Source organism: Clinocottus analis, unplaced genomic scaffold, assembly GCF_023055335.1.
Source record: "Clinocottus analis isolate CAN_PGR_092001 unplaced genomic scaffold, fCliAna1.0.p SCAF_15, whole genome shotgun sequence".
In the NCBI taxonomy this organism is placed as follows: Eukaryota; Metazoa; Chordata; class Actinopteri; order Perciformes; family Cottidae; genus Clinocottus; species Clinocottus analis.
This window is the reverse complement of record NW_027175876.1, coordinates 5,383,499-5,454,851: the sequence shown is the minus strand read 5'-3', so window position 1 is coordinate 5,454,851 and position 71,353 is coordinate 5,383,499. Positions and strand designations below refer to the sequence as shown.

The 71,353-nt window shown below is 42.0% G+C and overlaps 4 protein-coding genes across 5 annotated transcripts; 1 reads left to right on the top strand and 3 right to left on the bottom strand.

Annotated features, from left to right (window-relative positions):
• Positions 1-11,562: 11,562 nt before the first annotated feature.
• On the bottom strand, positions 11,563-34,024 carry rps6kc1 (ribosomal protein S6 kinase polypeptide 1). The gene is made up of 16 exons (XM_068577124.1): positions 33,858-34,024; positions 32,718-32,753; positions 31,406-31,526; positions 30,960-31,075; positions 30,777-30,870; positions 30,596-30,649; positions 30,050-30,472; positions 28,920-29,038; positions 28,464-28,562; positions 26,455-26,502; positions 25,750-25,882; positions 22,862-24,517; positions 21,940-22,029; positions 16,472-16,554; positions 13,854-13,949; positions 11,563-13,434 (listed from the first exon to the last, which is right to left on the bottom strand). The coding sequence occupies exons 1-16, from the start codon at positions 33,957-33,959 to the stop codon at positions 13,333-13,335; spliced, it is 3,372 nt and encodes a 1,123-aa protein (XP_068433225.1). The 5' UTR covers positions 33,960-34,024; the 3' UTR covers positions 11,563-13,332.
• A 372-nt stretch (positions 34,025-34,396) lies between these two features.
• Positions 34,397-39,411, bottom strand: moxd1l (monooxygenase, DBH-like 1, like). The gene is made up of 13 exons (XM_068577471.1): positions 39,139-39,411; positions 38,828-38,974; positions 37,812-37,964; positions 37,473-37,559; positions 37,002-37,157; positions 36,775-36,877; positions 36,091-36,263; positions 35,901-35,989; positions 35,540-35,636; positions 35,322-35,381; positions 34,915-35,009; positions 34,692-34,791; positions 34,397-34,555 (listed from the first exon to the last, which is right to left on the bottom strand). The coding sequence occupies exons 1-13, from the start codon at positions 39,409-39,411 to the stop codon at positions 34,397-34,399; spliced, it is 1,692 nt and encodes a 563-aa protein (XP_068433572.1).
• Positions 39,412-43,126: 3,715 nt separating this feature from the next.
• Positions 43,127-55,905, top strand: snx9b (sorting nexin 9b). 2 transcript variants are annotated; one of them, XM_068577274.1, is made up of 18 exons: positions 43,127-43,466; positions 45,163-45,249; positions 46,409-46,483; positions 47,462-47,590; positions 49,361-49,520; positions 51,538-51,676; positions 51,905-51,992; positions 52,081-52,206; positions 52,330-52,447; positions 52,534-52,664; positions 52,763-52,866; positions 52,978-53,081; positions 53,265-53,342; positions 53,485-53,561; positions 54,937-55,026; positions 55,359-55,473; positions 55,583-55,674; positions 55,793-55,905. In XM_068577274.1, the coding sequence occupies exons 1-18, from the start codon at positions 43,455-43,457 to the stop codon at positions 55,838-55,840; spliced, it is 1,773 nt and encodes a 590-aa protein (XP_068433375.1). In that variant the 5' UTR covers positions 43,127-43,454; the 3' UTR covers positions 55,841-55,905. The 2 variants fall into 2 exon arrangements, with proteins under 2 accessions (XP_068433375.1, XP_068433376.1); XM_068577275.1 differs by having other exon boundaries at positions 43,128-43,466; positions 51,908-51,992.
• Positions 55,906-57,969: 2,064 nt separating this feature from the next.
• si:ch211-203k16.3 (fibrinogen-like protein 1) lies at positions 57,970-62,681 on the bottom strand. Its single transcript, XM_068577341.1, has 8 exons — positions 62,529-62,681; positions 61,184-61,399; positions 60,118-60,237; positions 59,905-60,019; positions 59,646-59,777; positions 59,278-59,494; positions 58,963-59,158; positions 57,970-58,885 (listed from the first exon to the last, which is right to left on the bottom strand). Exons 1-8 carry the CDS (start codon positions 62,679-62,681, stop codon positions 58,739-58,741), a joined length of 1,296 nt encoding a protein of 431 aa, XP_068433442.1. The 3' UTR covers positions 57,970-58,738.
• Between the last annotated feature and the right edge of the window lie 8,672 nt (positions 62,682-71,353).

Sequence of the window (71,353 nt, the reverse complement as noted above, 5' to 3'; positions counted from 1 at the left end):
TTAAACCAACCTCATGACAGGAACATTCATTACTAAAAAACAAAAGTCTGGAAACAAGATCTTTGCAAAGAGGTGCTTTTGAGATGGTGTTTGTTGCAAGACGTGTGAGGTAATCATCTGTTATATGCATGGCACCCAGCATGCCTTTCTGCAATCCGACTACATTGTTTCGGGCAGGCAAGCTCTTCCTCTGCCCCGTTTGTTGGACTGGAACACGGTCCAGTTAAAGAAAGATTCAGAATTGGTTGCGACTGGTGCTGGCTCACTGCACACAGCTAACATCTAATGGCTGCAAGCTAGCAATGTCCACCAAGGATGCCCTCCAAGAGAGAGGGAGTCCAACATTCCACCCGGAAATCAGCCGTCTTGTTTGGCTGATTGTGCATTATGTGACCATCTGCAAAAAAAAAAAAGAAGTGAGCGTGTGCTTGTGTGTGTGTGTGTGTGTGTTGCTGGGCATGGTCAGGGGGTTGTGTTGGAGAAGCCGAGGGATGTGAGGGGAATTAGACAGTCTTTAATAACACATTTTGGGGATAAATGCATTACTGAAATACTCACAGATTGCTCCATTTATAGATGCTGAGAAGTAGAAACAGAGAGAAAAAAGAGGAGCGGAGGGAGAGGGGAACAGATATAGTAAATCTCCAGATTAGAGATTAGCCATAGTAACAGATTTAAAGGGGTGTCTGGTCCTCGGCCAGCCTGCTCAGGCATCTATCTGGCTTCTGCTGGCCAGGCCTGCCATGGCCCTTCTAAGTAGATCACTCAACCCTTACTGGGAATGCCACCGCTATCTCATATGGTTTTTTTTTCTTTCCGATCTCTCGCTGTTGTCGCTCAGCTCTCAGAACAGGAGACAAAAGGTTGTGCTTAATGTGTTTAATGCAGAGGATGAGGATGGATGGAAAGCGTTTTGTCCACCCTTCCTGGCTTGAACTCCAGGCTTTTTTTGGGCCCTTTCACATGATTTTCTCCCTCAAAATAAAACTCCAAAGCCTCTTCGCTAATGTCCAGATCAGAGGAGCGGTTAAGCATCATCGTCGACAGCTCAGTTTGCTAGTTTCGGGAGGGGTAGAGGGGATGGAGAAAGGCGGTAGAGGGGTATTTACTCCTTTTTAACATGTAATGGTGAGAGTGGGTGTTTGCGTGATGCAATGACTGATGTTCCCCTTGGCCTAATGATTATCTTTGCCGTTTTTAGGCCCTGTAAGCAGTTCTTATTGGGAACTAAGTCCTGTTTTTACATGGGTGTAAGTAATCTGCTGTAATCGGCACATTCACCCAAACACACTCACATATGTATGCACAGAAAGGCAGGGGGTCAAATAACTATTACACACTCGTGGTGTAAATCCCATTGAGGCTAAGCTTTAGGGGTTGGTCGCAGGGGGTGGCTCCAAAGGTAAAAGGTTAAATATGATCTATGGGAACTTTTACCGCCTCAGTCATTTAACCCTTTTATATCTTTTTAATCGGTTTTAGAATATGTTTAAACAGACATTTTGTGCATCTGTTTACTCGTCAAATCTCTTGAGCATACGAGCTCATTGTCAACAGCTGGACACAACTGCAAGTGCACTGATCCAGAGACTTCATTTAAATAACAACCCTATACTTTAGAATTATCTGCTTCGCATCATTTTCCAAAAAAAATAATAAAAATGTGTTGAATGTTAGACGTGGCTGCAAATGCAGACGATTCAAAAAATAACTTGCGGGTGACACATCAGGAAGAATTATTTTCTTTAAATATTCAAATAAAATTCCTTGCTTCACACTTTTGACAGAGCCTGAAACAAAGACTGAGCGACTGTATCTTGCCCTGCATTATTCTTCTCTAAGCTGCTTGCAACCCAGTTGTGGTCTGATACAGAGATGAAATCTTGGAGGCGTGTTTCTGGACCCAGGAAGCGGTGGCCACTGATTGAAGAATAGAGCTCTTGGATGGAGGATGTGCTCTGGGGGTATCGCGCACACCCCAAAAGACGGCAGGACACAATGAGAAATCACAGCTCTTTCACTTTCCGTCCATCTGCCCGCCATGGAGCGTGCTCACTGTGTGCCACTTGGCTTAATTCTGTCCCATCAGCCACCACAAAAGCCCCCCGATCCAATCGCAGGGATCAGACCTGGGCCAAGACCATGAGACGGGGAGCCAAGGAACAGACCAGAATCAACAGCCCATTCTCCCAAGATCTCTCTCTCTCACACACACACACACACACACACACACACACACACACACACACACACACACACACACACACACACACACACACACACACACACACACACACACACACACACAGTAAAGGAACGAGAAACAAAAAATAATATGGTGGAGAGGTTGGCATGAAAAGTATGGACAGACAAGTGAGGAATATTTTCACCTTTAATTCTAAAGTTCAGCTGGCTCCAACTCTGCCTCCAGGAGAGGATGAAGAGATGACAAAAGTCAAACAAAGCGAGAGAGAAAAAGTTAACATATGTTACAGCTGGTATGCCATTAAAAAAAGGGCACGAGATCAGGGTGGAAAGATGAGGACAGAAAAATGCTTTTCTCAAATACCACACATTCTCTCTCTCTCTCTCTCTCTCTCTCTCTCTCTCTCTCTCTCTCTCTCTCTCTCTCTCTCTCTCTCTCAAACTCTCTCTCTCTCTCGCTCTCATTCCCTGACTGTTAATTGTGTGAGAGCAGGTCATCAGCAGCAGTGCATTAGAATAATGGAAATAGATGGTAGAGACCTACGGATGGCAACACAAGCCATCTTCCCTATTTGCATGGCTGTGTGCTCCGGGACAATTATGTCATTATCACAGACCTGTGTGTGCGTGTGTGTGTGTGTGTGTGTGTGTGTGTGTGTGTGTGTGTGTGTGTGTGTGTGTGTGACAGGTGGGCAAACAAAGCTACTTAAGTGACAAGAGAATCTGAACCCTCACTCTGTTGATTTGTTTTAAAATCACTTCAAGTAACTTTTTTTTTTTAACTGTACAGTTTTGATTAAAAAAAAAAAAAAAATCTCTGTTGTAGTTTCTTGCTTTCTCTCCAAAATGTGGGATCTCTGCACCACTCTCGGTACCACTCTCGGGCCTCTTCGTTAAATGGGAATCTGGAGCCAGCACACAAAAGCAAAAAGACACAGGAATACAGCTATCTCACAATCTCAGTGAAACCACACGTTATCGTTTTACAAAAACAGATTCAATTTGTTAATTAGTTAGTTTTAGAGATGCTGGGAGGGGATTTATTCTATCTTTGCACAAAGACAGGCTGTTTCCAGTCTTCATGCTAACCTAAGCTAACCAGCTACTGGTTGGATCCTAATATTCAACAGGGAGTGGTGATGATCTGAATGATTGATTTAACACCATAAAAACCTTTTATCAACCCTTAAAATCAACAGATTTCACAACGCACCCTGAACTGAACTTAAACGCCGGGGGATTCCTCTTAGCCTGAAGTCTCTTCCACCCATCACCTTGTGACCCTGCCAGTGCTATATCGAGATCCAGACGTGGCCTTCCTCCGTTTCCGGGATGTCGGTGAAAAAGCCCCGAAAAGGAAAAAGAAAATAGTAAAAACTCATCAATGGCAGCATTTTAACCTCCTTCCTCCCGTCCCTCCTCCACCCCTGAAATAAGCGAGGCCCTACAAAAGTGGCGAGACCTCATCAGGGACCCCAGACTTAAGAAAACATTGCAAAGAGAAGAGAGGGATGACCTTTGACTCAAACAAGTGTCCTCTGCCTCCGCTGTACACGGCGGACACTTCCTGTACTCATCAAGACGGGGAAGAGAAGGCCACCTGCTAACCATGCACTGTCACCTCTCCCGCGGCGGATGCGCCGAGTGTTTGTGTCTGTCTCTGCTCCGCTCCTACTTAGATTTGATCCCACTAAAATAGGTAATAACCTATATTGAAATTACCACCAGCCGAGCGCTTTTCAATCTACTTTCAAAACAGCGGGAAACATACAAAGTACATGTTTTGATGGTGGCAGACGGATCACAGCGCCGCCTGAATTAAATAAAAAATAGTATTGACGTGACCAATCTGAGCAGTTATGAACATTGACAACAAGAGGCCATTAAATCCATCAGCAGAGTCTTCAGGCTGTTTCGGTAGTGTCAGAGATGTTGGACAACATGCATTTATCTCACTAGCAGCAGGCATTGTGGAGAAAAGGTGCGAGGTCTTTTTTTTTCTGTGAAACCTCTTAGCGTCCCATAATCAGGAGTGATAATGCGTCTCATTCTATGCTAATGTGTGTGTTTTACAGCAATCAGGCGACAGGTGATGATAGCACATGCTGAGAGATGTTCTGCTGTGTGCATGTTGCGGCGGGTGTGTGTGCGAGCGCGCAAGTGTGGACGCAAGGCACCATTAGTGACTTCCCAGGTCCTCTTCAGGAATACAATGGGCGGCGAAATTGCTTTAATGGAAAAAGGCTAATGTGAGATGCGCACACACACACACACACACACACACACACACACACACACACAGATGAACACACCGCCTTAGCAAATCACTCAAGCCGGTGAGAGGTAGAAAAAGGGAGGATATTATCACTTACACTTGAAAAAATAGAGATGGAGGAGAGAGAATAGACAGCGAGGAGAGAGTTGGTGCTGCTCTTCTTCCACTTGGACATGCTTCCACCCACTACAGTCAGTATTTTTCCAAAACAGAGGCATACATTCTCAAGTTAAGATATAGAGGGTTTTTTTTTCTAACTGGTCTCTGTCCTTAAACATGCAGGTGTGATTTGTGCAGAGAGAGACGGGACTGGAAAGAGACGAATGTCTGGATAGATTTAATGAAACCGATCCTCTGACATTGCATTATTACATTTTTATGTCACACATGAATTATACACACATTATACATGAAAATATTGTTCCCCCATTAAACTAAAATGTATACTTAATAGAGACAGATACAAATGGACAGCTACCATCAACACAATGCCAGTGAAACAATGAACAATCAGGTCGGTCACGTCGGTCTTTTGTTCCTCAGACTTGACAAATCTAGTGAAAAATGAATAACATTGAGCTGTAAAACCTCCCGCAATAGAAGATGAGTAACATGAACGAAGGTCTACGAACCCAAACGTACGCCAGCTTTAACACAATAGACTCAGTCCATGCCTTCAACTGACGACAACGGAAGACAACTGATGTGCTTTTGCAGAGCTTCAAAAAAAAAACCACTCACGCTCTCTCTGTTCTTTGAAAGACATGTCCCCCCCCCCCCCCCCTACACACACACACACACACTCCCTCGCACACACACACGCTCCTGCGCCGCTCGGTAAGACAAGGCACGTCCCTCCTTTGCTTCTGAATGGTCTCATCTGTGCCCTGCTCAAGGCTGGCAAGGCCTGCAGCATCTGTTTGACTGCAGGCCATGCCATAAGGTGCCAGGACTCCAAGGATCCTCCACACTCCCTCAAGAACACTGCGCTGCGCCCCGCTAACCCCACCCTTTCACCCCTCTCTCAGCCGCTGCACGCCTCACCCTCAGACGTTGCCCTCTCCCCAACTACCTCAGACGCCATGATGTCATGCGATCCATTTTGCATCGTTTTAAATCTCCCCTACGCGACTTTCTCTCTCCCATCACTTTAAAGTTGAAGTTGCGCTTCCACCTGGTTCATCCTTTGCCTCATCTCGTCTGACTCCACCCTCCTCTTCTTCACCTCTCTGACACCCCGCCGTCCTCCCTTCGTTTCCGTCTAATGCCCCGCTGTCAGGATGTGTGAGATGTCATCTCGCTCCCTAATCTGCTGCCACCACCACCCCCCCTCTCCCTCTCCCTCTGAACCTCTTCCTTTGCTCTCTCCCCCGAGGGTGAGCGAGATGTCGTCTGGCTGGGACTGCAACTGTAAAGACTGTGTGTGTGTGTGTGTGTGTGTGTGTATATGTGGAGTAACGGAGTGTGTCTCATCGCCAGGAAGACTTGCGCCTCGGAGGAACAGACAGATTAGCGGGTAGATTCTCGCTCCCAGCATGGCGCTCACGCTGCATTCCCAGGAACAGCCCTTAACAAGCATCACATTCCCCTCCAGGTCACCCGCGGCTCCCCGACAGCCCCAGACACAAGGAGAGGAGAAAGTAATCTGATGGCACGCTCCCTGTTATTTTATTCCTTATCTCCCTTTTTCTTAGCCGGGCAGTCAAACGCCTTTGCCCCTGAGCTGTAACCGTGCGATGTCTCTGCATGTGTGCGCTTGTGTGTGTGGCACCAACTGGAGCCCTTTGCCGAGGCCTCTTCAAGCCTCAAGAGAGCGGATGCAGTTAGTGAGAGGGGAGAAAAAGAGGGAGGGAAGGATAAAGGCCTTGAACGAGACACGGTCAGGGGGGAGAGGGGAGGGGAGGGGAGAATGGTCTTTTGACAGAGGGGGGTCTGCGGGTAACAAGCGGTGTGGAGCCACAGAAGGTGTGTGTAGCCGAGCGTGAGGAAACAGTTGAGACAGCGCAGGCCCACTGAGATGACCGGGGAGCTAATGCTATGTTAGTGAGCTGCTAACGGCATGCCTGGGCCCTGGCGCACCGCCCTTCCACACAGATCACAGAGGCCCACAGCACAACGAAAGGAGACACCTCAAGTCTGCGGGGGAGGTATTACTCGTGACACGTCTTTTGGGCACCAATTGGGACTCCTTTACCATCTGAGCCTCCCGTAGCATGACTCACGCGCGGCCATGTGGGTTATTTAAAGAGACCCCTAAATCCAATGTGGCGGGGAAGGTGAGGTAGAACAACGCTCAGAGCGGGGAAAATAACCGGCACTTCAGATCGAGGTATACGAAGGACGAGTTATACAGCAAGGCACCTTCGGTAATTTGACTTTAAGGGGGTTGAGACATCTCTCAGGGTTAGCAGGCATTTTAGCTTCTCTCTCTCTCTCTCTCTCTCTCTCTCTCTCTCTCTCTCTCTCTCTCTCTCTCTCTCTCTCTCTCTCTGTCTTAAACACATTTAAGCAATCATCATTCAATACAACCGCGCAATGAAACATGTTGTGTTAGTCAAGCAAAAAGAGAGCTGCTTCTACATTTCTCTCCTTGAAACCACGATTAGGACTAATACAGAATATGCTATTGTATCACATGAAAGCAGATTATGGGCCTTTTCTATTCCTTGTTTTGAACAGGTGTGAGGGATGAACAGTGGAGATCGAGCAACACAAATACTTGCAATGGTTTCATGACAACTAAATCATTTGTGTTCAGTTTTTTATGGGAAAACATGGAAATTACAGAACTACCATCTTAATCAACAGAGAAAGTAATAGATAACAATACAAACTAGGTCAGTTCAAATATAGGTAAACGTTATTGCATTGCATTAAAGAGGAGTGGGGGGGGGGGGGGGGACTGTCGCTAATGATGATGATGTTATATGATAGAGCTAAATGAAGAACGTAATGGGCAACACAATACACCTAATGAATACCTCGCGGTATCACAGAGCTATGTACATGACAGACCAGTGCTATATTCCTTTTAGACTGAACATACAACTGCTCAAATGTGCAAATTAAACGACAAAATGTGAACACCTCGTATTACAGCAGCATAATTAAACAACACGGACATGTGTATACAATAATAATAATTAAAAAACAACTCCACAGTGGCAGCAGCCATGGAAAGTAAAACTATTTTGCGCATTAATTAAGCAACACCACCATTTGGACGTTGATGAGAACCAATGAAATGAGGCTGCTGTACTCACCTGTGATGAAGGCATCTTGGGGCTCTTGTGGGCACCGTGAAGTCCTCCTCAGTCCAGCTCCAGGTTCCACTTCTCTGCTACTCCATTAAAAAATATATATACAACCAGTCCATTCAGCCGTCCCAGTATAACCAGTCCACTCAGTAATAAGACCAGTCCTGGTCCCACTCAAAGAATTTGAAAGGTTTAAAGTTCTTAGTGAAGCTCAGATGGAGGGTCCACCAGTACCATGTTAGCCGGTTAGCTCGACGCAGAATGCAGGTCTGTTGATCAGCGGTGTGTTTGATTCGGGTCACATCGCGTGCTATTTGTGTATTATTCACTAATGATCTATTCATTTTTGCTTTTACTCTGTACTTGAGGTTAACAATACCAAGTGGCTCAGCAGGTTTGTCAGTCACTTAAATTAAATAATCATTAACGATAAAGACATGAAGTGCTTTGGGAGAAACAAACGCAAGATACAAAAACGTTCTGTATATAATAGATTTTCATGCATTTTTGCGAAGTAATGGACAGGGCGATACTCATAGACAGGGGTCAAGGGTCATTTATGGTAAGCACAACATTTTTAGGGTGGCTTCACATGACCTCACAGGCTCATGTTTCCATTAACCTCTCAGTGACCCCATTGTATTGTCTTGAGGCGGGAAAGCAGAGCATCACAGTATGAAGTCACGAGGCTAATGAAGGTCCTCTGCAAATGGATCCTGGCCCAGCAGCACAGTGCGGGTCAATGACTTGTTTGTAAGATCCCTCAACCCTAAAGGCCAATTTGTGGTTAATTTTGGGGTTGTATTTACAGACGCTGATATTTACTGAGTCTGATTCTGTGGCTGCACATGAGATGTCTTTCACAGTTACCTCATCACTACTGCAGAGGAGCTGAGGTCAGAGGCAGAGCTGCTTTGTACTATCTGATCAGATTAAGGCGTGAGACAGCCCAAGGCACGAGGTCAGCGACAAGTAGTATTACAGCAGTTAATTAAAGGCAGGAGGCGATTTAATTTGAGCTGTATTTCATCTGGAGCAGACAACTTTTGAGAAGATTTGCTGTTTATTCCTTTTTTCTTTTTACTCTTTTGTGTAATCTGTAATGACACTGAGTTAATACAGGTACAAATAAAGGATCTATTCATCTATTTTTGCATGATCGGATAGATCAGCCTTTTTCACACAGAGAAGAATGTATGATATATTTATGCTGTGGGTGTTGGCTGGATTTTGTTTAAAGTTTTGCTCTGCTGTTCCCTTCCCTTAGGAAGACACTGGACACTGGCTGCTGAAAGACATTTGCCCCTATATAATGTAGACGCAATGGGCAGAGCGTAGACAAAATGTGTGTTTAGAATTTGTTATCAAAGCGTAAGGAAAGTGCAATTATGCGAGTGTTTTACTGTCCCGAAGATTTTGAGCCAAACCATCTTATATTATGCAGTAGGTAACTTGAGAAATAAAATAAAATGAAGCTGTACATCAATCATCATTCACTTTTACCAGTTTGACAGTGCTGTTCACCTGTACCTTCTCACATGCCGCTCCTAACAATGTTGTCCATGTAACTTGTGTGTATGTAGTGTGTGTGTGTGTGTGTGTGTGTGTGTGTGTGTGTGTGTGTGTGTGTGTGTGTGTGTGTGTGTGTGTGTGTGTGTGTACGGTGGATAATGAAGAGGCATTGTGTCTCCTTATAATGACATCATGGCTCTGACAGAAGCTGGAGAAGATGCCCCGGGTCTCAGAGCGGAACTCTTCAGCTTGGCGCAAGTGTGTATGTGTGAGTGTGTGTCCGTCCCGGGGCTACAGGAGTCCTCCTGGGCTTTGTGAACGAAAGTCAAACCGTCAAAGACAAAAAACAAAACCTGACCAACAGCAATATGAAGCAGAGGGCAGGCCATTTGGCTGCTGCCCGCTCGCTGGTGCCTCAGTGTGAAAGCGATGGGCTGAGGGGAGGCGCATTTGAAGAGAGGGAGAGAGGTGGGAAAAGACTACAGAGAAAGAGAGAGGGAGGTCCAGGAAGTTGTAGAAAGGGTTCAGGGGGTCAATTCCGCCTGCAGGCCTGGGTGACGCGTTCAGGGTTCTGGCCTGTATTGCATCATGGGAGTCCTTGGCGTGTCCTCTTTATCTTGCCTCTGACCAGACAGATCCTTCCCGGTGGCTTTGTGCACACACAAAGACAGACAAAGACACGCACACACGCACACACACACACACAGACACACACACACACACACACACACACACACACACACACACACACAAACACACACACACACATATATATATAAATAAAACATGCACCTTTATTCTTTGTGTTTGAAGCTAAATAGCTCGTGGTGGAAAAAGTTCTCAGATACTTTTCTGAAGTAAAAGCACAACCATGTAAAAAAACAAAAAACTCCATTACAAGTCTTCATTTAAAATAAAGCAAAAAGTATGAAAATAAAAAGTAGGTACTGCATATCTAGGCAATTGACATATTAAATGACTAGACCATTAATACTGATGCCTCAAGTGGCATGCTACTGTCCTTACTGGTCAAGGTGACGATACTTTTAAAGAAAAAGTTTGACTTTTTGGGACCTATGCTTGTGACATGATATACTTGTAGAAAATGGAAATACCCAAGTAAAGCAAAAGTATTACAGAATTGTACTTAATTACAGTACTTCAAAAAGTGTACTCAGTTACTACTACAGCTAATCAGTCGGCTTAGAGAAATGAAAATGGCCAGCCATCATGTTGTGCTAAACCACATTCTACCATAATGTACATTTTAGGCTAAGTACTTCAACGGCAGTGTAAAGAGAGGGATTCTGAGTCTATTGTGAACACATTGAAGGCTCATCTCACATCTACTCTGAGTAAGATTGACAGGTTTCTTCTCTGAGCTGAAGTGAACCTCTCGCCCTGAGTGTGTGTGTAATGAGAGACAGGTCTTGTGACAAGCACTAATCAGCCCAGACTCTTGACCCTACGGCAGTGAGGCTGACACAAGGGGATACACTGCGACACTGCTAACAACTCCCGCGACCCGCGTGTGTGTGTGTGTGTGTGTGTGTGTGTGTGTGTGTGTGTGTGTGTGTAGACGAGCATGTGCCATAGCAGGTAATAGAGAAATGAGCTCATGTTCAGTTTATTTGAGCCAAGATTGGAATTTTCAAAATGTGAAAATATTCTGACATGAAAAGTTTACTAAATCAGTTTTTTAGCCCAGAAAATATGTATAGACACCACTTCATCATTTTTACATTTTCGGGGGTTATGTGTCGTTATGTCAGCCAAGAAACAGACAAACTGTCATCTTTGTATTTATATTTTATATGGTTTAAATAAAAAAAATACACTTGTTCAGTTAGCTCACATACATATTGGTATAGATCTTATCTAACTCTTCACTAAATGGCCCAGTTATCACAAAGATGAAATATTTTGGGAGTCAACTGTTTTCACAATTGAAGTTTCATCATGAAAACATATCATGTACCCTTATGGAAAATTAAATCTTTAAGACATTTTCCAGGCTTAAGAACTGGTACTACCATAACTGCAACCGAAAAGGTCCCATGTGTATCAATGGGAGCTTGGGATGTGCGGGTGTACGGATGTCTGTGTGTGTGCGTGTGTTTGTACGCGTGCCTTTGTGCTGGCTCATATTACCGTCACAGTGACACTCAGCAGGAGTGACAGCGGCTTTCTAGGAGTATCATCGGTCCTGCTGATAAGAGGGGCTGTAGCCTCAGAACAAACACAACACACTCCCAGCTCTCTACACTTAATCGCTCAATCAATAAAGGAAGCATCACTAGATGTTGTCATCCAGGTATGTTTATTGTTATCAAGAGTGCACCGACAGACCAGCACCGACATACAGCACAGATGGAGAAAAAAAAGATTTGAAGTGTGATGAAAGGGTTACCACGTGGAATATGGCCTTGGTAATTTACATTATGCAGTGCAGGCTCTACAGTGGAGTGATTAACTGTGTATATTTAGAGAAATATATCATGAGCATTTGATATATGCGCCAATAAATCTCAAACATCTCCGATTATACAGGAAGAGATATATTGCATGTAATTGTAACCATGGCAATGTTTACCTTATTATAAAGCAGTTGTTGTAGATATTACAAAATCAGCATTAAGATCTGTGTTGCAAGTTAGCAAATGTGTGTTGCTCAAAAGCAAAATGCACAATCAAATAAAAAGGACTTGACTGATGAGGCAGTAAGTGATTGACACGTTGGACACGATCAAGGCTTTGAGATCTGGGTGGATCTTTCACTCAGCACAACATCCTTTAAAAAGGTGTATTTACAAGACACACATAATTTATTGTTTGATAGAATTTTCATACCATTACATATATTACATCAATCATATTCTTTCATGCAGAAAATGTAGTGAACAGATTCATAAAAACAACAACAATCTGTAAAAGGGCTGGTTTGACATGTGTGGTTCGAGCCTCATCCTTCATTTTTTTTCTCTGTCTGCTAAACAAACACTTTTTCCAGCTATAATCTACTGAATAAGTAAATCTTATTTTACCTAAATACTTCACTAAACAACAAAACCATCTCCTACCTAGAAAATATTTTGTTCATTGATCTTGTCGTGTCCATTTCGTTGGTGCAGCCTGTACATCAGTTCCTAGATCAGAGGAACACAACCTAACCATCAAATGAGCTCAACTAATCTCAATGGGCTCGGCGAGGAATAATAAATATGTTCAAGGCGGCAAAAAGTATTGCACTTGTGTTTCAGGAAAGTTGACTTAAAGGTACAATAAACAAAATTGGGAGCATTTCCTATTGCCTCTTGACGGCTCTCAACAAGGCGGCGGTCGAGCCGGCTAGCGGCTAGAAGCTAAAAGCGCTAACAACGCCAAAGGTGCTGACAAAGCCGACAGTGTTTACCTGAGGGAGGAACCGAGAGGGTGGGTGCACGCTCACGTGCGCTAACATGCACGTGCAGCCGGCCCGACTGTGTCAACTGATGAAAACACACCGAGAGAGAACGACGCCATTCTCTGCTCAGGCAGACATTACTCCACTATATCTTTACGTCGATAATAATAATTTGTCGCTCTATAAATGCTCTGAATGACAAATTTAGCAGTTTCAAATCTGCCTCAATTTGTAATGGGTAACCTACACAAACTAATAAATGCAGTGTAAACACAAAAATGTCACCTTTCACTCATGTCTATTTGGCTTACCGCTCCCGTCTGAGTGTAAAAGTAACAATGTTGTAGTGGATCATCACTCTGTACCAGCACTTATTGTAAGAATTACTGCACCACACATGTTAAGTGTTCCCCGCACCAAAAAGGTTACACAGTAAACTCTCTATGAGATAAAGAAAATAGCAATTTACGAGGAAAGTAATTCTGCTTCTTGGCAAATTCCGTATAAAACGAAAACATATGTGGGGACTGAATGGCCATAGATAAAATGGGAGATGCGTGCAGAAATGCATGATCTGTATTTACTGTCTATTTGTGTTTTCAATTTGAAAGGAATTCATTCAGGACAGCCGGTCTCCCAGCATGCAGCTCTGGTTTCCGCAGTCCCACAATGCACAGCGTCTATTTGGGCCAGTCCACTCTGGCAAAGAACGGGTGGGATTTGATATCATCCACGCCTCCCACACCGGCCCCCAGTCTCTCCACTGGGTTGTACTGGAGCAACTGCAGACAGAACGGAGACAATAAGAAGCATTTATAATTCAGTACAAGTCATATAAGTGATGCCATAGTTTCTGCATTTAAAGAAAACCAGTGTTGATGATTTGCAATTAGCTTAAAGATATAAAATATATTCTTCTACTGTAGTTATTTCTAACAAAACACTATTGCTGCTACAGGTCATCATCTGCCAAACAACTGACATGTATGTTTTTCTATATCTATGTTTAAATTTCAATGTGTTTTTCATTCAGAAAAAGCTGCAAATTCTTTGGCATTAGTTATGGATATGATAAATACTGAATCTTCAAACTTCTTTACAGCTGGGGAAAATGTATTTGAGTGGGCCACTCAGTTAAATACTGTACATGCCGTTATGGTAACCTACAGAGGAGGTTACCAGGAGCACACCAGATTCTCACCTTCTCCAGGAGAGATCTGGCCTCCTCTGAGACGGACTCGGGGATGTTGAGAGCGGTGTGGCGACCGATTCCTGCTGGATGGCACCGCAGCAAGGACTGTGCGGTGGGAAGGAGGGATGGAAAGAATAGATAATGATCAGTCAAAACAAAGAAAACCTGACCGACTGAGAGCAAAAGGGACAGATACACCGACACCCGCGGAGCCTCGGTCAATGCGAGAGCCCCGGTGCTGGACAAATAGGAGGAGACCAAAGAGCCAGAGCAACTGAAACAACACTGATCACAGCAACTACAACAAGGCAGTGATTGAACTACTGTTGCTCTTTCTTAGAACTGATGCGTGTCAGAGTGTCACAGAAAGAATGACATGGAAAGAAAATACCTGTTTTAGGTTGGTTTGTTCTTCAGTTACACGGAGCTATTTTACTGGAGGAGTCCACAGTTAAGCAGGCAGCATTAAATATAAAGCATTTTTATTTGATTTTAGAGTAAAATATGACCAGGTCAAACCGTCAATTACAAGGAATTGATGCACTTTGAAAAGAAAAAAAAGAAGAAATAATCTCAGTCGAGACAGGAAGAGAGCACAAGACCTGCAAATGCTTTTTCAACCATAGAATGTAGCCGCATTGTTAAAATAATTGACAATAATGACCATAATCGCTGTATGTTGCAGAATGACATCTTTCAGCGTTTCTCCACCTCCAAATTCACAGTTCGACGTTAATGTTTTTTTTTTTTCTCCACTTGCCTGACCGGGCAAGTGGATCGTAAATCTACTCGCCTACAGTCAATTCTTACTTGCCTTAGTTATCCGATGACAACAAAGACTCAAGTTTATAGTCTTGTTCCATCTGCTTTGCTCTCAAACTTGGGGAAAACTGTCAGGGCCATAAGTATTTTGGACTGTTACACAATCATTTTAATTTTGCCCTTTTTTTTTTTAGAAGTAATTGGACAAACTAACAAAATACTGAATATATTGTTAACAATTATTACTTGATAGGAAAATCCTTAGCGGTCAATGATTGCATGAAATCTTCCAAAATGGCTGTAATTCCTAAACGGTTAATGCAATAGTGTTATATACTTTCAATGAAAGGTGAAAGTCTACACTTCAACCGCATATTGACAGCGTCATTTCAAATCCATGGAAAGTTGTGTAAAGAGACAAATAAGAAAAATTGTGTCACAGTCCAAATACTTACACTGACTGTAGTTGGGAGATTTGCACACATCTTTCACGCCACCCAACTTAACGCCTGCTTCCAGGTTAATTTAAATGCTCGCTAGCGCTTCAGATCAAAAACTCTGTCTTTACTCACTGCCACGAGTGCCCGATCTGTGCAACTTTCAACAGAGATGAAAAGGAAACGAGATGGATCACTCCTTAGCTACTTCCATCATGTGGGGAAAAAAAACAAACTACGTGTTTATCTATTTCTTACCACTAACCCGATCGATCAAGTGTGCTGCTAGATTTACTCGCCCCAGACTTGGCATTTTACTTGCTGCAGGCAAGCAGGCAGTCCTTATTGTTGAGCCTTGAAATTGAAAAACGCTAGAACAGAACGTGTGCGGCAAGAGGGAGCCCATGAACTGTTTGTGTTGGGGGCACCCCGTGTGTTCTTTCCATCAGTTAGGTCGGTTGCCTCGCTCTCTCCTGGTACGTACTGCGGGAGTTCTGGCTGGGTTCCTAGGCACAGTCAAGACTGCTCCAGGCAAGATCTTATCCTGCAAGGATCAAGAGACACTATGTGTGCCTCTGTGTGTGTATCCTTGCCAGGGCTGTACCCAGACATAATCATCAAAGGAGACATCTGTGTGACGGAGTTGTTTTTTTTTTTCCCAGGTAAGTGGGTGTGTATTGTTCAACAGAGAAACACTAACCAAACTAACACCCCGATGGTTTGGGCCATTGATGGAAACCACTGATAGCCGATATGAAAATATGCCCAGTGGGAATCAGTTAGACTTTATTCAAATTTAATAGACAATACAAAATTGAAGGGAGGCTCTGCACCTGCACATGGCGTCTGTGCGTGCAACTGTATGTGCATTTGCCCTTCAGGAGAGCAGCAAGGTATAATTAGCTTGTAAATAATTGTGCTTGTGAATATGTATAATTTGTCTTCCAAACAAAAAACGGCTCAGAGATGCTTCCCTTCCTCCCAACCCTTTAAAGATTGTCCCTCGGACAGCCCCGATCCTGGACCGGCCGAGTAGCAGCACCTTGAGAGCTGCCCCGGTCTTCACCTTCCACACCGACCTCGGATCGGCGCGCTCCAAGCCCAGCACTGCTCCAGGAGCCAGCCACGAGGCCCGGCGAGAGCTGACCCCCCCTGACCCAGCAGATGGAGCTCAGGCTGGGGGAGAAAGTCACACCGACACCCCTGGCACTCCCCGAGAACCAGAGTAAGAGACGGCAGCCAAGACGCACCTAACACACACACGCACGCACAACAAACTACACCTCCAAACATACAGACACGCGCGCAGAATCATACACAACTTGGCACAACCATAAAGAGTGGAAGGGAGTTGAAAGCCGAGGCACCTACAGACGTCCCACAACACCACAGCAACAAAGATAACACCGCTCACACTTTTTGACTCACCATGCCTGTCAGCAACTCGTACAGGACGGCGCCCAAACTCCACCAATCGCATGCTGCAGTCTCCTCGCTGATTCCTCCCACCTCTGAAACAAGAGGTAAAAGGAGGGAAAATGCTGAATTAATCAATAAATCAACAAGCAGAGAAATAACTTATATAACTGGTAATATATATAAAACTAACAAATACCACAATATTTATAATTAACATTTTTACTCATCTTAAGCTTAGCTAAGTGCAAAATAGACCCCTTTAGTCATTACATCAAAAAACCCTCAACATCGACTGACATCTTGGATTACTTAATATTTCATTGAATTGATACAATCAATTAAAAATGAGCACAAAAACATGAACACAGTCTCTCGCACGAGCACGCGCACGCACACACAAACAAGTGTGTGTCTCATAAAAGGGTGATTTGCATAATAAAAAAGCAGTTAAATTGAGGAAACCGTCTGCTGCAACTTCACACCATCTGCATGACCTGACCTCAAACACAAACACACACTCATACAGCACACACACACACATTCACACACAGACACACACACACACACCAAGAAATGTAAAGCAGGAACTACTGAGAAGTCGTATAACATTATTGTTTAATTTTCTTTACTCACGCACCATTTTCAGCTCGTGAAAATAACATTTTCATTTGGTAGTTGTTGTTTTTTAAATGTCAAGAAAAAGTGGCAAATGTCTTGTCTGTTTAACAGTCAAGTGTGAGAAATAACTTTAATTATTAATCCATTATCCAAATTTCAGCCTTTTCCACAGATCCCGATGACAGCCCGCCATTAAGTTTTTGTCTCGACAACAACAACTGATTAAAGGCTTTCAATAATCAAAGACATAATTTACCATCTTTACACAGTTAGAGACTACAAAACCCTCTCAAGATGAACATTTCATGGGACATCTGTCCACCGTCTTGCTCATGGACACGTTTGATGAGATTCTGATCCACAGTCACAGTCAGGCTACCAGTTATAAGGAAGGCTGTTGGGACTCTACAGTCTGTGTTTAAGTAAGACGCAGAAACCAAGAGTGATGCACGTTTGCTCACGTCAAAAGTGTATGTGTGAGAGAGAGAGAGACAGAGAGCAAGAGAGGGCGAGAGGGCGTCTGTGTGCGCGCTAGCTCCACTGGGTACCAGATGGCCTCTTGTGCCGCTCAGCTTCCCCCTGCTCCGCTCTCTCCAGAGGGCTGGGACCCAGGGTCACGGCTGCGTGTGCCCAGAGACCAGGCTCCTCAGCTGGGGGAGCAGAGGAGACAAAGACCCCTCATGTCCCGGACGCTGCCAGGAACTCCAGGGGCCTGCGCAGCTCTCTTGCAGTAAAGGTTAGAGAGGGCTATGATACGACTTGCACGTTTTGTCTACACACATACATATACACTCAAACAAACACAGACACACAGACACAGACACACACACACAGCCAACTGAGCAACCAGTCTTCAGGGCTCCCCAGGACTACTGTTTTGACAGCCAAGGAGAGAAGATCGTCATTGAACGGACTAGTGATACCTGCGTAGTTATGAGCTCGGGGGGAGATAGTGGACACACACACACACACGTCTCAGAGCAAGGTCGATGTCATCACAATGGATTAATGTCTAAGGAGCTGCAGGGAGAGTACAGTGGAGCTGGCTACACTTACCGCTCTGTCAGAGCGAGGCAGGGAGAAAGGGAGATCGAGAGAAAGAGGATGGGAGGGGAGAATTAACTGCATCCACGGGCCATGGGTCATTCAAACCCCACTGTTACACTGCGCTGTGTGATGCGTACATTTGACCATACCTCCACAAAGCTTTCTTAAACAGCACATGGAAAATAAAAAAAAAAGAATACAAAGGAGTTCAGATACAAACAATAGGGAGTTACCCTTGTGGCCTCTTCTTCTTCCCTTTCCCCGTAACAATGCAGTTCCTCCTTTGAATCTTAATCAATAGGGGGGCATAAGGAACTGTCTCTCTTCTCCTCTTAGTCTGACTTCCCGAAAAACTTTACAGGTAGTCATTGTTGAGAGGGGAAGTAAAGTGTTTGCAGTTAGGAAGTAAGGAGGCATCTGTGTATGATGTTCCAAGACTGAGCCCGTCTCGTATGAGCCGTGGAGGCAATGTTAAAATGGTGCCAATTGTTGCTAAATCCAAATAAGTTATATCTTCAAACAAACCTAAATCAATCCTATGACTCATCTTTACTGTGAGGACAGAATATCTGATAATATTCAAATAATAAAGTCGAAGTACGTTCAGGGTACAATTTCTTACTTGAAAAGGTTTGTGAAACAAAGAGATAAAAGGGGAACTGAACATTATCTTCCAGTCGATCACACAGTGGCTGAGCAGGTAAAAGAAAAAAACAAACAGTGAAAACACGCATCTAGCATGACGATGGACTCATTAACTACCTCAGAGAGGAAGAATATTTAATTTCCCTTTTCTTAGACATTGAAGAGAATTGGTTTTGGCCTTGCTTCCCTCTCTGCAGAACAATACACGATTCATATCTCTGCTCAAATCAGGTTTGTGTGTCTCACTGTCGCTCACTGGCTTCTTTTTTCTTATTAGAGAACAAAGCATTAGCCATCTAATGTTTATCAATAATTATGAATTGCTGAGAAAATAAATAAGCAGAAGTGCAGAATAAATACATTCACAGATGTCACTGTATTTTCCGAGTCCACTCCCGTGTTTTTTGGGCGTGAATGTGTGCGTTTTCAAAACATGTTTCCCCCCCGTCTTACACACACACACACACACACACACACACACACACACAAACACACACACACACACACACACACACACACACACAGCAGGCCCCCTGCTAGCTTTCTGGCAAACAGTCATAAATCTGTCATCAGGAATGAAGCCATCGTCAGAGCTGACCCTGTCTGGATAAACAGCAATACATAACAAGGGCAGGGGAGACACACACTCACTAACCTCTGCGTTTAGCTGTGTGTGTGTGTGTGTGTGTGTGTGTGTGTGTGTGTGTGTGTGTGTGTGTTAACAAGCACATACATCAACAGACACGTGCATGTATCAATCGTAGGAGGTTTGCAGGAAAGAAAAAATATATATATATATATATATATATATATATGATAGCTATTACTCAGTAATATTTAATATACTTATTAAAATGTTATACTGAAATTGATAATACAAAAAAGGTGAATTCAGACAAGAAAGAGAAAAAAGTTGCCAGTGTTTCCATAGATTCAATGTATGTTGAAGCGATAATATCGCTCATCAGCAGCAGCTTAACACGCCCCCTGTTGGCTGCTAACACATATTACATCCATCGATCCACGTGGGATCAACAGTCGTTCAACAACTAACATCTTTCACACCTGGGTTGAAGTCGCTACAATTCCAGTTCATTTCCCTTTGGCGTTGGCAATATATAATATTTTTTGTATTCATATTTGTGAGACATCCAAATGTGACACCACACTGACGCCTTTTTTTTTTAGCTCTTTTTGTCCAACTTTGGTTATACTTGTATTTGTCCATGTCTAAATTCGACAATGCTGAAAAGTCTAGATGATTAACTTATTGACGTATTAAAGTCAATTAATTGGATTGTCAAGAAAATAAAACCTTAAATTGCCTCCAGCCTCTCAAGTCTGACATTTCTTTTATTGTTCCTTTTTTTGTCGCTGTGTAATTTCCAGTTTGTCTGCTGGTCATAGAAAATATTTGAGAATAACACTTTTAAAAAATAAACAAAGTATTTAATGCTGATGATGGTTGCAGCTCTAAACCTTTGCTTGATGTCTTATCAGCACTGTTAGAAATGATCTGTGAATCATGTGTATATTCTTGTCAAAATCTACCTTTTACATTTTCTAAATTTAATATATATATATATATATATATATATATATATATATATATATATATATATATATATATATATATATATATATATATTTAGAGTGTTTAGCCCTACCTTTCACTCTCTTAGACAAGTATAAAGAGCTGTCACTGCTCATATTAACTAGAAAATGACTTCATCAATTAGACAATGACTTTAGAGTCAAATATGTCTCGAATTGGCAGTTAGGTTTTCAGCTACATTATGCATAAAGCTCCTTGTGCTAAGCTTTACTCCTGCGTGTCTTTAGGTCATCTACGGCTGGCCACTGAACATATGCCTCTCGGTGTTTCTATTTCCATTAGTGCGCTTTTAAACAGGCCGTTTTCGAAGGGAACATAAATGCACACTTTGAATATTAGATAAAGCATTTGTTGCTTTCAGATTTATTACAACAGTGGCATACTGAATGTTCTAGCCACAAGGAGGATTTAAATCTGAAGTGACCTTCCTGGCTTGAGAGAGAGCGAGAGGATGAATATGAGAGAATAGCTTAATATAAGTGCGTGGGTAAGTGAATGGCTGCGAGGGTCATTGTGTATGTCTCTGCATGCATCCAGAGTTTTTCAGCCAACAGTTATCCATCCTGCATATTTAAGAAAGATGCAATCAAACACAGACGACATAATTTGTCCAGCATCCCAAGTGTGAAGCCTGGTGCTTGAAACAGTAACAAATTGGAAAAAGTATCCGCCCATAGATGTCAAACGGATGTGCACTCATGCACTCTTACACACACAAACAACCCCCCCAAACACACACACACACACACACACACACACACACACACACAACACACACACACACACACACACAGAAGTGCTAAGTAGGGACATGGTGCTGTAGTCTAGCAGCGGTTTGTTTTAGGCAGCTTGTAAACAGCATGCCAGAGCTGCCACAAGCCTGCTGAGGGCAACACATGGAGTCACCTCACTGCCGGCTCATTGTTGCACAACAACACACTCTACAGGACAGTGAGAGAACTGCAACAAGAGCCAGCTTCTCCAAACTGTGAGTACATACAAACTCATGTTTCAAATGTATTGTATACAAACTAATATATGTTGAATAAAATGTAAAATAATACTGCACATTATGATCATGTATCTTTAAGATGAGGTTTTTTTTATTTTATTTTATTTTTTAATGGTAAACAAGGCAAATGCACAGAATGGAAAGAGCACCTTTGCCTCTGGATGTCTGTCTATTTAAAAGTGGAGAACAATCAGCAATCATCTGCTTCTACTGTCAAAAGTGGTGTGTGTGTGTGTGTGTGTGTGTGTGTGTGTGTGTGTGTGTGTGTGTGTGTGTGTGTGTGTGTGTGTGAGTGTGTGTGTGTGTGTGTGTGTGTGTGTTTATTCATGTCTGGCTATGAATGAGGGTTTTGTGACCATGAGAAAGTGGCCTACTTATGGCACTGCATGCCTGCATAGAATTAACCCCACATAAAGCTCATGCAAACAGACACATACAAACACACAAAATAAGGCGGCTCCCAATTAAAACGTTTAGAACGGGTACTAAAGAGAAAAGAGGAGAAGTCAGAGAGATAAAGTGAATATGTATATGTCTCACCTGGTGCACAGTACATATTGGCAATGGCCTCTTTGTCGCAGGACTCCTCCACATCATTCCAGCTACAAAAGTAGGTGAGCTGAACATGACCTAAGACGACAGGAAGGGAGGGAAATCGTTCAGCTCAAAGCCTCAACCCGACACAGTGTCACTCAGACTCAATACTTTTCGAACTGTTTACTCCACCTTCAGAGCAGTTCCTTCCACCGTTCCTTTCTGCCTCTCTACATCCCTCAGCGAGCTTTTCAAGCACACAGCCCCAGCGATTACTCCTGTTTAGCGGCTACCCGTTAACGCTATCATTAGAACTAATGGTGTCATTAGGTAGCCGTGGCCATTAGCCTGGGCTAGCCAGACTGATGCACCACACTACGCCGGTGATGGGCCCTTTAGAACAATAATTACCACCAGGGAGACGAAAACAGCCACTCAGCTAATTAGACGCTTGTTGATAACGAGGTGGAGAGAGATGATTGTAGGACGACAAAAGAAGAAGTTGAGGGGGAATCTGTGACCTCCTGGTAAAAAAAACACTTTTGCTTCTGGAAAAGCCTTGGTTTTTAGTCAATACATTACATCATGGTTGACTGATGGAGTAAAGCAGCTTCAGACAGATGTGGTTTATTGCTCGCTGTAAAAGAAACATCAGCAGCTGTCACTAAGATGTCTAAAATCCTCATAAGGTCTTTATGGAACTATCTATGTTTGAATTGAAACTATAAATAGGCCACCTATAGTAGAAAGTATTGCTTCCACTGCAGGCTCTGTTCAATGCATATATTCACTTTATTTCCTGTTTATGGAAGTTAATTAATATTCACAAGCCAACCAAAATGTTTTGCTTGAAAAGTTATCTAGGACTCCCCTGGATCTTCCTGAAAGACTTCATAATAAGCTGCAGCAGTAACAACGGATGTCTAACCTTGGTGGTCGAGCAGGATGTTGTTGGGGTTCAGGTCTCGACAGAAGATGCCCTCTTGGTGCAGAGAGTCCAGGGCTCTCACCATCTCTACGGCCCAGCAGCGTATAAACTCCTCCGGGATATGAACCTGGGACGCAGCCAACGACAGCTCGTCCAGCTTTGCAAACAGTCGCGATACTTCTTTATCAAATTCGCAGCCCCCTGTATTACTAATAACTCTTGATGATTCACCATCAAGACCGAATAAACTCTCAACCACTGTGCATACCTCAGTCCCGTTTGTGGCTGGAATGTAGTCTGTGCTTTTGCCACTGCGGTCAGAAACCAAGTCTGTATTTACTCTTGTACCGGACTCTAGTTTCCCATTTAGCAAGTCAGTAACTGAAAGGTCAAGGTGATTATTTTGGCATGTAGGGTAAACAACCATTTTGTCAGAGGCCTCAGGCCCAAACGCCAAGCTGCAGTCATCCCACAGTGAGTTAAAGGGAGAGGAAGATGCAGCACTAGTGTCACAAGTTGCTGAGCCTGTACTTAGAGATGAAAGCTCCTGCTTCAGTGGCTGCTCCTCTCCTTCCTCAGGCTGGCTGTGAAGCTGTAAAACATCAGGCTGGATGAACTTCTTAGGAGAGGCTGTGGCCTCGAGGCCGAGGTACACGCCCGAGGTGTCGAGTTCCTCCTTTAAACAGTCTACAGTACCACCCATTACAGGCAGGTTGACCAAAAGGTCTGGCGGATGACCCTCATCCTCCACGACTGCCTCTTTAAATGAGATGACTGGCACCGACTCATTGGAGTCTTTATCGCTGCAGTCCAACCCCCAGAGCTCCAAGCTGTGGCCCTTGACCTCCTGAGCCAGCTCTGGAAGATCCTCAGCGACATCTGAGCTCAGGTCAGATGCAGAAAAGAGGGAGACCGGCTGAAGAGAAGGGCGCTGCTCTCCTGAGTCAAGACATGTCACCTCGCTTGCGCTGTCTTTGCTGTCAATACGGAAAAACTCCATTGGCGTGTGCTTGGACTGATCCAAAGACAGAGGCCCAGCAGGGGACAGCAAAGGACTGAACACGTCACTGTGGTCCTGTCCCGCACCACGATATTGCTCATTGTCAAGGGTGTGGCTGCTTTTGTCGGACAACTCTGTGAAAAAGCCAAGTTCCTGAGAGCTGATAGGCGAAGAGAGGCTGTCGTTGCTCAGCAGCGACCGGCTACGCGAGGACGTGGTGGTCGTCGCGACCGGCACTTCCAGTGACAGCATTTCCTGTTCGCTCTTTTCTTCCGCCTCTTCTTCTAGTGCATCTGGTTCGACTTTGTCTTGTTCATACTCATTGCAAAGTGTCAAGTAACTGTTGGTGCACTCTTCCTCAGATGCGGCTCCAGAGTCTGACTGGGCATCAATTCGTTCGATAAACCTGGGAGGGAGAACACTTCTCCTCGGAGACGCGATGAACTTCTCCACTTTGTTCTGGAGCTCTGATACAGAGGCAGAACAAGAAACCGTCCCGGAACCAGAACTGGCTGAATCTACATCGAGCTGAGGGACGGCATGTTGTGGAGAGTGTACAGCCGCTGTGTGGCTCTTCTGGATGAAAGGAATGTCGAAGCTGTCATCTGGGCTGGAATTACGCAGGTACTTTCCAATGTGAGACCACAGCTTCCCCCCTAAGGATGAAGGAAACAAGGCATTAAAGACAAAGACAAAAAGAAGTGTGTGTCTAATACAGAGCAGTCGAGGTATTAAGAGAATAAATAAGGAGAAAGAGAGCTGGACAAATGCAGGAATTGTTTGCCACCTGTGTTCCAATAGGAGGAACATTGGTCCTCACTTAGTTCCCAGGCTGAAACAGGGATTTTTTTCTACACATAACAGTGCATCTCAACATACTTTACCTAAAATTCAGAGTTAATCAAATGCTGTGGATACGCAAAAAGTAATGTGCAAAAAAGAAGTTCCTAACTGGCCTCTGGGAGTCCTTTACTACTAGGAAAACTTTGTAAGAAGGCTCATCCATTTAGGAATGAGTAACCAAGGTAAACAAGAATAGTGATTGATTGATAATTGAACCCAATTTACCTAAATGAGGTTGGTTGGTTGGTGTGTGTGTGTGTTTTAGGTTCCCAGTGTTGTGTTAGTATTTTGACTTCTCTCTGTCTTACACACACATGCAGACATACAGATACACACACACAGCTGTAGTGTGAGCAATTGGAAGCCAGCATCTGTTGTGTGTGATGAGAATGGATAGGGAGTTCACAGTGATGATAATGATAGTAGGGCAACTCGATGGCTTAGAAAGTAAAACCATCCACATGTTGTTTTGTCCAATGTCACTCAGGTCACCGCCTTCCTCCGTCTGCCTGTCTATCGTCATTTAACCTATCAGCTTCTAACAGCATATAAAGCATAAGAAGCAATCCAGGGTTTTGTTAATCGCAGCGCTGAACTGCAACTGTGGTGAAACAATGCTTTTCTGGCATTTGATTGGCTTTATTAGATTATGTTCATATGATATTAAATACTGTCCACTGATATTAGCGCAGGGTGGTTATAGAGTGCACCAGATTGAATAGGTTACGGAGCATTAAAAAAATATGGCTGCATTTCATAGTACGCCCTCACCCACACACACACAAGCTACACACACGGATTGTAGAGCGAGTGGGTTGTAAGGAGGCCCAGGTGTTGGCATAGCTAATGAAGCATGGCGCCACCTGGTATTCAGAATAATGACCTGTGACACACACCCATCTCTATCAAACATCTGTCTGGAACAAGGGCAGAGAGAGGGGTGGGAGAAGAGAGGGGGAGGGATCAGGTGAAGGAGGGGAAAAAGACAAAAAAAAAAAGGCAAGGATGAAGTTGGTGAGCATTAGATGACACACACACGTTTTACCTTCAGCATACTGCAGCAAAAGGAAAACTGTGTCTTCAGAGACGACGAACTTCTTTAGCTGCACCATGTGGGGTACAGAATGAGGCATGATTGTCCGCTTGGTCGGCCCACAGTCACTGCTCTTTCTCAGACCCTGCAATCACAATTGAGAGAAAAATTAAGTGAGGACTGTAATGAAAAAAAAGAGAGAAAGAAATCTGCATTAAAGGACACAAGGAGAAAAGTAACATTAACTCAATATGGAGGGCATGAGTGGGAGGAGGTAAAGGAAGGTGAGAGTTTTAGCTTGTGTACAGACTAAGGTGGAAAAAAAAGAGGAACGGAGTGTGGCAAAGGAGAAACCTCCTATTAACAAGGTTCCAGCTTTGCCCCACGGCAACCCAAAGTCACTGGATTCATCAAGCCACATACAGCCCGTGACTTTAAAAGAGCCACACAAATCTATCAGCACTACATGTAAAGTTCACATTGGCACTGTGTGTGTGTGTGTGTGTGTGTGTGTGTGTGTGTGTATTCATCTGTGCCCGCACTGTGCGTTGGCATCTGGCACACGTCTCACACCTGAGAGCGGAGGAGCTGACAGGGACAGGCCCATTAGAATCAATTACACCGGTCACACACAGGGGCTTCTGGCACACTTCACACGTACAGTCAGTACGACAAGGATGCGGGGTGCGCACACACACACACACACACACAACTTACTTTCAGGATGAATGTCTCTTGTGTTCTCTTGTCCATGACCAAAAGAACCTGTGATGGAAGAGTGCCATTAATTGCCAGATATGAACAGACATACACAGACTAAGATGATGTGGTGGTTGTGTCCTCCAGAGCTTTTCAACGACAGGGTCAGGGCACACATGAGGGTCACTGCAAGACAAATGAAGGTCCTTAAAAAATACTACAAAAGGTTGGCGTTAACGTGTCAGATCCTGCTGCGTCGACCAAACCAAGTCCCAGTTACGTGACAAGGACTAAAAAGAATTCATAAAAGTCGGTAGTATAATAGTATAAGAAAAAAGGAAACCAAATGCAATATTAGCTGCATAAACCACCAGTATTTTCCAACACCTGTTAGTTAGTTAGAAAAAATGAATCGATTGGTTGACCAACAGAAAAGTAAAGGAAAACAACTTAACAATATTGAGTACCGGTATAATATCAGTCTCTATTCACAGGCTCCATCATCTTTAATAGAGTTTTAATCCTTCTTTCCTTTTAGATAAAGACAAATCATTGTATATTTAGTATTTATTTTTATTTTGGACCGCTGGTTGAACGAAACAAACTTTTCTTTTCACTATTTTAGGTAATTTCATAGATAGAAATAGAAAAAATAACTGAAAGAAAAAGATACTCATAAAAATACTCATTAGCTGCAGCTTCAAATACGCAAAAACCTATGAGCAACCTACAAAATGGCTCATGATATTTTAGGTTAATACATCAAATGCACAAATTTCTCTCCTTTTTCCTTATTTTTGAAATATATGTAACTACAGATATTCATGGCAGACTCAGTAACTGCTAACAGAGCCATCTCTGAATCTCTACCTCCTTCCGTCTGTCTCTTCCAAACCCTTATTTCCTCCCCCCTCCTTCTCCCTGACATCTTCATTGCTCTTCCGCCGCCTCGGCATCTCAGGGGAGCGCTAAAGCATATGTGTGTGACCCGGTGTGTGTTTGTACACAGTGCAGTGCGCGCGTATGTTTTGTGGGTGCGCTCTCTTCTTGTGACCCTGGCTGGGACCAAACAGGTGCAGGCTAAATGGATATGAATGGAGCTGTGAGTAAACAGAGTGGCAGTGCTAGCCAGGGCACTAATATAATTAAGACACAAACATCAGGGAAGGGGGGAGGTGGAGAGGAGGGGCAGTAGGGTGAGGAGCTCTCTCCATCTGTCCCCTCTGTCCCCATTAAAAGTGAAAGGAGGAAGGAGGAGGAGGAGGGAAAAGAGGAGAGGAAAGCTGGGTCATTTCTGCATAGCGCAGTTTCCACTTATGGCGTTTTTTGTGTGTGTGTTTTTTTGCTTTGTGCTGATTTGTTTCTGACACACTGTGGATTGTGCATGCACCTCCATGGAGTAACACATGTTAGTATTGTATCAACATTTTCCTTGGGGTTTTGTGTGTGCGGAGGACGAGCATCATTGATTCAATGTAGTGTGCAGCTCTCTGAGCTGCTTGCCAAGTCATTTCATGGCTGAGTGGTGAAGTTGCTTCGCCGGCAGCTGGTTGAGAGGACCAGCAACCTAAACTGACCTTGTGGTAGTCATAACTGACGCTGAACATACACACACTCAGCCCTTACCATAGCATTCAGTAAATCCATTACGCTTTATTGCTTCAAATAAAAAAAGATGTTCAAAAAAGGAAAGGACACAAGGAGGAGACATTTGACACATCTACATTTATCTGGGCAGGTTCATTAAAAAGTGAACTGGATCGAAGTATTTTTTTTTAGGACCTTCATTATTGTTGTCAAGGAAAAAATGTTCCTCTTTCATCCGTACTATTATATTCAAGGAGAAAGGTCTGATATAAAATTAAACAACACAAAGTGTCTATTTTTTTTTATTACTAATCAATCAAGTGTGTTTCTGTCTTCTACAAAAAAAAGTAAAATTGTTGCTTGTGATTATAAATGAAACCACTTTTAAGTAAACTCGCAAAATGGCTGCAAGTTACAGGACTTGTCAAAAGTAAACTCACCTTATCTATGACTCCCAACACCCTGTATCCTCTCAGCTCCTCAGATGGATTCGGCTGGCCTCCTCTGCTGGTGGAAGGGCAACAATGTGCCCCCAAAGCCTTGGACAAAGAAAAAATACATAAATTCAGAGTGCATTAACGGTGTGCAATATCATCATTAAAACATAGCAATTCACATTCATTAGGTATTACGACTTCTTGTGTGGAATACCAAAAAACTGTCTGTGTCTGATCATCAGATAGTTTGTAATTGAAAATGATTATTTATCATCATGAATTCTCACCGTCTCTGTGCAGTGTGAAGATTGGTTTAAAACAAACTGTACAGCCGGCTTTATAACAGATTATATACGGCCTCGAGTGGTTTAAGGACCCTGGTGTATGCACGCATTTAAGGCACATTTACATAATCTAACATTGACAGCATACAGGCCAGTGCCATTTCCTCCCACTCACCACTGTCTGTGTCGACCCTTGACCCATGTTGCTTCTCAGACTGGATATCTGCTCTGCACGCATCAGATACTCTGCAGTCTTCTTCTTCACTGCCTCTCGCCGCGTGGGACTGGGCTCACCTGAAAAGGGTCAAGCATTTTTATTTACGAAGCACTTTTTAAATCGTGCAGCGGGGTTAAAAGTTCCTGTACAAGCTTTTTATTTACTGACAAAAGAGCACATTATTACTTTGACAAGGTAATCCACCACAAAGTAAAAGTGATGTAGTTTTTTGGCATCGTCAGGGTCAACTAAAGAGCAGCAACCCTGCTGCTGGAATCTCCGCTATCATAAACCCAAGGACACCCATTCAAGCAGACAGACGTCCATGATTACCACTTGTATGAAGTAATGAGCTTTGATAGCTACATCAACATGATATTCTAATGCAAACCAGACCACAAGCCCATACCAGTTCGCACATTGTGTCTGACAAGAACCGATCATCCATCCAATCGCTCACTCCACGCCCGCTGCCACCTGTCTGCTAGCGTGAGCAACTATGACTACAAGACAACTGTGACTACAACTATGACTACTACGTTAGCTTGCTGGTCTCCATATCCAAGGCGAGAACCCTGGTTTTGTTTTAAAAATTAAGATCATGACGTACAGTATCAGTGGGCCACGCAAGGTTTCTAATGGGTTCACTAGTCATCAAATTCAAAACTACTTGTTTGTGAAAAAGTTGTATAATGTCCTATGTGACCTTAGAGAGAGCTTTATCACGTGTGAATCTGGATTTGGGCTTGGAGACGGACGTTTTCTTTTAATACAGAAAGCCAGACAGGGAGGATTAAAATGTAAAGATGCTACTGTGTAAAATGATGGGGCACGTAAACTATTTTATTCGTCAAAATGTCTCCGTTTCATCAATTTGAACCATTCTCTTTAAATCAGTCCCCCAACTCTATGGAATACAACTCTAAAGTTAAGTTGTCTTAATGAAATAGTTTTGGAAGTGTAATTGTTTGCTGCAACAAACCCTGCTGCCCACAAATTGAGTTGCTGATGAAAAAAAAAATCTTCTTTGTCCCATTATACAGAAGGTGTGTCACTGCTGTAGTTATCCGGCGCTCGCCAAAACTAACCTTGCACTCCCTGCAGCAGCAGGTCCACTCCGTTGCGATAGCAGGAGAAAGCTGCCTGAAAGTCCAGCTCTTTTTCCTTCTGTACAGCCAAACAGATGAGCTCACTGGCTCTGTCTAGGTAGTCGGACTTCGCGTCCTTTGGGTTGCCACTGGCTTTCTTCAGAATACCAGAGAAGAGCGGCGTTCGGCCTGACCAGCTGACCTCTGGGTTCGGGGCTGAGGAAGCAGGGACTGGGGCGGGAGATGGGGTGCGGCGATCGTGCAGGGAGGGCAAGCGAGGGCTGCTGCTGCTGCTGCTAATGTTGGTGGCTCCCCCCTGTGGCTGGTTTGGGGAGGTGCGGCCTGAGGCCATGCCATAATCTAACTCAGCTAAAGAGTCTCTATCCACAGCCAGGGAGGTCAGGTCGCTGTCACTAGGCGGGCCTGGGGAAGAAAGCAATGTTCGGGTCAAAACAGACACACATACATAAACATTCCTTAATTTGTCTATTTATGAGCCACAATGTATGTGTGTATTATTTTGATACATAAACAAACAAACTTTACCTCCATACTCTGACGTGATAGTCAAATCATCTGCACCACTGATGTCTCTTTGAACTGGATTTAAAAAAAAATAAAAACATGTCCACACATCTATGAGCAAGTGTGACTTGATTCTACAATGAAGTCATTGTAAATTATGAGGAGCATTGATTTGAAGAAGGGCTATTGTGTTTAATATTACCGTCAGAGCTGCAGTCTGATAAACTGTCTGCCAAGAAGTCTGAAAAGGGCTCAGCTGGTCCGATGAGCTCGGAGCCGTCGTGGACCTCACCTCCCTGGAAAAGAATTAAAAACATTGCAGTTCAAAGTAGACTGGGAATATGGTTGTGTTTCCGTACGAGTGTGTTTGTGCGTGTTTTGGTACCTTGAAGAAATCTTGGATGTGCTGACTGCTATAGAGAGCAGGGATATTAGCAGAGAACTGCAGCAGATCCTCAGAGCACTGTCTTCTTTCTTCAACTACTGAGTCATCAAACCGGCCTGGATAAAAAGATACACACGCACACATTAGAGGGATACTCCCTTCAAGCATGATTAAGTCAAGTAAGAGTAATGCTTAATGATGGAGTAATAACTTTGAACTGCCTCAAGGGGGCAGAGTCCTCACTACTCCTTCAGCGATCCAAAGAGCCAGGATTTGTTCTCTCTTACTACAGCAGTCTGCCACTAACGCAAACAACCACAATATCAAAAAGGTTGCCGAGAACCAAAAACAGGAGACGAAAACTCGACAAAGACAAGCATTTGGTCTCTTTGCGTTTATCTGGACAAATGTGTGACACAGGCGAATCAAGGGCAATAGTTTCTTACCGAAGACTTTGGCCTTGGCAAACGGAGGAAACAGCTCCGACTGGCTACACACATCCTTATGCAACTGCCAGAGGTTCTGATGAAGCTTCCTGAAATCACTGTATCTCTTCCATACCGTTATCTACGGAAGGAACAAGAGGAGAGATGGATGCAGATAGGCAGGAGAAGGAGTTGAGAAATCAATCATTCTCTGTTTAATAATATGTGAAGCTTCACCAAACAAATTAAATCAATTGTGATGCTTGAACAAGAAATCAGATTTTATAATTGTCTGTAAAAGTAATCTTATTAGCACTGTTTTTAAAATATAATCGGACTTAATATATTCATTGTCAACAGCGGAAAAATGAAAACATTTTTTTTTTTAAACCCAGCTATTGTTCCTCTGCTAAATTCAGTAAAATTGCTCTTCCGATAGCCATCTTATGCAATAAAACGTCCAACACAAGTGACAACATTCACATACAAAAATGGATAAAGTAGTTTCTTACTCTGCGGCGGTAAAGCAAATCATAATAGTCTAATGTTGAGCTGCGACTCCGGTTTGCTAAAATCCTGTCCAGCCAGCTGGAAGACAACCCGGCTGAGCAGAGCACCACCCCAAGCAGGAGTACTGCCCAATAATGGCGGTATGTGTTCCCAAGCCCAACTCTTTCACTCCGTCTCTCAGACACACATGCAGTAATTGACATCATGCCTGCTGCATTAACACTGGTTCCAGGCTAGACTGCATTCCTCAGTGTGTGACAAACACAAGAGAGCATCGCATGTGAGTTTTTACTTTGTCGATACATTTTGAGAAAGGGAAACAGTTGAATGTTCTGTAAAAGCTTTTAAAAGACAGAACAGCTATCTTGGGCAAAGACAAAAACCCTTAAAATGGTCATACTGATGATTTGACTGTCTATATTGTAATAATAATAAACAAACTGTGGACAATAAAAGTCTGAGTGTCAGTTTTTGACAATTATCCAGATGTTGACCTTATACTTTGCTTTTTTTGTATGACTTATTTTGACAGCTAATATTTCGGGGCAGAAAAATAAAGCTTTTCTTTACAATATCTGTGTGGATGAGGAACATAAAACCATACTCAACTCACACTTGGTCTTTGAAGGTCTCAACCAGCTTATTTTGAGATAACAGATAGCTCACACTACACAGAAGCCGCACTTATCCTCCAATCCTGCACAGGAAATTCCCTCTGAAATATTCCATTAAACCTGTCCTGTCTTTCAAGAAAGTCAACTCTCTACCAATGCTATGCAGACTCACCAAGTTACAATATACTAATAATGACTGCATGTCTTACCTCTTGGACATCCTCTGGGTTCTTCCTGGAGATGATCTATGTGGAGAATGGGGGAAGAGAACTTAAGGCTTTAGAACCTGAGCAATTCCTATATCTACAAGTATAAGATGCCAGCGCTGGTTCAAGACTTCATTGTGAGGCTGGCACAAGTTTGAGCAGGGACACAGCTCTGAGTGTGACAATGAGTGCTTTATATACCGAATGAGTGTGGGAACGCGACATCACCAACAACCATAGCAAGCATGATGGCATGCAGGCAGAGACAACGAAGCTCAGCCTGTCCTTATGCTGAGTTATTGACCTGGGAGTGTGACCATGCTGGATGACGCATAAGACTGCACAAACTGGTGACTTCAGGTTTGGCATAAGTGTGGCTGAATAATAGGATAAGTCACATTACTTACTATAACAGTACTTGATCTGTGAGTTTCTGTAAATCATCAATGGGGACACATTGCCTACAACTGAAAGTATGATTGTCCAAAATATAAAGTAGATTGAAAACTGAGAGCATTTTAAAAAAAAAAAAAGTATCCAGATTTTATCCTAGCTTGAAATAACTTCATAGTGGAACAACACTTTTCTCTGGGAGATAAATATAGGGAGTTTCATGGTAAGCTATGAACACGAAGGTTATGAAGTGAACCGAGGCTTTGACATTTCTCTATCTAGGTCTGGCTTGATCGTCAGGATCCCCCACAACGTTAATGACTTTATTCAAGGCATTTATCTGGGACACTTGCCTCGAGATATAATGTCAACATGAACCTGCTAGTTATTATTTGAGTCTGCTTAAAGATGCTTAACATTATCTCCTTAATGTCCGTCTGTCGGAGGACTAAGTAAGCCAGCTATTTAAAACTAGGTCAACGTTTAGGTTTAGGTTCAATCAGTCTTGCTCATATAAATTAGCTGCTAGATAATCCACTGGGGGGGATGACAGACACATTTTAAAAACATAAACAAGCCTGAATGTTTCCTGTAAGCTTACGGTTATACGTTAACAACAGCGGTAACAATTTCCAACTGACCGTAAGATGTTAAAGTAACATTACTGGCTTTTGCATCGTATTAGCTTGGTTAGCACAGCTAGCCTGATCGCTAGCCCTGGAGAGCTCATCCTCCTTTACTTTCACTTACCCTCGCGGTGACTTTGTACACGGTGTAGCCTTTCAGGTGCTTTTTGGGATCTGTGACAGTATAAAACCGAGCCAGTTCTCCTCTGTCCCGCTGCGATATCATTCTGATAATGACAACATTGCCAAAGCTACCACTCGGCTAGCCTTACACATTCATTCCTTGACAGCACAGAGCCAGGCAGGCAAACACCTCAGAGCGCCTCCCGGTGGAGCGTCAGTGTAACTGCATGCCTTAAAGTCACGTGCTTGTCAAAACACCACTTTCATGTATTATGTGTGGTGTATATATTTTATTAAAGGAGAACGTTTCAAAAGATTGGCTCTTTATATAATTGCATACATATATGTCATCATTTAGGCTCAATAATCAATACCAAAGAGAAAAAGATATGCAATGAATGGAGAAAAAAAACCCATAGAAAATTGTATACACCGTCTCGTTAAGTTGAACAAACCAAGTTGTCTACAATAAAATTTGTATTAATGTGCCATCCTTTATCAAGATTGGAATGGCTTGGATCTGTTGCTCATATATCCATGTTACATGATTGCAATCCAGAGAAGGAGAACTATGATTTTTGCAAAATTCATAATCCAGGAAGTGCAGAGTCTGCTTGCCGCACTGGTTTCGCGACACGTGAGCTTCGGTGTCTCCATCATCTCCCTGACCGTGCCTTTTCGGATATATGCGAAGTTGTACTGTGAAAGAGAAAATATGACAAATAACCTCTTTTTATAATAGTTGACAGATGCGGACAGAGGACTCCACAGGCTTTTACAAACAAACATTTCTCAACAAAATGTTTTCATCACACCATTCAGGCTATTTACTTACATTGTCATCAGAGACATACTGAAGTTGTGGAAGGGTCTTTAGGAAAGTCTCCTGCGCAGCAATTTTATCCGGGTCTGAAGTTGTGACGTCCTCAGACATGCTGTCACAAGTTAGTATAAGAGCATATCAAGACACAGCTGCTTGAGATACATATGTGCGTAACGTATATATGTTTGTAACGTGTACACTGATTATAAACCTGATTGTGTTTGTTGATAGATACCTTGTATTCGGGTGGCTAACACATGTGGCGATATTGATTGCAGGGTAGTAGAATAGGAAGGCCAGGCACATCTCATCAGTGGTTGATAACCCCATCTTAAGAGGAAAATGTTATACACGGCAGGCAATAAAGACATCCAATCCTCTTTATACATACTCTTATGAGTTGTAGTTTATATTGACATGTCCACCTTTAAAATGTTAATTTTCTGTCCTTGTTAAGGTGCACCTTTATGTGGGTGATAGTGATAATTCTACACTGTTTGAGAAACACTTATTTCATCAATCTTTCTGACACACAAACAATACAACTGCACATTTGTTTAATCAATAGTTTTCATATTACTTTGTGTTTCTTTTTGTATTTCTTGGACTACACTGATTTAATTTGAGGGTAACAGCACCCACCCTGGTGACATTGGTGCGATCGATAGTATTGTAGGTGCACTCCACTGCGATCTCATCACCCTAAAATTGGAGACAATAAATGTGGCATGATACGTGACATAGCACTGTTAAAATGATATTGTTTTAGCAGCACAAACAAATAATAACTTACAAAAAAAAAAAAAACGCCCTGTGAAATATGGCCATAATATTTGGGCACAGAGGCAACGGAAACTTACCGGCTTGATGTTCTTGATGCTTCCCAAACTAGCGAACTGCTGTATCTCAAAGTTGTATTGTTCATTCAAGGCCAAGAAGTCTATTTGCTGTCCATTTCTACAGAGACCAAGACATATGAAATGCCAGTTTACAAGACAACAATGCTGCAACACATATAACAACAACAAAAAAACGAATAAAACCTGATGAAAACGTCCACTCCTTTAACAGTGATGGCTTTGATTTCATGGTTACCGACAATTTGCTGCTGTGTTTTTACAAAGCCAGTCAAAATGTTATTTTTTATTTAATTTAATAATTTTTTTCATTCTTAAACAACATTGACTGACACAAATCAAATACCTTTTCTCTTTTTCTTACCTGTAATGACCCACTCTGATTTTTCTCCCCGCCAAGTGAGTGTGTAGCAGCACAGCAAACACTTGCAGTTCAGGCACAGGATCTAAAAGCTATGGATGGAAAGCAAACACTATCATGAACACACACATTACCAAAGAAAATGACATTTGAACTTATATCGGTTTGAAATGCACACTGAAACACTACAGACCTGAGAAAGGAGCGATGTATTACACACGCCGTAGGTGTGGAATTGATTGGCTTTTGGAGGAATGTTGTAGTTCAGCATACCATGTGGTAGTATTCCTGTGGTCAGGATGCCCACCTCATCCCTGGGTTGGGCTGTATTATAGTAAAGCCTCAGTCCTGAGCTGTCTGTCATACCTAAACAGGAAAGAGACAGGAGTTTAAAGATGCTGCATGTGAAAGAAAACAGTAATACCTAGAGTAAAATGTTTTACTGTGTTACACCGTGTATTGTTGTTCAGACAGCTGGAAGATGTTTTTAATGTTGTATTGAAATGCACTGGTGTTATTTTGAAGGGAAATACCGCCAATTTTACAAATACAATTTTGAAAACAATATTATCTATCTATCTATCTATAGTATAGAGAGAGAGAGAGAGAGAGAGAGAGAGAGAGAGAGAGAGAGAGAGAGAGAGAGAGAGAGAGAGAGAGAGAGAGAGAGAGAGAGAGAGAGAGATGGATGGATGGATAGATAGATAGATAGATAGATGGATGGATGGATGGATGGATGGATGGATGGATGGATAGATAGATAGATAGATAGATAGATAGATAGATAGATAGATAGATAGATAGATAGATAGATAGATAGATAGATAGATAGATAGATAGATTGATTGATTGATTGATTGATTGATTGATTATTTACCTGTTAAATTGTTTGGATTATTGTAGTGGATTTCCAGCCTATAGTATGTATCGCTGTCCGCACCTCCAACAGGAATACCCACATTTTCTGGGAGCTCGTATCCCTGACGTTTCAGAAATAAATTGTGGATCAGCTCATGTCAACCCTGACATACAGTACACACAAGAATACAGACAACCACAATGTGAATTTCAGCATTCGTCGATTGACACTTGAGTGTCCCTCACCCTTCCTCCCACTCCCCATGCAGCCACCACGCTGAAGCAGGCGTCCCCGATGTCGCCCATGTAGCACTCCTTGTTGTACGGCACCTTCACAAAGGAGGGGCAGCGGTACAGCAGCATGTGGTGCACGATGTCAAGGTGCTCAATCACTGGTTCGATCTGAGGTACAGTATGAAGAGATGTGGTACAGAAGGTTTAAAAAAACGATGCATGAAGGTAGAAAGGAAACTGAAAATCGTGATGTTTGTACTTCAGATTAGATGTGGAACTATGTATTCTTCCACAGCTAGGAATGAATAAATTACACTTATTTATACTATCAGTTCAGTATTTACAGTCAGACTTGTTTCGCATCTGAAAGCTCAATCCACTCAAAAGATGACAGGAGTATGGTGCGTTAATCCAATACCGCGTAAAGAACACTATTAAATTGCTGATTTAGATTAAGGGTGAAAACAAATGAATGATAATTACCTGATTTATATAATATGTTTTTTTTGGATCCAGGTTTTGAAACTGCATAACCTTGCAATGGTAGTAGGTATTGTGAGGGATAGTGACCTGCAAAAGAAAAAGATAAAAGTGAGGGTAAACAAAATGTGTCTCGAGCTTAGATGACTACAATGAGAACTGCTTAGAAGTTTTAATTGATTTCCATCCGTTCATCCAAACTATATGAAGACTATAATGTATTCCAGCTCTCCCCTTAGATCTCATGACATAAGTGAGCTACAAGGTTCAAATCTATATTTTCCCATAATCCCTGCAAACTGCAAAATGCATGGCTTATCATTTGTTTTCAATTATTCCTACATTATCCATCGTGACGCTGAGATAGTTGAGGTTGGTTAAGGTTGTCCTGGGCACGTAGTTCAGCAGATTGACTTCCTTGGTGCCTCTACGAGTCTGATGGTAAGAGATATCATCTGTCCATCCGTAGGCATAGATCAGTTTCATGTTTTGAGCCTGTAAAAGAGATTGCGATTTAAATGAATCAATGAATCTGATTTAAAGTGGAAAGATGAGAGAGCTTTTATTATTGCTCTGACTTTGCATTTGGCAACGATGTTCCACTCATACAACAAGGGTTCATAACAAACCATGTATATGTATTGTTCAATGCAAAACAAAATCTTGGCAGCCTATTTCTTCCGTGCCATTGTCTTTATATCTGAAAAACACCCAGCTCAATGCGTTGTATCAAAGAACATTTAGGTGAACGTAACAATAGAAATTCTCGAACAAAGTTAACGTGGATAAAGGCAGGAAACTTGAGCTTTGCAGAGAAGATTTAGATCAGCGATACAAAAGAGTCTAAAGTTACAAATAATGAGCCACGGCAGTGGAGAAAAAGTTAAAACTTTGATTGAACCGTGATTCAGGTTGAAGCTCCATGGTAAAAATAAACAAAGTTGAAGTTCAGTGAGCGTGAATGAGGTTGGCCTGTATGTTTGGACGGTATTGTTCCCATGAGTACATGGGGCAACACACCAATTCTTACAAGACATGGTTCACGATTCAATGCTTTCATTCTGTAAAAAGTTTCAACCAGTCTGACATGAACAAGACTAACGTCATACAGCGAGGACTTTTCCAATCTCAACACATATTCACTGTGATTTAGCAGTGAAACTTGACAGGAAAAAGAAAAAAACAGCCTTTAAAACCAAATAATGGAATAAAACCCAACATTTGAAAGCAATTTGTTGTGTACCAAAAGAAACTGAAATGAATACACATGCAACATTTCTACAGCTGAACACCTATGACCACACATGCAGAACATTACCCTTTCAGAAATTGGGAGACACAATATCTGAAAGTCTTACATCGATTGGTAAGTCGTTGAAATCACACGACAGAATGGACCTCTGAAAGGTCATGCTGGTTTGACCTTCACTCTCATTCAGAGAGAGGAGAGTGTAGCTCTGCTGCTCATCCAGCACAGGCATGAATTTTCCTTTGCCGTGGTAATCCTAAGGGGAAAAAAAAACACAACCCTCAGACAGCAGCATTGTGCTCAGTTTCCTGTTGAGCATGGAAAAAGTAGAAAGACGTTTTGCTTTGTGTAATATTCAAAGAGAAAGACATAAAACCAACGGCTCCAGGTGCAGTTGTTAAACATCTGGTGCTGACTTACCGCAAAGTAGCGTCCATCGGGTCCAACTCCCCCAATGACGATATCGGCCCCGATCATTCCTCCGTTCGGACTGAAGCCAAGGCCCACCCAGCCCGTCGTGTTGACCACCAGCTCGAATGTTATGGTTCCTTGCGGGTTATCGAAGCCCCACTTCAGGCACACCATGTGATCCTGGTCCAGGTACTCCATGAAGGGCAAGTTGGGGTCCGACGCCCCTGCTCCTTTGGTCCAGATGAAGAACAGGCCGAGGAGGAAAGGAAGCGGAGAGCGCATGATGTCTCTGTGAAGTTGGCGATCTTCAAACTGAGCACAGTGTCTGTGGAGCTGCCAAACACCCTCCCACCCTTCCCCTGACACACCTGCGTTGCTCGATGAAACCGTGTGATAAGAGCGAAAAATGCTCAGTCATGTCACATTTGTCTTTGTGGCACACAAAAAACCCGGCTGCATACCAATTTGGCTGCTGTCTCAATTGCATTCTTGTTTTTGTGCGATATTTCACCGTTAGTTTAAGTCTTAATAATACATTTATTAGAGTTACTGTTGGTATTAATATGTGAAGTTTTACAATTCTAATAACAGGGAGTAGGTGGGTCATTTCAATTGCAATTCTATATTTGTGGTCCAAACAATATACATTGGAAAAAATAATATAAGAATCGAGTCTCCAGAATTCATGAATATGCACATTTTCTTAATTTGACAAATTGATCTGCTTCAACAATATGTCTCCTATTCCGCTGAAAACTGCACTTCCACATCACAATTGTTAAAGTTGCATATTGGACCTGGATTGGTTTCTAAACTAGTTGTGTCTAGAAAGCGTTGCATACTTGTTGGTACACATGTCTCAATTGCATTCTTATTTGTTGTGCTATATTTCACCATACTTTACTTTACTAGAGCTCTCTTCAGAGCTCATTCTCCGTGTGAAATCTACTTCTTCGCTGCCTTTGACGTGAACATCTTAAGCCTCGAAGTCAAGTCTTTTCACAGAGTTACACACTCATGCCCTCTGTCTGTTTCTCCTAACAACCTGCGGACTTCACCTACTTACTGTATCCCCCTTTCAGGTCCTCTCACATCAACTTGCTCCACCGGTTCTCTCCCATTGACGGACAAATGAGAACACTCATTGATATATGAGGAGGTGATGAGGAAGGAGCAGGAATGAAAGTTTAACTTTTCCTTTTTGGTCCCAGTCGAGGTTTTCAATATATTGACTGTGGCCAAAAATTAAGCGTTTATCTCTTTCTTTCTTTGTCTGTCTGTCTGTCTGTCTGTCTGTCTGTTTGTCTGTCTGTCTGTCTGTCTGTCTGTCTCTCTCTCTCTCTCTCTCTCTCTCTCTCTCTCTCTCTCTCTCTCTCTCTCTCTCTCTCTCTCTCTCACCGCCCCCCCTATTCCTCTCTCTCCCTTGACCACTCTCTCTGTTACCTTCTCACATATCAAACACTTGATTCCAGGCAAAACATTTTTATAGAATGTGAATCGTTGGTTCATTCTTCCAGATTATTGGCAGTGTTGAACTTTCGTATTCAATCGGTGATGCACACTTGCAGTGGTATGAAAAAGTTTGGGCACCCCTGATCATTTTCAAGTTTTTCCTTTATGTATCATTGGTTATTCGGAACAGCAATTTGAATGAAATACATCACATAGCAGACAAACACAGTGATATTTTAGAAGTGAAATGAAGTTTATAGGATTTACAGAAAGTGTGCAATAATTACTTAAACAAAAGTAGGCAGGTGCATAAATTTGTAAAAAATTACATCAATATTTAGTAGATCCTCCTTTTGCAGAAATAACAGCCTCTAAACGTTTCCTTTAGCTTCCAATGAGGGTCTGGATTCTGGTCGAGGGTATTTTTGACGATTCATCTTCACAAAACATCTCCAGTTCAGTCCGGTTTGATGGTTTCCGAGCATGGACAGCCCGCTTTAAAACAGACCACAGGTTTTCAATGATATTCAGGTCTGGGGACTGAGATGGCCGTTCCACAACGTTGTACTTGTTCCTCTGCAAGAATACTCAGGTAGAATTTGAGCGGTGTTTAGCGTCATTGTCTTGTTGAAGTATCCAGCCCCGGCGCAACTCCAACTTTGTCGCTGATTCTTGAACATTGTTCGCAACAATCTGCTGATACTGACTGGAATCCATGCAACCTTCACCTTTAACAGGATTGCCAGTACCTGCACTGGCTACACAGCCACACAGCATGATGCAACACCACCACATGTTACTGTGGGCAGCAAGTGTTTCTCTTGGAATGCTGTGTTCTTCTTCCGCCGTGAATACCGCCCCTTGTTATGTCCAAATAACTCCCATTTAGTTTCATCAGTCCACAGCACCTTATTGCAAAATGAAGCTGGCTTTTTCAAATGCGCTTGAGCGTACCTTACGCGACTCTTTTTTTGGCATGGGCGCAGAAAAGGCTTCTGCCGCATTACTCTCCCATACAGCAACGATGCACAGTGACACCATCTGCAACAAGATCCTGTTGTAAGTCTTTGGAGCTGGTCTGTGGGTTGAGTTGGACTGTTCTCACCATCCTTCGCCTCTGCTTATCTGAGATTTCTCTTGGCCTGCCACTACGGGCCTTCACTAGAACTGTGCCTGTGGTCTTCCATTTCCTCACAGTGTAAACTGACAGCTAAAATCGCTGAGCTAGCTTTTTGTATCCTTCCCCTAAACCATGATGTTGAACAATATTTGTTTTCAGGTCATGTGACAGTTGTGTTGAGGCTCCCATGTTGCCAGTCTTCAGAGAAGATGCAAAGAGGAGAACAACTTGCAACTGACCACCTTAAATATTCTCATGATGGGCTTCACTTGTGTATGTAGGTCAAGGGTCAATGAGCTTACCAAACAAATTTTGTGTTCCAATAATTAGTGCAAAAGGTATTTAAATCAATAAAACAACAAGGGTGCCCAGATTTATGCACCTGCCTACTTTTGTTCAAGTAATTATTGCACACTTTCTATAAATCCTATAAACTTCATTTCACTTCTTAAATATCACTGTGTTTGTCTGCTATATGATATATTTAATTGAAATTGCTGTTCTGAACAACCAATGATACATAAAGGAAAATCTTGAAAATGATCAGGGGTGCCCAAACTTTTTCATACCACTGTATATTCTTGCATACTGTATTATTCAGTATACATTTATATTGTACATAGTTACATGTTAATGTTGATGCTTAGTTGCTGTGTTCTACTCTGTTGTCTTTAATGTTTTTGTTTTGTTTATTTGTATATAATATGTATAAGTACATCGAGAGCAAAGTGTAACCAGAGTCAAATTCCATGTATGTGTACACACACATTGCAAATAAAGCTGTTTCTGATTATGATCTTCATTTTTATTATTTACATTACACACTTCAATTATCCCCTGACAGCAAGCAACAACTCTGGTGTCGCTTCTTGCCACTTGATACGAGTAAAATGATCTGCAGGGCACTTAAACCAACTCTGATGCTTTAACTTAAAAACAACAGGACCTCGTCAGTACTGTAATACCCCATTGAGCCCAGCAGAGGCCGACTTCAGCATTAGACATAAACTCAGAGTCACTCCCTTTCAGCCGTTGAGCCACAGCTGCGAGCTGACAACAACATCAGTAAACACACTACAGTAGCTGCCCTGAGGTCAGAATAACACACCGGAACTTTTAACCATTTCTTGAACGCATATTTTTGTTTTTGGTTGTGGAAAAATGTAATATTAACCGACAAAAATAACACATGACGACAAATGAACGTTCGGAATATTATTTAAAAGGCTGTTTGCAATTTGACTGATTCTGAAAACTAAAAATCGGTTTATAAATTAATTTTATGTGTATTACTATCATAATTATTATAATATATTTTTTACTACTTTTAACGTACATTAATATATGTTGTATTTGTTTGTTACGTTTTACTTAAATTGAGCCGTTTTATTTTTGAATTACCGAGTCACGTCTTAGGGCTACGTCGGCCCGAGACCACCTTTCCGGTTTGTCTCGGTGGAGCAGGTCACTCCCTCCGTACTGTCAGCAGCTCTGCGCGGCTCAAACTTGCAGTTACACTGAACTAACTTGACAATTGCTTCCGTCTTCTTGCAGTGTTTATTTTTTTTTAAACGATACACTTTTTTTGTATCTTTGTTTGTCGTAATGTGTTAAAAAGTCTGTGGCGCGGCCCGCTCTTCACCGAGTGGAAATACCGTTTTTAGTTGTAAAGCAGCGGGGAGAAATGTCCAGCTGAGAAAATCCTGAAAACCGCAGGGCCTGTGTTTTGTAATGATTGATCAATACTTCGACAATGGCGCTAAAGGTAAGTGCGACAACTTTCCTCCGCTGTTTTAACGTCACTCCTAGTTCCTTGTCTCCTTTCTGTCTCCCCTGACAGCTGCATTTTTACTAATAAGGCGGGCTGTGGACTCGTAGGAGACAGTTGTAGTTTCTCGCGTTGGGTACACAGTTAACGTTTCACTCGATAAGCTTCATATTAAGAGTCACAAACTGTTCAATAATCCGGGCAAGAAGCGTGTAATGGGCGTTTACGACACGTTTGTATGCAGTAAATGGGGTTTCTTTCCGATACATGGAAAATGTGCCTCATTAAGAAAGTGTCTTGTGACATTTTACTACCTTTCCAGTGCGGGTCAGCTACCTCCCGTGGAATTCTGGGACATGTAGTCCTATGCGCGTTTGTATGGCTCTGTTCATTCTGTACAGTGTGCATATATATATGTATGTATGATTGGTTGATTGTTCATTTTCACCATAGATTACACAGAATAAAGTAAGTTTTACTATTATTAATACATGTATTACAATTCTAATAACATTCTATATTTGTGGTCAAAACAATTTACATTAAGTAAGTAATATAATAATCTAGTCTCCAGAATTTCTGAAAATGCAAATATGCTTAAATTGACATATAGATCTGCTACAACAATAGGTCTCCTACTTACCTGCAAACTACACTTCCACATAACAATTGTTGAAGTAAATTGGACCAGGATTGATTTCCAAACTAGTTGTTATTTCAGGAAAGCCTATGTTGTTGATATACATGTTTTAAAGTCAGATTTAAGGTAAGCACAGATCAACTCTACAGCTGCATGTAAAAATAGCTTTTTAGTATCAAGCTGTCAAAGTTCAAACATCCAAGTGAAGTAACAATAAGTCCAATTTAACTAACATACCAATCCACATCATGCCATCAAGCTAAGAAGGTCTAGAATAGATCATCCTTTACCCAAGTTGACTAAACAGAACCCAAAGGGCTTCCACTAGAAAATGATAACCGAGTCAGTGACTCCTCTTTTGTAGTTACTGTTTGAAAACATAGATACTTTATTAATACCACAAAGGTACATTTGGTTTTTAACTTCTGGGAGGTGGCTACACTAAAATAGCTCTGTAATTAAATAGCCTTAAATTCCATCTAACTGTTTAATGAACACGTTAGTTAGATAATCTGTGAAGTTGATACACATGACATACTGACTGCGGAACTGACAATCCAAGTGAATTTGGATACTTAAATACTTGATAAATAATGAGGCCTGATCCTAAAAATCAGCCTTGAAGTCATCTGTAAAAGGCAAAGTCATATTTAGAATAGTTTTCACATCGTTACTTCTCTTTGTGGCGTGTATGTGTTGAAGTGTGACATGTGTGAGCCACAAGGGAAGGGCCGATTTGTAGATGTGGGTAAGTGTGAGAGGACCTGCAGGCTGCTGTATTAAACTGAACCGGGTAATGTGATGGTTCTGGCCTTGTTTTTGGTTGATACTAGTGCCTAATTAAGAGTCAGCATAACGTGACACATACGTGAATAACCAGACTGGCCTGTTTCATTGCATCTTCATTTAAGTCCACAACAGGTAGAACCCAGAGGGTAATATTGGGTGTGTTGGTATATGTGTGCACATGCTGATATCTGTTCATGTGCTGTCTTCAAAAAAGTGTTCATCAAACATTTCGTGAATTGTGTGTTTTTGTTCTTTACTGTTCAGGTACAAGTTTTATATGACTTCTCTGCTGAGGCTGGAAACAACGAGTTGACAGTGAAAGAAGGAGAGACACTTACTGTCACCAATAAGGTAAATCTTTACCATCTATGTATTTGTATGAATATCCCCTCTACAAAAGATCCCACTGCTGCATTTAGTTGTCTTTTGAATTTTTATTCTGCTTGTTTACGTGAAGTTTTAAAGTGTGCTTTTGTTGGTGGTTGTTTTAAATCATGTAAAAATCACATTTGGATTGGTGTAATTTTTGACTATCTCATTAGATTTTTAGGACTGAATCCTGAAAACCAAATGAAAGAAGAAAACAAACTAAAAAAGTTGTATTTTCTCCTTTCAACTTTAATTATTAGTTAGCCATAATAGTTGTGTGTGTTATAACAGGAAAATTGTGTTCATGTGACTTTTCTGCAAGATCACAATCTCAAACCAAACAGACCTATAAAGTCCCAACTCGCATGATCTCAGGCTGAACACAAACAAGGAGTGTCACAAATGCGTACAGAGGAAGGAAAAAGAGTAAACATGATGTCATTACAGCCTGTCAACAGTTCAAAGGTCACTCCCCGTGTGCTGACCTACATAGTTTTCTAATCAAAGTCGCTTTTCAGGCAATGAGAGCCTACTGTATCAGGAAAACAGTCTCTATTTTTTCTTGTCTAAATAATCTGACTGTGGAGGAATTTGTCCAGGAAGCTTTCAGTGTGTTTACAGATACTTGGGAAACCTGGTTATTGTCAACTGTGTAAATAACATACAGTATCCTTATTTGCAGTTGTGAATTAAGAGAAGCACAGCTACAGTAACACAGCTACACATTGTATTATGTATTGCTGTGGCAGCAGGGTTCAAGGGTAAATCAGAACTTATAGCAATGTGTCCTTGAATCAAAATGAATAAAATTCATAAAGAGACTTAGTTTGTTCATGTGGGGGGCTAATTCCACGGCATTGAAACAGAGTTAGCTCTCTCATTGTAATGCTCTTGGTTCTTTTGCTCTCATCCAAATGCACCAAAACTACTGGCGGAAAGAGAAGAAATACGATTACTGATCAGCCGAATGTAAATATGGGTTTTAGAGTCCTCGTGTGTTTTATCACATTCTCAGATTTCCTTTTTTAAAGTTATTTTTTCCCCCCAGTAGGATGGCTTTTGTGTGCTTGCGATGCAGACACCTACTCTCTGCTTGCCTGTTCATGCTAACATGCTGTGTTTTGGTCTCCCTCTATTTCAGAGTATTGGAGGCGGCTGGATTGAAGCACAGAACTCCAGAGGGGAGGTTGGACTGGTGCCAGAGGACTACATCGAGGTAAGATAGACAGTCTCTTACTGTGAGTTGGTGAACCACAGAAAATAGATCCGCAAAGCCATCTGTTATCAGGTTTTGATGTCCTGATGCACTATATGTACTAAATCAAAGTTCAAACATTAAACATGTTAGCCTATCAAGGCTGTTAGATATGTGCCATTACGGTCAAGGATGGCTTTCTCTTTTGACTGTGAACTGTGGTGCTCACGAAAATCACAACAGGATGTGCCTTCTTCAGGGTTTTGCTGATTAGGCTGTTAGTGTGTGTGTGTGTTAACTAACTCTGACCTCACCACAGGGATATGATTCACTCTGAAGACATTCAGAAAGAGACACAGAGAGAGTTTCATTATAAGTAAAGTTTCTGAAGTCTATTAACAGTTTAGCCTCACTCTAAACAACCACCACTGCAACATCTAACAATGTGGCGTCTGTGTGTAGAAGAGAAATTGATATTATCAGTCTGCTTTACATAGCGAACAAGCTCATGTGGTCGTGTGTGTTTGTCTGACCTTAAGTTACCTCCCCAGCTGCTCCCAGACTGTTTAGATTTTTTTTTCCAAATCATTACAAAAAATACACTGATGAGAAAGACACTTGTTGCTTATGTAACATTTAATGAAAACCATCAGGGCTCGGTCTGTTTTTCAAGCAACAGCCTTCTGTTTACTTTCATTACACTCTGCTGGTGAAAATAAGATTGGCTAAAAGAAAAGGATCAACTACAAAATTAGCGTGGTAAAGCAGATGTGGTAAAGCAGATTTGAATGTGTGCATACAAGTATCACCAGCCAGTGTTATCACACTTTAGATGCACTAAGAAAGTTTAAAACACAGTTTGCCGGGGAATGCCAAGGAGACACGATCACATTACCTCAGAAGAATGGATCTTTAAAAGTCATCAAATCATACTGGAATCTCTGACATTGTTCTAATGAGACTACTTTCTGTCTCTCCCTTTCAACTTTTTATTTGTAGTTCGGTCAGCAGTTACCATCATTCCCAGGAACTGCAGCCCCTACTCCAAGTGTAGGACATGTTGCAACTGCGGACCTGTCCATCTTTGATTCCTTTGCTCCTGCAGCAGCACCACCTGCACAACACCAGGTAATGCGCTCACGTAATGAAGGTTTGGGTACATTCAATTATTACTAGTGTCATATCATAGGCCTGCTCTTTGGCTATTTACTGACGTTTACTCCGAGTTGTAGAATAATGTACTACCTAAACCTCTCTAAGCTCAGAGGTTCAGATCCGTGCTGGAGAAGTACGCTTTAAAACCTACGACGTTGCCGCGCACAGAGCTCCTGCCGTGATCCCATGTGTCCACTCAAAAGTATGTGTAACGGGGTGATGTTGAAGAAAAAGCAGAAATGAGTGATGACAGAGCTTTACTGACATCGTGTAGCCTGTGTGATCCCCAAAGATGCAGAAGTGAGAGCAGCTGCCGTGGAAGATATTCATCGTGGTCAAGTCATTTATAACCGGCACAGGTTTTAGCTCTAGTGAGATAGAACCAAGGGGAAATATGCTCAGTGAAAACTCAAGTATTAAGCAGGCAGGAAGTTCCACAAGTGAGCATACTGCTGGATCAGTGGAAATTTGGACACCGTTAGTGCTTGATTCAAGGCAGGATATGTGTCAGCTATTATCCCTTATGCTCTTTTTCTCTCTTTCTCTTTTCCCACTCACTCTCACAAACACATCCATATCCAGCATCACTTTAACGCATCCCATGCCGAGTGTAAACCTCCAATGCTTGCGCTTTGTGTTGATGTCACCTTCTTTTCCCCTTAAGGTGGATGCTGGGGGCTTAAGTCCCCAGCCGGACACCCCCGACACCCCAGTTTCCCCCTACCTTTCGTCCCCTGATGAGGTAACCGCCACGTAGGTGTGGTGGACGAAACCAAGTCCTGCTCCCTCACTCGTTCTCGGCCCCATACCCCCTCTTTAATTGGTCTGATCGGGCAAAGTCCCCGTCCTACTCCCACTGCCTGCAAAGAGCATGACCTCACCCTCTCCTTACACCTTGCACTACCATGCACGTGCACACTCGCACGTCACCAATCGACTCCCACGCACTTTATCTCAACAGTATGAATCGGCACTACAGCAGAACTGTAAAAGCTTGAAGAGCGCGTATCTCACATATAATTGAATAATCATCCCACTGACGAATCATCAGACTTGAACACAGGCATTTACCCCACAATAATCAGAAACTCATGAATAATCTTCAAAATGATTTCAATGCCATTTTGACTGTTGTAGTGAATGTTATCTACTTATGTGTAGTGAAGGTGCTGCTGAGTGGTGGTCCTTACTGCACTGCTGCGTTCATTTGTCATTGCAGCAATTGTTCTGTATGCCTGTGCATTACGTGGTGGTTTAGGTGACCATGCACTAGTTCTGTGTTCAGGCAGCTCATTACTTGGTTAGCATTAACAACCTACACGAGGCACACATACTTGCTGCATGCCTATGCCTACGTGTTTTCATACCGGTTCAGTATGTCGTCCCTGCAAGCACGGCATGCAGTTGCTTGTAAGTACTGTAAAGACATGAGGCTGGTAGTGTTTTTGTGTGAGTGTGCATATTCATATTGTAGACAAATGTGTTTACATATGCAGCGTTTTGTAATATTTTTATATTCGTAGTTACTGCATGTGTTCAGCAGCATTTACAAACTACACTCTGAACAAATTCCCCGTTAACTCTGCGTCTGATGTGTTTGAAAAAGCATGTTATAAAATGACTACTGTCAGCTTCTCATTATACAGATTCCAAACTGGACTGAACTCATTGTGGCCGCCTCTCCATACTTAATCTGTCATTATTTCCTCCCGCTCTAACGTTTCCTCTCTCCGTCTGCTCCAGGCTAACGGTAATGACCCCTGGTCGGTGTGGAACACGGACCCCTCAGGGGGCTCCAACAATAACTGGGCGGCCAATCCAGAGGGCACCCAGACTGGGAAGAGTACCGGGGACCCCTGGAGCGCCGTATCCCAGGGCCACCCTCAGGCTTACCAGGGCCCAGGTAAGAACAGCTTCTCAGTTAGCAACCACAGGGGCCTGATCTTAGAAACACAGTGTCAGTACAGTGAAAACACTGGTTATGACCTTGTTCTATTCATACAATGTAAATATAAGGTATTTTAGTTGCACTACTCTCACTACTGTTATTCAAAACCTCATGAGAATTTAAATCAGGAAATAAAGACTACGCTTCACATATGTCGTCCTCGAGGGCTTCCGCTTTCTTTTCAAGTTCTTATATTTGTCTCCTGTCTAATATTTTTAAGTTTTAAATATATGTGTATTTGAATCTAAGATTCCTGAACAGACATAATGGTCCAAACAAATTAAATAGAGGTTGCTAAAAAAAGCCGTTATACCGCTACATTGTGACTGCATCCAGGCATGGCAACGTCACACACTGTTATAGGTTTGCATCACAGAGCAATAAAAGAAAGACACATCTTTATACTCCGAACAGAGAAGTGTTTCCTGTCCTCAACCTAACCTGATACTAAGTGAAATACATTGAGAATACACAGCAACCCTCTTATCTAACTGTTTATGATTTGCAAATACAATTTCATCCATTTCTTTAAAGATTTGCAATAACTCTCAGGTGTGGTTCTGCTCAGTTGTCTGTCTCTGGTCATTCCCACCACAGAGACAAGACAATCAATTCATGCCTGAAAAAGTTATCCTCACTCATGACTCAGGAGGACAAATTACTTTTTTAACACTCCAGTTGGTATTGTAAAAACAAAACGGCGAGAACAAATAGGACAGAGAAGAATTAACAGAATTGTCCTTTCTTTCCTTCTTGGCCAAAGACATCTACCCGTATCCGTACCTTAGCGCTTACACAGGTATCCCGTGCATCGTCTGGTGGAAGCCTTTTCCAAAGTTTTGTGTGTGTGTGTGTGAGCTGGCAAAAAATACCAACAAATAGTTTATGGAACTTACGTACAGTTTTAAAAGCATGTGTGTGTGCAGAATTCCATTTTTATCCTAATATTAACACTATTAACTTAATTGTGATGTGGTTGACCTCTGAAATTGAGTGTAACTGGATTAAATTGTATCTCTGGTACATGCGGCATATTCGTGAAGTCACAATTAACAACATGACAATGTGGAAATGTTTGACTGACTTTTGTTGTAGTTGGGTTTGTTGATGAGTTTCATAATGAGTTTGAGTTCCTGTTTGAGAACAGAAAAAGAGTTGTTACGTATTGCTTACGTGGCTATCTATGTAGCTAGTTTTAACGCGATGTGTTTTGTTGTTTTTAAATCTAACAGTTTTTCTCTGAAATTAAAATGCCAATAATACAGTGATTGCATTTTCCCTTTGAAGACAAACTTAATCATTTTTAAAGTGAACGACTGTTGAGAAAATCATGCTATGCAAATTATGTCATGTTTTTAGGGATAGATAATAATCGAGTATCACAAGATCTAAGTGCAATATTTGCAACTAATTTGTTTTGAGTAACACTGGAAATGTTGTGTAGATGCTAACACACTTTATAGAAATGCACGTCATTCCATAAATGCAATTTCTCTGATAGCTAATAGGCGACTGCTGCATGCTCTCAAACTGGTGCAACTGCATCCATTACCTCTGGACAATTCTCTTTCTAATCTAATTTTCGGAACCACAGAGTAAGGCTAAACTGTATTTTTCCACTTATTAAATAAGAGTAAATGACCCTAATTGGACTTAGCTATTCCACTATTTCATCTGCTTTTGACAATATTATTCAGACTTTTGCTGCAACACGTAGTTGTCTCTCTAACACAACAGCAACTAATAATTTGAACAATTAATTTAATTAACAGAATTTATGTTTTTATTGTCTGTTCCGGCTTATGGTTCATTAATTATTAGAGCAGACGCTGCTATTTGTATCATTTAATCTTCCGCAGCAGCGATACATTTACAGTTCCTGCACATTTACACGTTTTACAGTCGGTTCCTGAACACAGTTTGTACTCTCTGTGCCTAAAACACAACCATGTGTGCATGTATCTGCTCTCAGGAGCGGAGGACGATGAGTGGGATGACGAGTGGGACGACATGAAGTCCACTGGAGGTTACGCCGAGTCAGAATCTGGAGATGGTGGCGCGATGCAGAGGGGAGGAGCTCATGCGCCTTCAATGAAAATCTCCCTCAACAAGTAAGACTTAATAGAACAGTAAGACAAGTATTGTAGAAAAACAAAGAAGCAGAACAGTGTGCAGGGTTCTAAATCGAAATATTTGGATTCAAACTATTAAAAAGGCTTTGTAATAAGATTAAGCTGAAATGTTTCTTTAAGAGGTTGGTTTATTTTTTTCAGGAATGTCACGGTCACTCCCAATATCTATGTACACCATTGTGGTTAATTTTAAAACTTCTCTTTGAGCAGGTTTCCTGGGTTCTCCAAGTCTGGTCCAGAGCTCTACCTCTTATGCAAGCAGCTCACGAAGAGCAAAGAGAGGTTACCAATCTATGTATGTTATGTCTAAATACCCATACAAATTGTTTTTATCCCATACAATGCAGAGTAGCAGGTTTCTAAACCTTATGTTTTATACTCAGATAGGAGAAGTTGGTCCGGTGTGGTCTTACCCAGAAACTCAGCTTGACTGTGTGGTGGCTGATCCCAAGAAAGGCTCAAAGATGTACGGGCTTAAGAGCTACATTGAGTACCAAATCACACCCAATGTAAGTATCAAGTACCGCCGCACCATTTTCATGTCGCATTCAGTAAGATAAATATGGTAAAATAGCGAGAAATGTTTTTTATATGACTTACAGTGTCTATAATTCCATGTGTTTGGTTTGCAGACCACAAACCGACCTGTCAATCACAGATACAAGCACTTTGATTGGCTGTATGAAAGGCTTCTAGACAAATTTGGGTCAGCCTTCCCCATCCCGTCTTTACCAGACAAGCAGGTGACGGGTAAGTGTGGCCAAGACACAAAAAAGATGAACGTTGCTGAAGATGGTATGAATATGGAATCTTTGCTGTGCACCCCTCTATTCCAGGGCGATTTGAAGAAGAGTTTATTAAGATGCGTATGGAGCGGTTGCAGGGCTGGATGACCAGGATGTGCAGGCACCCCGTTGTTTCCAGCAGTGACGTATTCCAGATTTTCCTCACGTACAAGGATGAGAAGGTGGGCTATTTCTCCTCCAGTTCCCTTTGTTCCTAACGTATTTTTAAAGTCTTTTATTATTATTATTAGTGCTTGATTAAAATGATGTATTGGTGCAGGACTGGAAGACGGGGAAGAGAAAAGCAGAGAAGGACGAGACAGTGGGAGGGATGGTCTTCTTCACGATAGAGCCTGAAGCTGCGGACCTGGATCCCGTGGAAGTGTGCGTTTCATCAAACTTTACTCAAAACTAAAAAGGCACCGAGATGAATTGTGCGGCTGACAGTTTGCTGCATATGGTTTAATGTATGTAAAATGTGTCCCTCGTCCACAGGGAGCAGAAATGTGAGCAGTTCAGCAGGTTTACCAAAGCCATGGATGACGGGGTGAAGGAAATCCTCACAGTGGGCAACGAGCACTGGAAGAGATGTACAGGCCGTATGTACACTATCGAGCACTAAAGCTAAATGTTTTAACACACACAGGCCACACCTTCATGTTAAACTGTAATTACTGTTTGTACAAGGAGTGGTTCATTACGTTGAGTGTTTTGTCAATTTAAGACAAATCCATTCACACAGTGTGTGTCTGTCTTCATGTTTCGTTTCTTCCCCTCCACAGCGTTGCCGAAAGAGTATCAGAGAATCGGCAAAGCCTTTCAAAACCTCTCGTCTGTCTTCACCAGTAGCGGATACCAAGGTACAACAAATGCAACCCGTGTATTCATCATATTTGTAGTAGCTGACATTCATTACGTGGAAGACTGTTTTGAAACAAGTTGGCACACAGACACTGTTAAGAAATGTAGTGACGACATATTTTAACCCCTTCTCGGCTTCAGGCGAGTCAACCCTAACGGACGCCATGACGGCAGCAGGAAAGACATATGAAGAAATAGCTCAGATGGTGGCAGAGCAGGTTGGTACTACTATGTCGAAGTGTTTAGTGTTTTCATTATGTGTTTTTATTCTCACCCTTAACCTTTACTTCTATCGTCCTGACAGGAGTGTTAAATGTACTACACTTGTTTTCCATCCCGTACAAGGCAGTTTATTTTAGACTCGTTTATCAACCACATTGTTTGGTGTTCACTCTCTAAATAATCATTATATCTCTCAATGTCAGTGAGCATTTCCTGCTTGCAATCAGTGTTTACATCCTGGTTGTGGCATTCTAGTGGCCCCTTTTAACCCAACGTCCTGTCCGTGATGCCTGTATCTTTAAAGGAAGAAGTCACTGTCAAACCTGTGTCTAGTATTTCCTAAACGTTGTTTTGACCCTCTTGTGGTTTCTCTGAGCGTTCTGTGTGGGCTGATGGGTTTGGTGTGTAATGAAATCAAACTTGGGCCTTTTTTGATACCCATGCAGCTTCCAGAGGGAGGATTCATCTGGTAAGCGTTTGCTGCTCCAGACACTTTCTGTCAATGTGACTGTAGAATTGTTGGCTTTAATTTAGCTGTGCTTGTGATCGTCTGGACACGGATGGAGCCAAACTTCTACAACAATGCAGTGTATCTGTTGAACTTAGGCTGCAAACAGCGTCCACTTGATTCATGGATAAGGCAATAATGAAGGTGTTTAATTTGATATCCAGATGTACTGCAGCATATGGGAATATAGCAGCTTAATATTATTGCCTCTTCCAGTACTACATGTTCTTATTGTACTACAGCAACTCTCTTTTAGTGTATGGCTCTGCTGGATGCTCAACTGAATCAGTGGTCTCTTAAAGAAACAGTGTGTAGGACTTAGGGCGGTTTATTGGCCGAATTGCAATATATCATTCATAACTTTGTTTTAATTTAATGACCTGAAACTAAGAATTGTTGTCTTGGCTTAGAATAAGGAGTTTTCTCTACAAAGGAAGTGGGTCCTCTTTATAAAGTCTGCCATGTTGCACCGTTACATTTCAACAGTAGCCCAGAAAGGACAAACCAAACAACAACTCTAGTGGGAGCCTTTCACGTTTCTAAGCTACCTGAAGGCCACCATAGTTAAAAAGATACGAGTGAGCTGAATGGTATTCAGTTTGACTTAAACCTCACCACTAGATGCCTTTTAAATCCTATACACTGCTTCCTTTTTTTTTTTTTGAGGTATTTTTTTTTTTTAGCCTTTTTCTAGGCAGTTTGCCCGTTGTTTTAAAGTTAAACTTTGGGAAGTTACTCCTATGAGGTAATGTTTCCCTGTGTTCTTGCTTATCACTTTCACATCTCTGGCATTTCCTGTTTTTCATTTCAAGTTACATTTTTCTGTTTTCGTCTCTGTCCATCTACCTCTCCTCCCTTTACAGCCCAAGAAAGACCTCCACTTCGTCATGGAGACCAACAATGAATACAAGGGTCTTCTCGGCTGCTTCCCTGACACCATCGGATACCATAAGGTACACTGGGAATGGTTACACAAAGGCTTATAAGAAAACACATTTAATGGGGTGTCTCATTTATATGCTGCTTAAACTTTCAAGCTTTGCCTTAGTAGTGTTTAGTATAGAAATTGGACAGCGCTACGGATGTTTGCTTTCCTAAAGTCAAATTATATTGCAAGTCAATTAATTAGATCACTTGTTTAGACTGTAGCTAGTCGTAGTTGCTGGTTGAACCCAGTGAAGAAGAGTCTTAAAAGTTTCATTTATCTTTTTTAATTCCTTCACCTTATCTGGATGCAGCTGAGTTAAATGTTCTTTTGTCTTCCAACTATTTTTAATTCCCACAGGCAGCAATAGAGAAGGTGAAGGAGGGGGACAAGCTTGTGGCCGCCGGTAAAATTACCCCTCCGGACAAAGTCACTATGGCTAAACGAGTCAGCACCATGTCGTACGCGTTACAAGGTAACACTCACTCAGAAACATTGAAGCGAGTTTTCCTACTTTCCTAGTTTTCCTAGTTTTACCGTCACATGATATCTGATACCTGGTTTCCCCTCCTTGTGTCCCACAGCTGAGATGAACCACTTCCACAGCAACCGCATCTATGACTACAATAGGGTCATGCAGCTGTATTTGGAAGAGCAAGTCAAGTTTTACGAGACGGTAAAGCAGTTTCATCGACCATCTATCAGAGTAAATTGGAGTCTGTAACAGTCTGTGCTCGTTGCTGCCTGGTGCTCAGCGGCCTCTGATGTGAGTTTTTCTCCTTCTGAATCTGCAGATTGCTGCAAAGCTGAAACAAGCACACGGTCAGTTCACGACTATGTGAACGCAACCACCTGTAGTTACTCACTACAAGACGAGAAGAATTAAACCAGCTCAACATCCAAAATATTTTCCCTTTCACCGCGTTCCTTTCACTCCCTTTAATTTAAACGTCACTTCTCTCTTTCTGTCGCTCTTACCTCGTCTCTTTACTGCTCATGCCAACAGTCCCGGCTCGTGGTGTTTCTTTTGTCCGCCGCTCTCAGAGGTTTATAAACAGTTAAGGAGCATATGCAGCAGCTGAAAAGGCTTTGCCGCTTTCTTTTTTTTGGGCCAGCAACGACAGCGGACCAAGACTCGTGTTGCACACGGCCTTTCCTCCGTTCAAGGTCTGCGGCTCGTGAGACAGGAAGTTGATACCATGAATTGCACATTGCATTGAGTTTCTCTAATGCGTTGCAAGTTAAGTTTTGTACAGCTATAGGTGCCAACATGCCTGTGCTCTCATTATAGCTACTTATTTTAAAGCAATACACTGCTGTTTTTCAATGGAGAAAATTGTAAAGGAATGGTTTGACACATGTTGTCTGCACGGTAAGGTAACACCCAAAAAACAAAGCTGTTCTCCCCTCGGTCATTCGGGACAGCAGAGGCGGGGGATTTCTGAATGCAGCACTGTCGACAAATCAGAGCTCTATTGTCGATTCCTCAGCCAATATTTGAATTTTTTTTGCCTCAGTGCTGTTAACGTTTGAGAGAGTTCGGACATATTCGGTAAACACAGTGGAGTATTCCTTTCATGAATCCATAGAGTCTTGAAAGAGCCGTCAAAGACGGCGTGTGTTCTCTCGATGTCCTTTGCTGGCAGGCCCTAGCCCCCTTTTCATCCTGCACTTCCTCGTAGAGCTAACAGGAAGCTCCACCTCCTTCCAGTCTTTCCCCTTTTAGGAAAATAGAAATGGCTGACTTGTTGTTGAATGTTGCCCCCCAGGCTTCGTAACATGACACTGCAGTTTACATATCAGGTTATTTGACAAAATGTGGGATAAATAGTAGTCAAGTTGGGGTTGATTATTTTAAGCGTTGTGTAGTAAAGTCAAAAGTCAGTAACTATAATGCCTTCCCTGCTCTCCTGAAGAATGTTTGTCTTTTTTTTTTTTTGGACCAGATTATGGTGTTTTATATGAAGATAACAGCAACGTTAGCTGTAAGAGTATGTACTAAAAGAAGAGTTTGGGACAGAGCTATGGATTACGTCACGTATGCAGTTTTGCTTTTCACCAGTTTTCAATCAGTCTCTAATCTTGTTTTCTTATCACTTGATACATGAAAAAATATACATATATAAATATATATATTATATCTAACCTATCAGGTGCTTCTTTTTCACTGAGATACTATTTTATGTATAGGAGTATTTGCAATGCAGTGTAACTCAAAGAGGAGCAAAAATTCAGTTTGATTTATTAAACAATGATTTGTACTCATTGGGAGTTTGTTTCTTTGTGTGCGTTTCCCAAAGAAACCTTGTCTTGTTCTCCGCATAGAGAGTGCAACACACTACGCATTCTCTGACTCGCTCACAGTAAAGCCCTTCTTCGCTTTTGCAGATTCTTGCGTAGAGATGGATGGGAATGAGAATGAGTCGGCAGCCTGTCCGAATGGTCAAAGAGTGTGTTTGTGCAGTTTGTAGTGGAGGACGTGAAAGGGCTCTTTTACGCCACATTCAGCTCTCGGCCCCCATCAGGTGCAGCTGGACGTGTCGGCCACATAAAGTACAGATCTTGTACAGCAGACAGTACATGCATTATTGGTGTTTAATGTGTTCTAGTATCTTTTGGGCTTATTTTAGTTTAAAATGATTTTTTTAGGAATACAAATAATCTCACACTCAAGTCAGTAAAACATTTGTAATTTAGTTTTCAAGTTGCTTACAAGTTTAAAGTGAACTTAGTACAAATCTGCAGCTGTTTTTTCCCCCCTATAACCTTTGACCCAAAGACTTAACCTCCGCTCAACACTTTCCTGCTATGTTGACACAGACTAAAGGTCTGTACAAACCCATATGTGAAGTAATTTGAATGTACGTAAGACTTACTGGATGCTGCAGATAAACAGTTGTATGTGTACTGTATGATAAGAGTTATCTTTTATTTTCACCGGTCACAAATGTTCTTCAGCAGAATCCTCTTTCAGAACTTGTCTTTTGGTTTAATGTCATTTGTAACAATTTCGTATATATGTTTATTGTACAATCCATACAGTATGTATACACAGTCCTCATAGCACTTCTTCTCTGCCATACCCTATACTGTGAGAGAGTAGCGCTTATCAAATCCAAGGGTTATTATAGCTAATACAGTACAGTGTTCGGATGTTTTAGTATTGAAACCGTTTTTTATCTCAACAAGAATTTTACACAATGGATTAAACTCATAGTTGGCTGGAATTGGATATAAGAGTAATCATAAATATAAGAAGAAGATAAGTACAGACCATATGCACATCATTTAATAAACAGTTTCATGTGGTCTTCCTGCCAGTTGCACATGCCTCTTCTGGGAGCCCCTCTGTCGACACATCACAAGAACATCCCGTTTTTAGTTTGTTTTGGCTGGGTTGCTAATAGTCTGTCAAGTATTGTTGTATTAAACTAAAAGTACAAAATGGAAGTAGAAAAAAATGGAAGAACGTGCTTCCTCCGTGTCCCGAAAAGAACTCCACAGTATGAAGTTCGTTGCCCAAAAAATATGCAGCACAAAAAAATGTCCACCGTTTTGAGAACATCAAGCATATAGCAGTTGCATGTACAGCGGTTCAAAAATAGCAGGAGCGAGGCCATTTTTGTTGACATAAGTGACATTCAGTTCCTCCTTCTCCGCGGCGTCCCCGAGAGATCTCCACGTGAGCCCTCCAGCTGGCGTCGTTCCTTTGTACTCCCTGTTGTCACGGTGCCAGTGGGTCACGGTGACAAACGGGTTCGGAAAGAGCGAGGTCGGATCATCATGCTGACTTTGCGTAGGGAGTAATAGTCAGAGTCTCTCCAGGAGTACCAAACGATCCCATCAGGACCCAGCGGCCCCCGGCCTTGAGGGGTGTAATGGCCTCCCTGCAGGATGGGAGTAGAGTAAACCTCCTGACTTTTAGAAACATAAAGTGAAGTCACGGCTGCATGTGTACACTCACCCTGTAGTAGACGCCGTTAAGGTTGGCGTAGAAGCACTGATTGTACCACCACCCGCCGTGGGAGATCTCAGCGCAGATGTTGCCACTGTCTGGGGTGCTGAAGCCCTGCTTGTCGTGGTACCAGCTGAAAGAGTCCTGCACTGTCCCACTGAAGCCCGACACATGGAGACGGTACTGATGATCCTCATCTTCCACACTACAAACACATGAACACGTACATCGGGTAATTACACGAGAGGTAGAGATTGTGGCGTATGTTTTGCAATAACACACAAGTAAGTCAACTGTTTGTGTGTACCTGTGCACGCTCCCTACCTGAAGCTCTGGTAGAGGGCATGTTTGTGCATGTTGCTCCAGTCCTCCAGGTCGATGCGGAGGCTGTAGTCTCCCTGGGTGCTCAAGTCATGTATGTGGTTGTTGCCCAGCCAGAACTCAGAGTGCAGGTCCCCAAAACCGTCCCTGTAATCCCTCCAGCTGCGGTCGAAGCTCAAGGAGCCATCGGCACGCCGCTGGATCACAGTCCAGCCCCCACCTGAGACAAAAAGATGATGTGACACTGAAAGGGAAAGAATATGCCTCAGGGGCAAAAGATGGGAAGACAGGATCACAGTAACCCTGGAGTCGATACTCTCATGGACTAAAACATGGCCTGCCCCTTTTGTTTTTGTGTATGCTATACTCACCATCTGTGTCCATATCACAATAGACCTCCACGGGCACACCGACCAGTGATGGCACCACTGTGTAGAGACCTGATCTCCTCACTCCATTGTAGTAGATGGAAGCGCAGTCTACGGGACAGTTCCTCACATGCTCTGAGGGAAGGGAAGCGTGACACAGGGTCGAGAAGGAGTAAATCAACATGGTGGGGTTGGTGCCATCTGCTGGACAGATCATGGCGCACAAGACTATTTCATGTTAACGCTTCTGAGGGGAGTGTACCTGAGTGCCGAGCTTCTTGAGCGCTCATCAGCGGGTTGGGATGGAGGATGTTGATCAAGCACCCGGGGCTTTTTCTTACTTTATCCACCAAAAGAGTGAGATTATGGAGGTGGTTCTAAACAGAAATACAGTGAAACAGTAGAACCATCAAAAGCCACCCAGTGCACGTTCCACCTTGAAAGTGAAAAAGCCTTATCCTCATGGTAAGTGTACCTGCAGGTCTAGGATCAGAGTGCCCTGAAGGTGCAGCAGGGTGGTGGCTTCGGTGTAGTGATGCTCCAACTCATGAAAGCGCTGCTCCAAGGAGGTATTTATGTGGTTCCTCTCTTCACTCTGAAAACATACATGGATATTGCCAATCACACAAGCATGCACACAAACCAGTCAATACCTGTGATCTGTACAAGAAACCATTTATAATGGCCTGAAATCTGTCACCTTTACCTTTAACAACCATCCAGCCTAGAATTGACATATTCCAATGTATTGCAATACACACATTGAACCTTTGAACCTCAAACATGGACAAAAAGGACGAGCCCTCTCTTATAAACCCTCTCTATTCCTAGCCTTGACATGGAGGATAACACTAACACCCATTACCACGAGGCCCGGTGCCCTGTCCCCTGCCCTCTTCCCATGTACAACACATCCGACACATGAACCCTCTCCAACATCCAACTGTGGCCACTGAGCCGTGCAGCTGAGAGTCTGTGTTTGTATAGGCTCACTGCCTGAGCACATGAGGCAGCACGTGGAAGAGTAGGAGGCTAATCCTGTTAGTGACTAAGGTCAAGGACATGTCGGGGGGAAGCCAGCTTGATGATCAGGCACCACATTACAGTACAGAACCGTACCAATGTGTTTCCTGCACGAAAATATGGAGCAGGCGCGTATTTTTAACCGTTCCACCGCGATATTTAATCAGAGTATAGAGAGATAACAAAACTGGGAAAGTTTACTCCTTTCAAATGCAGAGTGAAAGCACATATTGAATCAATCCTATGTTTATGTCTCATCTAAACTGTCTCTCAACCCTAAAAAGAGGACATTTTTGGTCTGGCTCTGAATAAATTAAATTGTCACACACATACATGAGAACAAAATAGCTTTACTTTTCCAAATGAGGTGAAAAAGGTGAGTTCTGTCACCTGTCCAGTCTGTAAAAAGGAGCTGTCACATTGTTACATCCGGTGGACTAAAGCGAGCTCTCAAAGCACTTGAAAGGATTGCTGCTGATAGTTGACCCAGGTCTGCTAAGTCGATATGGAGATCTCACCCGCAGCTCCAGGACGTTGATGCGGTGCCGGTGGTTTCTCAGCTCCTCCTGCAGCCCAGAGATGGTATCCTTGAGCGCCACGATCTGCTGCTTCCTCTCCTCGTTCTCGTGCAGCCAGTAGGAAACTTCGTCCGTGCAGCGGAACATATCCGGGCATTTCTGCTCCTCCAGCTGAGGCAGCGTGGCCACCAGCCGACACATCCCGTCCTCCATCACCTGTCAGAGGACAGACAACGCTTGACTTCCAGACCGGCTGCTGCTCAGCAGTGTGTTAACATATCTTTCTTTTTCTAGCAGTTCATGTTGTGGCCTTAAAAGCTGATCATGTTTTTACACTAGACGCTAAGAGAGGACTTTAAAAACTTTACTTCCTGAATTCATGCTGATACAATCACATTATGTTATGATATATTTGTACTGTTTGTACTGCAGGATAGCTTTCTATCTGATTTGTGCAATGATGCAGGTCTATAAACAGTGCGTTTTATATCAATATGGTATTAAAATACCTTCATTTTTCATTCATTATATGGCTAATTTATCAATAAAATGTCTGAGAAATTGATTTTCCAGAAAGTCTACTTAATCCTGATAAAGGTCGATGTTGTGATATTAGATCGTATACGCGTCAGGGGATATATCCTTAACACCGACGCTTATTTTCAATAATAACATACCTCAGTTTTATGGTAGTTGATCACACTAATACAGATACAGTATTTAATAAACACATAATTATGGATTCTAGTTGATGATCATCGGCTTCACTCGAGTTACTTTTCAGATTCACACGGGGAAATATAGTATGATGCAAGTTTTGGAATTAAATTACTCAAAAGTATATAAAGAAGAGGAAATCGATTCATCACGGCCCAACAGTTTAAACGTAATATTTTAAATAACTGTCCAAGGCCCAAGGAGGTAAACATATTACATGTTTTACAAATAAAGCAAACATTTGAGAAAAATATGAATATAGTTTGTTGGAGCAGAACCTAGTGATCTCAAGACCCCTCAGATTTTTCTTTAGGCCTTACCTCTACATCAGGAACTGTACTAAACTAGCTGCAACATGACCAAGTGCATTACTAAACTGCTACTTGATATATCAATATTAGCTATCTTATACTGTAATAGATAATAATATCATCAGTTACAGAGTAAGTACTTTTTCCACCGCTGCTTTCTTACACGATTGTTTAGTATTTCTGGCAGAGAACTAAATTCCTAAAGTGGGAGATGCTTTCACACAGTATCTCACACCTTTCCAGGGTAAAAGGAGGAAACGGCCGTTTGTTTAGAGAGCGTCTCTCTGCCATGTGTTCAGCGTGCTGTCATTGAGTACCTGGTTAGTGTACTCCCCACACTGGGATCCCCCGCCATTGCGAGTGGTTGTGTTCATGTCGTCTGCCTTGGCCTCTGGGAGCAACATGATGAGGATACAGAGAGCAGAGCACACGCTCCAGCCGGGAGGGTTGGTCAAAGACAGGAGAGACATCGCTGCCACCCGGTTAGTCTGTCCCTGCCTTGTCATTGGACGCGAGGACGAGACACAGGAGTGTGCGCTTCACCGTGTGGGGCTCCGCTGGCTCTCCCTACAGGGACAGAAACTGAGAAAATGAATCTTCTATGCTTGTATAGAGGAGTTTTGTCTATTTCATTAAGCCATCAAGATTCATTTTGGCATACAAAGTCCTTTCTCTCTATATCTAACACACTTTTTCCGCAAAGTGAGATTAAAGAAAGAGGAAGGTCATCCCCTTACTTAGTCTATCACATTACAGTAGTAGGTCTCCAGGTAACTCAATTAACACACACACACACACACACACACACACACACACACACACACACACACACACTCACGCACACATGCAGAGCTTCCCTACGTCACTTGTTCTTAATGCCAAACAGAGATTTTGATTTAATTAAGATGAATTAGCAGGCATGTTCACATTTTTCTAACTTTTTAAATCTTTCTCAATAACACAAACATAATCAGATACATCACGACAGAATATGGCATTGTCCATAGAGCAAATAGATTTTTACTGTTCTGATGTAGAAAGTGTAGTAGTCTACTCACCCTAGTTACAGACCGTCTTTTACCCCATTCCCGACCCATTTCAGGCCGAGGGGTTCTCTCCATTTTCTTCTTCTCCTTCCTTATGTGTCCTCCTGTAAACGATCTCTCTCTCTCTCTCACTGTGCCTCATGCTCTTCTTCTCTTCCTTGCTCTCCCTTCCTCTCTCTCCCTCTCAGTGTAGACATCTTAGAGCCATAATCCACTTCTAAGAGGATTCACAACGGCCGAGGGATGGAGGGACGCAGATAAAGAAGGAGGTGGTAATAAAATGATTGATAAAAGAAACACAAGAAGAATAAAAAAGGCTCAATACTCAATTATTTTATAATACAACTTGAGTACAAAACAACTTTACAACAAATGCTGTGGCAATATGTACTGCATTGTATGTCATAGTTGTAAAGCTTTTGGGTTTGTTTTGTTTAAACAAATATTGTGAATATCACAATTAACATGATAACAGGTAAAATAGTTTGTCAGGTTCAGAAAAAATAGGGGTAGCACTTTAGTAACTCATTAGCATGCAATTCATAACCACAGTTATACATGTTTTATTCTTGATTAATAAGCTTGACTATTTTGCATTTTATGATTGGGTTTTCGTACTTTAAAAGTGATGGATTCCCCATTTGTAAATTAAGTAATATATTTATAGAAAACCAATTAAGTAATATTGCAACAAAAAAAATACTTATAGATGATGAACTAATGGTTAACATGTGCTTTATAAACGTGTTTTGATACTGCAATTCATGATTAATTCAGGTAGTTACTAGTCGTTAGTTAAATATTAGTTAAGTATCTAAAGTGAGGACTAGCTGTGCTTTACAAAGCATTCATACATATCATTGAAGGCCAGCAGTGCCTCAATGCTAAGAAAAGTATCAGTTATCTTCTTAACAGAAAAGGGAAATAGACACAACACAAAGTGATATTAACATTAGTATGATAGTGATGGGGGGTTGATGCCCGTCAGTGGCACGAGTATTGAGTATGCTTCATAGTTCGCTGGCACATAAATTATCGATTATTGATAATGAGTATCTAGCTAGTAGCTAGCCTGGACTTGTTTGCTAGCTAGCCGGCGAGCAAGCTTGTCACTAACGAGAGGTCCTGAGACTACACGCGCCACCTCAGTTGTAAGTAGACCAATCCAGGTGATAGTTAGATACTAATAATAATCAATAATATATATGTGCCAGCAAACTATAAACATACTCAAAAGTTGTGTCACTGGCATCACCTGGCCTGAGTTTACGCTACAGGACCCGGTGTGGTCCACGCTGGCCAGGTGATGCACCGAGGCGATGCCCGTCATTGACACGAGTGTTGAGTATGTTTTATGGTTTGCTGGCACATGTAAGTTATATATTATTTATTATGAGCATATAGCTGTCACAGGACCTCTAGTTAGTGACGAACGTGTTAGCTGGCTTGCAATTGTTGGAAGAATGCTATATAAATGAAGTCTTTAGTTATGTTTTACTAATGCTAAATAGTGTTTAGTTATTTATTAAGTTCTACCAAAAAAATAAATAAGGTAATGGCATAGCATTACATTTTCAATTAATACACACACACATTACACGCATCAGCAAAACGCCAGCACACATCAGCACGTATACAGTGAATAAGCATCACAGGCAGAATAATCCTGCTCACAGCAAGTCGTAATGAAGTGAGTGGGAGCATGAGGGGTGCTGATCCTATTACAGGAGCCAAGCCGCTCTTTACATCTTTATACTGGTGACTGGTTCAGTATTCATGTTATAAGAAAATAAACACCATATGCTATTGTAAGCCCAATTATGTGTTGTTATGTAAGTATGATACAATAGCGTATTTAATAAACTTTTTTAAAATGCAAACATACATCAAACATATTATTATACACATTTCCTAAAGCTATCTGCACTGTGAATGCATATCAATTGACAACACCGCCCGAGGGAACGCTCTCATGCTTAAAGAGGCCTTGAACAGAAAAATGTCTGAGCAGCCATCTTTCTGCTTTTAAAGGGCTCACACATCATACAGAAGACACTGTTTTACCAGGCCAATGCATTGAAAATTGGAATCTCTGAATACAAATACAAAACCTAATTCCACATATAAGCTCATAGGAAAGTCAAAACGTCACTCATAAAAGGTTTTTGCTGTTGGAGGCGTCTGAGAGGTACCATGCGTGAGGCCACAGGGTGGCACCACGTAACAACTTATTTCCTGCTCTCCGTGATTACAATGATAATGAGCTTTCCTGTTGAGGAGCACAATAAAGATAATACAAACAACAACAAAAGTTAACAGCATTACAAGACAACCAAGGCCGCTGCTGATTTATGACAGAAGAGCAGGAGGCTTAAAGTAATAAATTGAGCAGAAGGATGAATGAATGATGGGAAGTGGGATTTTGGTAATCTGGATCTAAATTAAAGGCTGGCATTAAGTGTGTGCATTGTACAGAAATAAAACGGTATTGCATTTTGAAGTGCTTGTAATCATGAGCATTCATGATCAAGTTTGAAGGAAGGGCAGAAATGTAAGTGGTGTCTTAAAATTCTTTCTGAATTTCAGTTCAGTTATTTCAATAATAAAAAATATAAGAAAGGGTCATTATGCTAACTGTGTCAGACAACAATAATGATCATTTGAGCCCATTATACAGCCATTCATCATCAAGCTTTTCATCAATACGCTGATTTTCAGCAGTGATTAGAAATATGTTTTTACCTTACCACTTCTTAAACAGCCTTTTGAAATTACTTGATGTCAGCGACAACACAATGAAAAGAAAAGTATTTGCTTGAAAAATAATGAATTGTGCTGAATTATTCATTATGTCAAAAAAGGCAGGAACACATTTTAATGATATCGAGTGGCTTGTTCGAGCTAAAAGCTGAGGCTGAGTCATTTGACAGCTTGACAGGATTTGGGACGGATGCTGATGGCTAAAGAAGGTGCTGTGATGGGAAAATGGTGCTCACGTAAAGTGCAATGAATGGAGTTAACGAGAAAAGAAAGTGTTTTCATCCAGCTCTCTGCCGCTGAGAAATGAAACAGGACCTTTTGTTGACAGGCTAACTGCCTGCGTCGTACCTAGAGACCACTTGTGTGTAAGTAAGGCGGGAAATGTTCAAATCGCAGGGTGAAAGAACCGTTACTAAAGCAGATGTTGCTCCACACTGACCTAGTGCTGAGACTCTGGATTTCAATCTCAGAGGCTCAGCGAAATACGACTTTAGAGCTAAATTGATTTATACATTGATATACATATATACGTGTGTGTGTGTGTGTGTGTGTGTGTGTGTGTGTGTGTGTGTGCAGTTGAGAGAGAAGAGATAATTATATTACAAAGCCAGGGAACTGTCTAAACTCACGCACGACATGTTACTTCATCTGACACAGCGTGCTTTACATTTTCTGAGCTGAACGAGGAGTAACAGAAATCTCTCCCCACGACGAACATCCAGAGCTCCAAAGACTAAAGTGACTGGAATATTAATCGTGTGGAAACAGAAAGACCAGCTTTTTCATGCTCTATACCGAATTGCTGTAATTTCTCAGTCACACATAGTCTCATGGGGGACATTAAAAAGATAATTAAATGAGCAGAGAAACATAATGAATGCAGATGTTTCCATGCAGAGCACTTGATGGTTTGATACGAAATATATGTGAATGACAAACACTAGATCTCAACCCTTTTGAATCTTTACTCACTCATCTACACACCGAACAACGGAGTATCCTGGTGTTCCATAGACATGGATAATCTCTGCCAGGGAGCTGTTAAATAAAGCTCTTATAGCCTTTTGTGGTGGCTCGACACCTTTATGTTTGGTTTCTTTCTCAGTTTGTCACCCATCTCCATGTGTGTTTTCAAAAATAGCTTTATGTGCAGCCAGTTTTAAACTCCAGTCTCCTCCAATTCATGGATTGTGTTGCTCAAACAAAAGAAGAATGTTGTTTGGCACAAGAGGGAACTCTCTTTTTAAACATGAAATGAACCATGCTTCTTCAGGGCAGATACAGAAATAAACTGCTGGTTCACTTTACATCTGTGAATAATGGAGTGAGCGTTCAGAGATGTCAGGGTGTCATAAAAAAAAAGAAGTAAATTAACTAAGTGTCACGACATGACATTCTTGAAAGAATGAATAGAGAGAAAAGGTGTGTTTACCTATTAGACCCTTGTGTGATTTAAAAGTACAGAATGTAACAGATTCATCTTTACCCTCCGATCAGTTTAACAAAAAAAGCTTTTATATCTGCTTAATTATAAAGAAAACCAGATGAAATATTACAGATTGATTCCTGGTGTCCAGGAGACAGCCCTTATTCCTTTCCAATGAAATAATTTAGCGAGAGCTCCTTTTAAACATAGATCATGTCATCTATTTGTGATGCGAGAGGCTCTGAGTATCTGTCTCAATCGATGGGTCAATATTAATCAGTATGCATCGCCTGTCTCCACCATTCTCTGCCCAGATATTTATCTGCAGCAGATACCAACCATTCCACCGGCCAGTTACTCCTCATGATGCAACTGTTTCCATCAGATTTCAGTTTCTTCCAGTCTGCCTCATATTGTGTACACACAGACACGTACACACACATACAGACACACACAAACGCAATAATCCATAGAAGCCAAGGTCTATCCTAAAGCTTTCCGGCTTTAGTACATTTGAAGAGACACCAGACTTAATCGGTTGTATATATCACTATACGCCCCTTGGCATCATGTATCAAGCAAACTTTATTAGCCGTGTGCGCCACAGGGACACAATAGACTTAAACTAAAAGGCAGAGGAGGTGGCTCAGACGAACACGGACGGATTATGTCTTTGATGATAACAGCTCTGGATATCATCTTTGGAGGCCGAAGGGGGGCACACAGGGCAAACAGATGAGTCGGTCTTACTTCTGGCAGCAGAGCTGCAAAGTCAAAGACAAGCGTGTCTTCTAACCGACCTTTGATGCAACATCTGATTCCACCACGCCTATGTAGAAATGCCATTTCAATTTGACAGATACTAGAGGTCATTTAAGCATTTCAGCATCTGTGACATCCCTTTTCAACACTGTATCCTCCTCCAATGCCTCTATAAATGATTAATAAGAGAAACCTGAGGCTTCAGCTTCCTCTGCCGCAAGAACTAATTACAGTCCACTTCAGAAACGTCACCGGCCCTCATTTACCATGTCAGTGGCGTGTTGGCAGCTTCATCAAGCACACGGCTGCCTGTCTCAGGGCCTTGCCTGAGAGGAGATTTATTGCAGCATGGAGGAGTATACTCATGTTCTTTAATGTATACAGGCTGCTTAATGCATCAAACTCATCGCTCGCAAGAATCAGCTCAGGTATCGAAAACAATGGTTCGTTGAATGGCTTTAAAATATCAAGATCTAAAAATCTTCTTTGTGAACCGTCGTAATACATGATGGCAGACAGTAAACTAGGATGACGACATGACACAAGGATCAATCACCAACGTATATCAATGGGCACATGCTTAACGACCATGTTGGTTGACTGCTCATGCAAACCTGAGCACAGCCCATTACTACGTCAGTTGGACAACACTGACGATGAAGTTGATTTACAGAGCAATTCAAAAGACGCTCAATAAGGAAATTGCAAAGTTTGGTAATGATTCTTTGTGGATTCGTCACTATGAGCTCAACATACAAAAATATGAACTAGAGCAGCTTTAAACACACATCATACGTATATCAATATCATACATAACTGTTAAAAACTGCTTTTACAGAACCAAAATCACAACTGTGTGTCATCCAGACATCTCGGGGTTAAAGCTGCTCTGTTGTGTTTTTCCATCGAGCTGACAGATGCATCATAAACCCAGCAGAGTTTCCTCTGGCTGCATCCCTCCTTCCCCTCTTCTCTTTAGCTGTGCTGTCCGTGTCTCCAGGGGACACAGCTGCCTTGACCTCCGCTTCACGAGACAGAAACAGCATTTCACACGTACTTCAGTGCTCATCCTGAACCGTCTAACCACGGGGAATGTGTGTGTGTGTGTGTGTGTGTGTGTGTGTGTGTGTGTGTGTGTGTGTGTGTGTGTGTGTGTGTGTGTGTAAAAAAACAACTAAAACACTTCAGTAACACTTAAATGGCACTTACTTATAGCAATTTGTAGTTTGATTCTGGTTGTTGTAAGTTTTTACTCTCATGATTGAAGGCACTTATTGTAAGTCGCTTTGGATAAAAGTATCAGCTAAATTAAATATAATGAGAGTTTGAGACACCAAAGGAACCATGTGAGTGAGAAATGAGGTTTGACTGTCTAATAGCCGGAGAAGCAAGGCCGGCTTCCTGCCGTCAACATCCTCACAGTACAAACACTCACCCGAACATCATTATTATCGAATACTTCTCTTCAACCCACAGAGTGATTAGGAAGAAAAAAAAACACTTTTGATTCTTAGTGCAGACACAATCCCTTCACAAATGACTAGTGAATGGACAGATTTATCTAGAGGGATCTCAGTCCAAGTCAAACCACTCGACATATAACAGGAGGATCTCACACAATCCCTGGAGTAAGAGGCAAGTATTTAAATGGAAATCTCTCTAAGAGGAGAAAGAAATGGAAAAAATGACTGATAGATTGTCAATTAGATTTACCTCGTATGATCTAAATCAATATTCTGATAAAGTGCTGTCTTAGTGATTCAAGGATGTTGAGATGTTTTCCCTATCACTTTTAAAACATACAAATAAGACGATAAAACCGTCGTCCATATTGTCATCGCAAAAACGTATGAAATGTAATCACCAAAACAGATTTTACCCTCAAGTGCTCAGTGAAGACCAAAGCGTGGGTTGTAGAGATAATACAGATAGATATATAACTCCCCCAGCTGCGTTTTTGAATCTGTATTCTAGATGTTCATTATGATATTGTCGTGGTTCAGCCTGGAAATTTGTTCTTACATGCACTAAAGCGAAACAAAAGGAAGTGTCTGACACATAGTTTAGTTCAGCATCTTTCTTGCATCTGTTAGAAACAACAGCCTCAATAAGTTGTTTTGTTCTTTCTTGGGAGTTCTCTGGAAGAAGTGCAAATCAAAAGCAACAGGAGAAGAAAGACAATTTAACACATAGATAGAAAGCAGCAGATAACAGAAGCAAGAGAGTCCATGCCACTTTGCTTCCAGCCAAATGGTAACGTTAACAAACTCAAATGTTCACTCTGGCAATGGTGACAACAAATTTCGTGGCAATCTCACCTTTAATTTGTGAGATATTTCACTAAAAAGCACAAATGTTAACCTCATGGTGGCGCTAGAGGAAAGGTGAACAGATTCATCATCTGGGAACCATGAACGTCTGTGCCGATCCATATGTTGCGATGTTCCACTGAATGATGTAAACTTCAAGTCTATGGTTTTTTTATGGGTTTCGGTCAGACACACGCCGTGGTTTAGACGAGTTTAATAGATGTTTATCTTGTTCTACGACATAACATAGGCCGGTCGTTATTCCTCACCTGAATTGTTAAGCTTTTACATGTATTGTTGCTAACAAGCGGCTTGATGAGACCAAACATAGCTCCATTGTGTAAACTCACACTCGGGCAACGTGATGTAGTTTGTTAGCCGTTCGCTTCTGCCGATGGCATTCACGCTCCAAAAATCATTGAATTGTGAAGATTATCCTGATAATAACAATAATCCCAAATCAAATGGAAAAAAATCCCTTCTTTTTTGTCCAGGGAACCAGTGCAATGCTAACTTCTGAGGTTGCCTGTGCAACAAGAAAGAAAACAAGCACCAAAAGGTCCTGAGAAAACACTAATGTTTCCTTTTTTTAACAACTGTTTGTTCTCTTCTTAACTGGAGTCTAAAAAGAGGTGAAGACTACTAATTGAATGAGAAAACTGTGATTTTTGTCCCCACATAATGACTCTATGTGTCCACATATAGCACATACCCTCTGGCCACCTGATAGGGACACTCAAAGATCTCACAACAAGACAATGACAACACACAACTACACATACACATGTCTATGATCACAAAGATTGTAAAGGTCATGTTAGACTTCAGGCTCCTCAATG

What these genes read in the sequence shown, in the direction of transcription:
- snx9b (XM_068577274.1), top strand. An exon ending in CACCACCTGCACAACACCAG is followed by an intron (nt 47,591 to 49,360) that starts GTAATGCGCTCA and finishes CGTCTGCTCCAG; the next exon opens with GCTAACGGTAATGACCCCTG. An exon ending in CTGGAAGAGATGTACAGGCC is followed by an intron (nt 53,082 to 53,264) that starts GTATGTACACTA and finishes TCCCCTCCACAG; the next exon opens with CGTTGCCGAAAGAGTATCAG.
- moxd1l (XM_068577471.1), bottom strand. Translation starts at nt 39,411, where the DNA reads ATGCGCTCTCCGCTTCCTTTCCTCCTCGGCCTGTTCTTCATCTGGACC. An exon ending in TCAGCGTCACGATGGATAAT is followed by an intron (nt 37,560 to 37,811) that starts GTAGGAATAATT and finishes TTTCTTTTGCAG; the next exon opens with GTCACTATCCCTCACAATAC. An exon ending in AGTATGTCTCTGATGACAAT is followed by an intron (nt 34,556 to 34,691) that starts GTAAGTAAATAG and finishes TCTCTTTCACAG; the next exon opens with TACAACTTCGCATATATCCG.
- si:ch211-203k16.3 (XM_068577341.1), bottom strand. Translation starts at nt 62,681, where the DNA reads ATGTCTCTCCTGTCTTTGACCAACCCTCCCGGCTGGAGCGTGTGCTCT. An exon ending in TCAACGTCCTGGAGCTGCGG is followed by an intron (nt 60,238 to 61,183) that starts GTGAGATCTCCA and finishes GTATGTTTTCAG; the next exon opens with AGTGAAGAGAGGAACCACAT. An exon ending in TTAACGGCGTCTACTACAGG is followed by an intron (nt 58,886 to 58,962) that starts GTGAGTGTACAC and finishes CCCATCCTGCAG; the next exon opens with GGAGGCCATTACACCCCTCA.
- rps6kc1 (XM_068577124.1), bottom strand. Translation starts at nt 33,959, where the DNA reads ATGATATCGCAGCGGGACAGAGGAGAACTGGCTCGGTTTTATACTGTC. An exon ending in AAGAGACATTCATCCTGAAA is followed by an intron (nt 25,883 to 26,454) that starts GTAAGTTGTGTG and finishes TTGTGATTGCAG; the next exon opens with GGTCTGAGAAAGAGCAGTGA. An exon ending in TTTGCTGCAGTATGCTGAAG is followed by an intron (nt 24,518 to 25,749) that starts GTAAAACGTGTG and finishes CTTCATCCTTAG; the next exon opens with GGGGGAAGCTGTGGTCTCAC.